This window comes from Diabrotica undecimpunctata, chromosome 7 (assembly GCF_040954645.1).
Source record: "Diabrotica undecimpunctata isolate CICGRU chromosome 7, icDiaUnde3, whole genome shotgun sequence".
In the NCBI taxonomy this organism is placed as follows: domain Eukaryota; kingdom Metazoa; phylum Arthropoda; class Insecta; order Coleoptera; family Chrysomelidae; genus Diabrotica; species Diabrotica undecimpunctata.
In genome coordinates this window covers 124,594,165-124,666,253 of record NC_092809.1, presented here as the reverse complement: position 1 = coordinate 124,666,253, position 72,089 = coordinate 124,594,165, and the positions used below count along the sequence as shown (strand labels likewise).

The window sequence follows — 72,089 nt, the reverse complement described above, 5'->3', positions numbered from 1 at the left end:
GTAGTAAACAAATTATTTCAAAAGAAAAACAAAAAAATCAAAATGTTGCAACAACAAAATAGAAGGCTTGTTAAAAAAGTTAATACCTTAAAATCTTTACTAGAACATCTTAAGGAAATAATACAAAAATCTAATAAAGATAATTTATTTTCATTACTACAAAAAAGGTAAGAACTTCAATATTAATGTCAATAGACTTAAAAGTAAGTTAACAGATCTATTTTATTTTGTGGTCAATAAATAGATTTATATACATAATTTTTCCCCTAAAATGAAACTTCCATCCACAAGTAAAATGTATATCCTTTAAATTTATTTTTCATTATCAAACAAGAAGAGGTAAGTACACTTTCAAATTAAACATTTATTTTTACAAAATTACTTTAATTCAAAAATATTCATTAATTCCTTTGCTAAATGATTTATCTTCCATATCTTTTACAAAATATTGCAGTTTTATTAAAATTCGTCTAAAATTAGGTAATTTTATTAGGTCTTTTCAGAAAATCCAATGTAACGTTAGAGTTCTTGCCATATTGTGACGTCACTTGCGCGAAATGTGTTGCTTCAACGATTCGGTACAAGGCGTGTCTATAATTTTTAATCGGCTAAGGTAAAAAGAATAAGAGGTATTGTTTGACTAATTTACATTCTCCATTCTATTCGTATTTGAATTTCCAAATCTCTGTATTTGGCAATATTTTCAATTCTCGACAATCAATGTATTGTCTGTCTAGTAAGTTTATTAGTTTGTATGAAATCCGGTCTATTATGTGCCACTGGTTGGTCTGTGAGCACATTATGCTCGTAGTAAAGTTTAAAGTTGTCATCTTCAAGAATTCTGCCAGGAATATATTGATAATCAGGAAGATGGTCGGTTTGGAGAAGTCACAGTTTGCCAACTAGTTTTGGTGAAAAATATTTCCTATTGAGTAATGGCGTTCTTTATAATTAGTTCCGACAAATGCCTGGCAGCCTCCTGTAAGATGTTGATGGTTTCTTGGGCTTGACATCCATATCGGCATTTCTCGTTTTGGACCTGAGGGTCTTTGACAATATATTTCAGGTAATTTTTAGTTGAAATACCCTGATCCTGAATGGCAAGTAGGAAACCGTCAGTCTCGAGAAACATCTTTCCTGATGTCAACCAATAGTTCGACGCTATATTGTCGACATATGCTTGGCTGGTTTCATTGAGATATCGCCCATGTAGAGGTTTACTTATCCAGGTTCACATTTTTTCGTACTTAGTCAGGTAACTTATGCGTATTTCTTGTTCCCTCAGTGTAAGCGGTGTTGTGTCATCTGCGTAAATTGCTCGATGTAAAGTTGATCTCTTAGCCTGCATCTGAAATGAAGGGTTTTTGTTTTAATGTGTCCAGGCAGTGTTGAGCTGTGTTGTATTCTGAATCATGTTGTGAGTGCCTTAGAGTGTTTAGAATGATTTTTTCAGCTCTTGTAATTACTTTTCGAGTTGCATGTAATCTCATCCTCGGACTTATTCCGTATTTTGTCGAATATCCAATAGGCAGTCGTTTTTCCTAGGGTCCAATTCTGTTTTCAGTCCTTCCGATAATAGTACTCCGCCGTGTTTCCCCGTTTACTCCGTTTAGTTTCACTTATTAGGATATACATATTTTGTTTTTTGCTTTTATATAAATATTAATTTATATTATTATTTATTAATTTTGAGGGCCTTGTTACATAGAATTAGAAATGAGAGAGAGAGAGAGAGAGAAGTTTAGGTTAACAAGACCCGATGGAGAGATGAAGTGGCAACGAAGAATAAGGAACAGCGACCCCTGAAAAGGGAAAAGCTGAGGAATAAGAAGAAATTATATATAATTAGCATTAGTGTAATTTTTTGTATATTAGAGAATACGATTTGTTTGCCAGCTCTCCTGATGTCATTTACTAAGGAGAACAAATGTCACTAAAAGAGAATATTGAATTTTTTTAAACTAACCTTCAACACCAAAGATGTGCTGTTGGAATGCCAATGATTTAACCACTCATTTCCACGAAGTTAAATCCTTTATTTACTTTCATAATATAGATGTTATGTTTATTTTCGAAGCACACATGACTAATAAGAGCCAATTCTATATTCTCAAATATTCAACCTATGTAACCCAACATCTATTAGGTAAAGCCACTGAGGTACGGCAATTATTATAAAAAATAACCTTAACAATTATGAAATGAATAAAATTAGTAGGGTTAACATCCAACCTTATTATTACTGATGGAGATTATAATGCCAAACATCCTGAATGGAGCTCCAGAAACATAACCTCACGTGGACGAGAATTATTAAAAAGTATTAATGAGAATCATTTAATTGCACTCTCTACTCGACAGCCTACTTATTGGCCAACTAATAGATAAAAAATTTTTGATCTTATTGATTTCGCTATGATAAAAGGAATATCATATACCTACCTCCAAATTCCACCTTCATTTGACCTCTCATCAGAGCACTCCCCTTTCTTCATAGATCTACAAAACCAAATTCGTAACTATCGTAAACATTTAACACTTTGGAATAAAAGAATAAAGTGGAACAGATATAGAGAAGAAATAAAAACATTGATTAACCTAAACTTGCCTCTTTAAAGTAATAGTGACATAGACAATGTAGTTGTTCACTTAAATACAGTTATTCAACAAACTGCTTGGTCGTCCACTCCAGAAAATACCTACAAACACAACTCCGAGTCCTATTCTGCTCACATAAATACACTTATATTGGAAAAAAGAAAACTGCGAAAGAGGTGGCAGCTCACTAGGCATCCAAAATATAAACAAATCTTAATAGAGATGATTGTTGCTTGCTTGCTTGCTTCTTCTTCTTCTTCAAGTGCCATCTTCGTTCCGAAGGTTGGCGATCATCAGGGCTATACGTATTTTCGAAACTGCTGACCGAAACAATTCGTTGCTGCTACAGCTATACCATTCCCGTAGATTCTTTAGCCAGGAGTTTCGTCTTCTTCCTATCGACCTTTTTCCTGCTATTTTCCCTTGCATAATTATTTGAAGCAGTTCATATCTTTCGCCTCTTGTAATGTGTCCCAAGTAGACAGACAGATAGAGCTTGCAGACCACTCAAAAGAAAATTGATCCAACATAAAAACAATGGAATCCACAAATATTTAAAGAACGTCTCATCTGCAAATGATACAAATTATTTCCTGTGGAAACTAACAAAAAAAAACACAACGAACAAATGAATATGCCAATCAAGAAACAATGCAAATATGCATTTGGACTAAAACTGGCATAGATAAAGCATATACTTTTGCAAATCATCTATGCAAGGTATTTCAACCGCATCTGAGAGAAGTCTCAGTTGAAGAAGAGGAAGCTATTCATGAAGTCGTAAATGCAACATATCAAATGGCTCCTCTTATTAAATTTGTTAAGAAATCTGAAATCAAAGAAGTAATTGATAACCTGGAAATTAAAGAGTCACCTGGATATGATATAATATCTAGTTTAGTACTACAAAATCTACCCAACGAAGGCGTAAGTTTAATCACGTATATACCTATTTAATTCAATATTAAAAGCAGGTTATTTTTCACTCAAATGGAAAGTTAGTCAAATTGCTCTTATTATAAACTAATAAGGATCACATAGCAGTATCTTCATATCACCCAACTAGCTTTTTGCCTATTAGATTTAGAGTGTTTAAATGGCTTTTTCTGAGAAGAGTGGAGATTAGTACTTCCTACATAACAGATCGATTTTTTCAAGTCAAAAGAGGTGAGAAAATCACTAACCTGTTTCCATGTTTCCAAATTGTCCCGAAGTTCCACAAGAAAGCATACAGAAAGAGTTCCGCAAGAAAATCAGGTATTGTCTTTTTTTATATCAAATAATGCTGTTATTGTTTTTGATAACCCCAGCTATCACTGAAAATAAGTAAAAAGTAACCGACGGTCTTGTGGCAAAAAGTAGCTATAATTGACCGGCTCCAACGCAAAACAATACCGTATAATCAGACTATGCTTAAAACAAAAATTACTACGAATTGCTAGGCAACATAAATCGTTTTATAAAAATATGTCATTGACGAAATGGCAAAAGCAAAAGTAATAACGGTATTACGTTTGCCACCTTATCATTGTCAACTAAATCCAATATAGTTAATATGGGTTCAAGTAAAACGTGAAGTAAGTAGCAAAAATAAATACAACTTTTATTATATTCCATAAAAAACGTAACGAAATATAACTGCAGCAATGCCATAAACCACGTAATAAAAGAGAAAGAAAGATTGTGGAGTGTTGATAATAACATTGAAGAACTTTGTCAATCTACTAGAGTATAATAGACCAGCATTTCTGTGTATGATTGACCTAAAGAAGGAAATTGACCAAAGAAGTTCCCCTAAATATTATAAAAACTATCGATAACATCTACCAAAACAACAAAATGGAAGTCAGAATACATGGACAACTTACAGAACCTATAGAAATAGGCAGCGGAATAAGACAAGGAGATTCATTGAGCCTCATGCTCTTCAATTTGATCATGGATGAAATCATTAAAACCGTTAACAAAGGAAAAGGATACAGAATGGGAAACAAAGAAATCAATATACTCTGTTACGGAGACGACGCCATATTGATAGCCCAAGATGAAGATAGTCTGCAAAGACTGGTCCACAGATTTAACATAAAAGCAAAAGAATTTAATATGACTATCTCATCTCAAAAAACTAAAACAATAGTATACAGCAAAGAACGAACCAGATGTAAAATAGAAATTGATCAGTATTGAACAAGTAATGGAAATAAAATACCTGCGAATTACACTATCTAGCTATGGAGACCTGGACAAAGAAGTGAGAGATCAAGTACAAAAAGCAAATAGACTGGCAGAATGCCTTAATAATACTATATGGCGAAACAGACACATTGACACTGAGATGAAGTCAAGAATTTATAAAGCCAGTGTAAGACCAATAATGACATACGCCTTAGAAACAAGACCAGACACAGCCACAACGCAAAAGCTACCGGAAACGGCAAAAATGAGAGTGCTGAGAAGAATTACAGGAAATACGCTGAGAAATCGAAAGAGAAGTGAAGACATTAGCAGAAAATGTAACGTACAGTGTATAAATGAATGGACACAAAATAGAAAAAAAATGGAATAACCACGTAAGCAGAATGGAGGAGACCCATGTCGTCAAAATAGCAAGAGATAAGTCACCAAACGGCAGAAGAAGTATCGGACGACCGCCCAAAAATATAGTGACAACCTTTCATTGAGGTATTAAGCCGCCAATGAACAAGCAGAATTGCTTATAAAGAGGAAGAAGAAGAAGAACTTTGTCTATCTATAATCATTCCAATCAGACCGGACAACGAATCTGACACATAAGAAGAGGAAGAGATGTAAATCCATAATTTCTAAAAAAAAATCATTAATTTATGCACATTGCTTAAATGTTAGATATCAATACGATGTATCCGTTTTAATTTATCCGATCTATCCGATTTAACACATAAATCTGTCCCTTTTTGATTCTCCACCACTGTTCCATGATTTTCATACCCGTTAGGTATATATTCGACAGGTTTTTATTGTTAATTTTAATTTGAACAGGATGGACTCTTTAAAAAATAATATCTAAAACTACATTTTAACAGGAGAGGAAATTATCTTGAGTGATTTCAATTTAGCCACTTTACCTGCTGTTTACAGATGAGTGAAGATTTGCATTTGTAATGAGCTGGCAGTTGCAAACAAATAAAGTATAATACTGTTAACTATTTATTTATGGTTCAGTTTTAACGTTTATCTAATGACTTTAAACAATTACTTTAAATTATAAAGTTAAAGTTCTCGAATAGCTTTTGGTTTATTTAGAAATGTTATTGAAATGCTTTCAAAGATCTTTAAATTGTCAATTAGATCACCAAATTTGTTTTTTATGTGTCGCACACTTAGTGTATAAGTTGTGTTCTTTTGAATATACCATTTTGCTCTTTAGATATTGCTTTTGTGTTATGCGTAAACCTTTTTTTGTTTTAAGTGCCTTTGAGTGATTTTGTACAGAATCGACAACGCTGTGAGATAAGAAAAACAAAGAGGGTGCAATACGCTTCATAAGTCTTAACCTCCAAAGTGCACACCATGGCTACTTAAGTATAAATCACCACTGCACGACCTCTAATGAAAAATACACCTGAGTGTTAGTTTCACGGCAAAATCTCCCGCCAGGAGGGTAATAAGATCCGTAGGGGGGCGCTCAGTTCGCTACCTACATCCATCAATAACGATTACCAAATATTAATGTATTTACCGCAAAAACAATAGTCATGCTCTCAATTTTCATTTGTTAAACTAGAATTGACAGCTAGATATTAGTGTCCGGGGTTTACAAAATAAATATTAAAACAATTCGGTGTCATTAATAATTTTTAAATGTTCAGACTTTTGAGAGTCATCTTAGGCCAGAATGAAGCCTTAAATATCTTTTCTTAGGGACAGACTTTTCGTCCCGTGTATGTTTTAAAATGTAAGACATAATAATAAAGTCTATTAAAAATTAAAAATAAAATTTCCAACAACAAAGTTGTTGCATTGTATTTTTGATAATGGTTTAATGAATTGCGATCTATTCATATCAGGAGAAACTAACAACATTTTTGTAAATAATATGTGTTTTAAAATATATTTTATGAACTAGTAAATCTAGTTCTTGTAGTTTTACAAGTCCTACTCGTATGCCAGTTTCGTCCTTGCCTTAGTTAGTCTTAAAAGACAAAATGTTGATGTGAAATAGTGCCACAACTCAAAATATGGGTTGAATTTAGAAGTTTGTGTTGCAAAAGGCTACCTAACGCTCTCCCAAAAACACCAAAATTTATTTTTTTTTTCAAAAATCTCAATTCATGTAGTAAAACAAATAAGACAAAATTATTGGCACACAAACTTTAAACCCCTGTTTTAAAAAATTACCAGTTTTTGTGTTGTGCCACTCTTGCATACAGCCGACGATTTATAATATACATATAACCTTAGCTATGTGCCTAACCTGCAAATATCAGACAAAAAATTTACTGCGTGGAGCTACAAGTTGTCACCAAATGATATCAGTTGTCAGATAATCGTTCCAACATCGCTGTTCAAATTATCGTCATCAGACGATACAAATAATGAACATGCGCTTAAAAAAACGGTACAGTTTTGTGATAATTTCTGGGCCGTACAAAAATTGCGTGTTGGAATAAACATAATTTTATGTTAATATCATATTGCTTGGCGCTAAATACTGAAAAAAAACTAAAACAAGACACTGAAACAGTGGAGACAGGAATCTTCTTCTTCCTTCTTCTCATAGCACTACAACCCGGGGTGGGTTTTGGCTGACTGCACAACTTGCTTTCATCTTGAACGGTCGTCCATAATAGTTAGGTCAGTGGGTAGCCCCATTGTTCTTAAATCTGACCATATATTGTGTCTCCATCGCATTCGTGGACGTCCTAAGGGCCTTCTTCCTGTGGGGGCTTCCCCCCATATTAACTTGGCAAGGCGGTTATTAGGGAGTCTATGGACATGGCCAGCCCATCTTAGACGTTGGGATTTAATCTCTTGGACTATATCGCTCGCTCTATGCATCTGTTTGACCTCAGCATTTGTTCTCATTCGGTATTGGTTGCTATTAATGTCGTAATAAGGCCCAAAGATTCTTCTGAGGATTTTCCTCTCAAAACATCCAAGTTTTCTTTCAGTTTCTTTGGTCAGGGTCCACGTCTTACACCCATACATGAGCACCGGTCTAATCACCGTTTTATATATTCTAATCTTTGATGTTTGTGTTAGGCTTTTAGATTTAATAGTATTGTGGAGGCTGTACATATATCTGTTTGCTGCCTGAATTCTTCCTTTAATATCTTCCGCGATATCGTTATCTGCAGTGATTGTTGCTCCGAGATATTTAAAACTCTCCACTCTTTCAATGTTTAGAGTGGAGACAGGAAACGGATCTTAAAAAGAACTGTTTAAAACTTGTTGGAAAAAAGTGGAGACTAAACTGTGATAGGTATTTATGCTGCGTTATTGGTTTCTGTTGCGACTAAGCATTGAACTCACCAACAAAATGTTTTAAGTTTTATGAAGATTTTAGATTTTTATCCTAACTAAGCATTGAATAATATAAATAACATCAACATAATTTTTAGAAATATTTCTACTACTGCTGCTCAATAAAAATAAGCATGGAAGCTGTGAACTTGTTTTCATTCAACAAATCCTGAGCCTAAATTCGTCGCACGTGCGGGAGCATTTCTTTCGTATAGCTATGAATTATGAGTTAAGCCATTCCCTTTTGTATTACGCCACTTTAATATATGTTGTTCAAGAGATATGTTATGTGTTTTATGTTGTTATCATCTACTAGTTTTTATACATCTATATCTATTTAGTCTGGTCCATAAGCTTTTCAATTCTTCGTACATTGTATCATATGTTTTACTTCTATGTTTAGGATTAGAAGTTTATCTATATATTATTCCGATCAATAACATCAACATCTGTTAATTTTTTAATAAACATATAAAAATAAAAACTCATAAAATACGAAGTAAGTGATTCTTTTAACTGGCCTACTCAGGTATTTGAAAGGTCCGGTAAGGCGATGATTTAAAATCGATGTCGTTTAAAGTTAGAGAATTTGTTGTGTCACTGTATTAAAACAGTAGGTATACGAGGGTAATGAATAAATTTGCATTTATTATCGCTTTAGTATTTTCTGACAGGGTGGCACCGCCTAGCGGTCGAAATATTAAATTTTTCAACTGTCTTAACGATGGGATTTGTAATGATTAGTCATTTAATAATACATTTAATACAACAATAGTTATGAAAACTTTTGAACGGATTTTTAAACACCAGTTAGAATTACATTTGACTAGCACTGACTTTTTTCGGTTAGAACAGTTTGGACGCAGTTTATTATTTAGTTATGTTTTTTTATGTTTATGTTAGTAGATATTTAGTTATGTTTTTTAAATAACTATTACCTAGGTGCTGCCATTCTCGGTACAAAAGGTGCTTACGATGCAATTAATATCATTATGTTAAGAGAACATAATATTATCCCAGCGTAGGCAGGATTTGGAAAACTGAGTTGGATCTTGAAAAGCACTAAAATAGAACAATATTTGAAAACCAAAATTTACGATCAGTGTATCCTCCCTATACTCACGTATGGTTCACAGACGTGGACACTCACCAAGTCTAATATGGATAAAATAGTAAAGGCACAAAGAGCGATGGAAAGATCAATGCCCGGGGTGAGACTTACTGACAAAAAAACAAATGGATTAGAAGGAATACCAAAATAAAAGACGCAGAAGAACATGCTAACAAATTAACATGGAGCTTCGCAGGACACAATGCCCGACTGAAGGATAAAAGATGGAACCACGAAATACAACAATGGAGACCATGGTTAGGGAAGAGAAGCAGAGGAAGACCACAAATGAGATGGGCTGATGACATTAGAAAGATCGAAGGACACAACTGGAAGCAATTGGCGCAAAATAGAAAACACTGGATTGATTTGGGGGAGGCCTATGTCCAAAGTTGGATTACTTAAGGCTTAAGAAGAAGAAGAAAAATGTTAAAAAAAAATCGCTTCAGACAGATGTTCCTGCAAGAGTGTGTAATGTCCTGTGCATTCTTTTAACGCAAAGAAAAGTTTATGTAAGGTCAAATAGCAATTCTGTCTTAGGTCCCAGACGATCATCCACAGGTTTATCACAGTCTGCGTTATCTATATCATTTTGTTTAATATTTTTTAAAACAAATACACGATTGAAAAAATTATAATATATCGCAAATCATTACAGTATATTGATGATATTGTCATTTATAATAACACTAACAAAAAATTATATCCAGGCATAGGTCGTCATAAATCCAATGAGGCCATCTTTACAAGACATAATGTATCCAATATTATAAATGTAAATGGTACCTTATATCCAGTATCAAATAAGGTAACTTATCTTGAAATTATTCTTGACAAGAAGCTTATCTGGAAATAATTTATACAAAGTATAGAATCAAAATGTTTAAAAGGTATGAATTTTTTAAATTCCCAAGAAAAACTTGGTGGGGAGCAGATCCACAATCGTGTTTAATTTTTTACAAAGTCCTTGTTAGATCCATCTTGGATTATGGATGTACGTTATATGGATCATCTAGTCCACACACTCTAAAACAATTGGAAATAATTCAAAATACTTCGCTAAGACTTTGTTTGAATGCAATGTGTTCAATGCCTGTGGAACTACTTCAGATTGAAGAACTAGAACCACCATATTTTTGCGGAGGGAATCGTTATCAGAAAAATTTATTATTAATTATTTTTTTAAAAACTCTACTCTATTAGATAAAATAGCTTTATTAAATAACCAGGATTTAACTAACAAGTACTGGTCAAAAAACCTTCTCCTCCAATATGTACGGCTTTTAGAGATACAAAGACTCACAATAGTGTTTTTGTAAGACCTATTTCAATCGAAAAATCTGAATTCTTTGACATGCTGCAGACACTAAAAACTAATATTATTGTTCTCCTCCTCCTAAATGCCTTTTCTGTTGAGTTTGGCGATCAATATGGCAAATTTCTCTCTGTTCTGTGTGGGTTCAATCTCTGATGTTTCGTAGCCAAGATTTTGTCTTTTGTCCTTTTGTCCTGTGCCCATTTTACCTTCAATCTTGCCTTCTAATATTACCTGGAGCTGCTCAAATTCCCTATGGCGCATTATGTGTACTAGATTTGACGTCTTTCTAATTTTGATATTGACCAGATAAGGGCGCGTGTTCATTGCTCTCAGTACTTCTTCATTCGTAGTTCTGGTGGTCCACCTTATTCTTAGCATTCGGCGGTACATCCAAATTTCAAATGAATTTAATTTGTTCATCAATAACATCATACTGTTTTAATGTCCAGGTCTCACAATCATGTAGTAATAGAGACAACACATAACACTTTGGTGTTCTCAATCTAATTGAGACTGATAGCTTGGGGTTACAGAGCATTTTATACATATTCATGAAACCAGATCTTGCTATTTCAATGCGTCTTCTAGTTTCTTTTGAATGGTCTAGTTGACTATTTAGTTCTCTGCCCAGGTATATGAAGCTTTGGGAACTCTGAAGGATGATACCTTTTATTTGTATGTTAGGTGTAACTTTGTTCCTAGGGAACAAAGTTACCTAATCCCTAATCCTAATGTTAGGATTTTTGAGGAATACCAGAATATTGGCTTTGGAAAAGTTAATGTCCAAGCCTAGCCTGTGACTTTGTTTTGATAATATGTTCATCAATATTTTTAGTTGGTCTTCTGTTTCTGCTAATACTACGGTGTCATCGGCATACCTTATATTGTTAATGATGATTCCATTGGCTCTGGTACCTTCAGGGCGATCTTCAAGAGAAACTCTAATTATAATGTTCGGCATATACATTTAATAATAGGGGGGATAAAATGCACCCTTGACGCACTGCTCGTTCTATGTTGATGTACTTGGTGTTTCCGTTCTCTGTTCGAAAGCATCCTGTGTGGTTTCAGTATGTATTACTTATGATAGCTATGCCGTGTCCGTCGATAGTGCTCGATACGTATTTCGAACAGAACCATAATTTTCAAAATAAAGTTGCACAATTTGGAAGCGATGTTCACACGTGAAGTCTATTCATGCTGAAATGAAAAACTAAACTTATAACTAAAAACTTGACATCTGTCAAAATGGCCAACAGTTAAAAAGTGTTGCCAATTTACATTTCTATACCTCTTTAAAAAATACCGGTTATTTCCAGAAAATCTGACAGATTTAATAAGCAGGCACTTAATATATTTTTACTTATAAACGAATTTCCATTATATACAGGGATACTGTATATATGCTTTGTCGATTATAGAAAGGCCTTCGACCGCATCAAACAAGGAAAATTGATTGAGGTGCTAAAAGAATTAGGGTTCATTGTTTAGTCCGGATTGTCTTCTAATTCGTTAATGTGTTGTTCTTTTTTGTTATGGGAAAATGTGTAGATAGTAGCAGTGTGGAGTTTAAGTGGAAGTCAAGTTGGGATTGAAATTCGGAAGAAATAGCTTGCGGGTGTAGTCTTCAAAGCTGGCAAATTTTTTCAATTTGAAAGGTGAATTTTTACTCAAAACGCGATCTAGCAGTTTTTGTTGAGTTAATCACCGATTGTTCGTGCTGTGTTTTATCTGAGAGATTTGTAAGACGGCGTTTCCAACCATTTGAGAGGTCCACATGGTTTTGGGAGGAAATTGAGTGGTCGAGTTTTAAAGATTGCAGTTTTTTTTTCATCCAGGATAATCCGAAGCCCGACTCCAGTGTCCAACTTCCAAAGAATTGTCTATTTGTGTTCCCTGGTCATTTCAGACCAATTCGCAGCTTGATTGGGACACAGTTGTGTTTGCTTGCAGTGTTTTGATCCAATTCCAATCCCAAAAACTTTTTTAACCCTTCGTTAATCGGGTGACCATTCTGAAACACTTTGGGTCGGGTGTGGTCTGTGAGGACCAAAATGAAATACCGCCCCCCGAGCAACAGCATACATTTTATTGCTAATTTCGCATCAACGTGTTTTAACCAAATCATTTACTATATAATGTTTGTTACAGAAACAATTCCAAAGTTGTATTAGGTAAATTTTAAAAATGTTTACAATTTCAACGCATATTTTTTTCAAATTTGTAAACAGCGACTAAATAATAAAAAAAAATAAAAAAAAACATTTAAAACTTTAATTAGAATCAAACAAAGTACTACAAAAACATATATAAACTAAAAAATTAAATTGTGGACACAAACTACAGTGGTCAAACTTTGGTGGTCAAATGGTCATAAGCAATCTTTGCAGCATGCCATTATGTGGTCCATACATAGCCAGGATTTGCAAATTTTGCAAAAAAAGCGAGTTTTGCGTCTTTTACAATATTTACAATTTCCTCTCTTACCTGGCTGGGGCTCTGGTACAACGTCGACCTCAATGCCTGAGAGTCTCAAGGCCGAAGCACGCACAGCTTTTGGCAAATGCGTGTCTACTGCTCTCCGTCGTATACTCTTCTATTCCATACATAGGTTTTTTTGGAATAATCTTCGCGTTTTGGAAAATTCTCCATCTTGGTTGTTGCCTTTGTAAATTACAAATGCATTAATTGCTGCGAGATTAAGGAGATTATAAACTACTACCATTGGCCAACGTTTCGTATTTTTGGAAACATTATTATGATGTGATCATTCTGTCTACAACATCTACTCCACTGTTTGTGGAATTATAAACAGTAATTATTTCTGTTTTTTTCTGATCGCCAGTATCTTCTTTGTGAGATTTCGAGATTTCAATCGTAAACCACTTCAAACAAGTAATCCATAACTGACGCACAGACCACAGACAAAAAATTTTTATCGGTGAACTGACGTATTTTCTCGGAACAACCGAATAATCCAGTTCACAAACATGCACAGGGTTGCCAAGTGAAACAAGATTGCAAGAAAAATACAACTAAGAAGCAGTGCAAATATTGTTACACATTTGATCGGGTGGGGTCTGTCAGGACAAACGGCCATGCAGCAGCTATTTAGAACTTTCAAAAACATTTTTGTATAAAAAAACAACGAATGGTATTTAGTTTCTAGGAAGGTACTGAAAAGGTAGAAATTTAAAAAAATAAACTGAGAGAATTATCCAAAATTTTTATTTTGTCGTAGACTCACAGACCACACCCGATGAACGGAGGGTTAAAGGAAATACATCAGCCAGAGTGATATAAGATACTTTTTGTTAAACATTTTTCGAAGTAAAAATATACATTTTTCATTAATAAAAAAATTTGCTTTCATAACAAACTAAAAAAATTGTAAATAAATGAAATTATAAGTTTTATGGATTAGCTAATTGTCATCTTAGTTTTCTTTTAACTAAAGTTAATTATTATAATTAAAATTATTAATGTTTCAAAAAGGTTTAATATTTCATTTCGACATATGGCAGTTAGTATTATCCCTTTCGAACATTTGGTACATAACCATAAATTTGAATTGTTTTGTTTTGAAGGTTAACCTCAATGTAAGCTCCGTTGAAAAATTTATATATTTTCATTTTAATAATAATTTAAATTCCTATAGTGTCCCCAGCGTCTGGAGCTTGTTGTAAATCGTTACAAATAGCGCCATTGTAAGTTTTGTTTTTAAATCTTGTTAATATTATTTTTAATAACTGTTGATGTGAAGTTGTAGAATTATTTCCTTTAAAAATATTTTCACCCTTTAATATTTTTTAGTAAAGAATAGCCTTTCTTTCTATCCAGCAAGAAGATTCTTGTAAACGGCGTCCTTTTCAAATAGTTTAGGAACCTTCTTGTATGTATGTTGCCCAAGAAATCTCTGTAAGTATTTTTTTTATTCTTTGTAGTTACCCCATCCGTCCTTTTTTTATTCACTTACTTACGACTCAGCTCCTCAACCAAACCAAGAGTGGCCGTTTGCAAACGTATCGGTTTGTTTACTTACCCTATCTCGAGCCCAGTAATTGTTCAGTCCCCACTTTCAACCCCCTATAAGTGATACCCAATGTGGTAGGCAAATTATAACCGCTTCAGTATGGACAATGGAAAAAGCAAATACAGAGAAATTGGAAAGATAGGAAAGGAAAATGCTCAGAGCTATGCTACGCTGTATGCGTCCACTGTTCTTCACAACACTGGACACGAACTTCCTGATGAGTATTTTGATATTTTAGAATCATTCCCCATCCAATATCGCAGGTAAAGACTGCGCGCCAACAACGCTGATAGAGAGCCGTTCCTAAAACTTGGCTGGTAAGCCCTGAAGTACCTAAACTGGCATGCTTGGCAGCTCCCACTTCCTCTTGTGTGCTTCTGGATCTTCTTAGATCGCTCACAAAATAGTCACTTTTAGATTCCCCCTGCTTCTTAGTAGTCCACTAAGAAGCAGGCACTCTACAACATTTCACGTGATTACCGTTTACCACACCCCCACTACTCCGAGAAAAAAAAAGGAGTAACCCATTCCTTGAAGAGGCCCAGGCCTAAACAAAGTAAAAACGATCTTGTCATGTCATGTCTCCCTCAGCTCTTTTCATCTGTCTCTGTCTTATGCGGCTTGCATCCAGTTATTGCTAACAGGCTTCAGGTCGTCAGTCCGTCTAGTTGGTGGGCGTCATCTGCTCCGTATTGCTTCTTGCTTTGGTCTCCACTGTAAAATACATTTTGTCCATCGATTGTCTGATAATCTGGAGACGTGTCCTGCCCAATTCCATTTTAAGGAGCTATATAGGAAGGCAAAAACACAGTAGAAGGTTGGGTGCGACGAACAAACAGGGAGCTACACTGAGCTACACAAAAAGAATTCCAAATATTATTCTAAAACGGGGCTCAGAAGGAAATAACGACCCAGACAAAGATAGTTTGATAGCGTACAGAAAAATCTAGGAAAAGAGGTAATTAATGGTTGGGAAGAAAGAGCAACAAATAGGGATGAATGGAGGAGAATAGTAAGCCAATTTAGCATAATTGGATAAGAAGCCACCGCAATTAATACAAGTTTTTTAATATATAAGTACTATATTAATTGTATTTTAGCCCTAGGCCTTTAAGTCCTGTTGAGCTTTGTAAATAATACGTATGTTATCTACAATTTAAAACCAACCACTGTTTGGTTTTGCGGTTAGTAACCCAAGTACTTTAAAAGTTCACTGAAGATGAAGTCCGAAAACGTTCTGAACTTTATTATAATCCATTTGGATGTTTTAATTTAAGTAATATAAGTCGTTTGGCATTAGAAAATTCATTTGGTATTTTATAATTCTATCGTTAGTTAACTTATTTCGATCCTGCCTAACGCATTCCAAAATTTCTTAGGGATATCATCTGGTCCAGTTGCTTTTTTCTTTGAATAATTATGAAGTTGTTAACAATTGCTGTTACTGTAACTGTTAAATTTGGGTTACTGTCAAATTCTTCTATTAATAAACTGTCAAAATATTTTTCCACCGCTCTTATTTTAGAATTTTTGTTTTGAATAGATCAATCTTAAACAAGAATCGTATTAATGTTTGATATTAAAAAAAAAACAACAATTAACATTCACTAAAATTTTATTTCTCACATGATATGTTCAGTTTTACAAAAATAAGTTCCTACAAATAATTTGTTTAAAACGATTCTTACATCTACATCATTTATCGACCTTTTTCACAGTCGAACTTATTAGAGAATCTATACTAAAGTTTTGATTGGGCATGTTGGGGAGAGTCGTACTCGACGAACTCGCCCCCAAATTGTGCGTCAAACTATGCCGCCGCAAATCACAATTTCTTCGAAACACTTTACCACAAGTCGAACAGTTGTACGGTTTAATGTCTGTATGGGTGAGCAAGTGCGTTTTGAGATTGGACCGTTGGTTGAAAGATCGGCTACACACTGGACATTTGTGCGGAGACTCTTCCATGTGGAGAATTTTGTGAACTGCCAGTGTACGAGACTGACAGAAACCTTTGCCGCATTCTGTACATTTGAATGGTTTTTCTTTACTGTGGATGTATCTGTAACAAAATAAAATATGTTAGTTAAATATCTAAAGATTTTAATAGGGTATGCATAGAAATCGCCCGATCAGGGTTTCACGAATATAGAACACATCAATTTCAACTTATGACTGGATAATATTGTAAATACCTAGTAGTGATGTAACGAATGTCAGTTTTTGAACATTCGCGAATGCGAATGCGAATATATGCCACCGACATTCGCGAATACGAATGCGAATATTCAGTTTTTTTTAATTTGGCAATTTTAATTGTTTCCGGCACTGCTGGCAGTCTCAGTTGCGTGAGGTGTGTAGTTAGATAAGTTCAGATAAATTTAGTAATCCAGCAATTTTCAGAACAATTATACAAAGCATGTACTGTATTATATTACAGTGTAGTGTACATTATAATATGTATCTTGTTCCGAAAATTTTATTGCTGAATTAATAAATTTATCTGAACTTATCTAACTGAAGTCGAACTGTGTATGTTTGTTTGCTCTCTCTACATACTCTCTACAACTCTTTACATAAAAAGACATAGACTATTTTTAATTTGTAGTTTAATAATTCTTAGACTTTTTCAAGATGATTGTCTAAAATTAAAAACTTTTGGATAATAAAAGTTTCAGAGAATAATTTGTTGTTTGTTTACACTGCATCATTTATTTTTTGTTTTCTAATTTTATAGTTTCTAAGCTTGTAAAATAAAGTGAGTTTTCTTAATAAAAAAACTGAGAAGAGAATGGATTTTTATTTTATTAACATAATCTTCAAATTATTTTTTTTTCTTATACATATTTATATTCGCACAAATTTCGCGAATGCGAATATGCAAAAATATGCGAATATTCGTTACATCACTAATACCTAGTACGAGACGGTTAAAATACTTCTGGAAGTCTCATATTCCGAGAAATTCTAAAGACCTTAAGGACAGAACTCAGAATGGATTAGTGTAGTAAAAATGAGTGTGGTGCAAATTATGGGAATCGATAGGAATGCTAAAAGTTACTAAAGTAAATAAAATACAAGCCATACTTTAAAATATAAGGGAGACTCTATTACACATGCCAACATGATTTTTGGTGTTTTAAATATGAGTGTTTTCAGCTAATACAAGTACGTTGATTCTGAATGTGAATTTGGTTTGAGCCCATCACGTCAAGATTTTTCCCAAATTAAAAAAAAGAGATATCTTTTACTAGAGCAAAGAAGTTTCTTATTGATCTTTCGTAAATTGCATTAAAATAATTTTTTTAAATACATGATACATTGATAGAAAATATTTTAGTATAATCGCAACACTTCCGATAACGTCAACAGCAGTTGTTTAAGAAATAATTAGTTGGCGTCAGTTTTTTTTAGCATCCAGTTGTGTTCTGTTTTCTGAGTGTTTAGTGCGTCATAATGTCGTCAAGAAAATGTAAAAACAGTCCTTATATATATTGTCACGTTTGTGGTGATTTAACGATGGCCAAGGATCAACGAAACATAAAAAAATTTATCAAGAAAGCTTATCACGCTTACTTCGGTGTAAAGCTTGGTGAACAGTACAAACTATGGGCACACAAAGTGTGCTTTGAGTGTGTCAAACTACTGAGAAAATGAACAAAAGGCACACGTAGGTTTTTAATCTTCGGCTTTCTTATGTTATCTCTCTCTTCTGTCTTTCCCCATTACTAAGGATTGTGATTTCTTCCAATATTCCTAACTATTTTTCTCCATTGGTCTCTATCCTCAGGTGCTCTGAGAGCTTCGCAGAATGAGTTTCCAGCTGAACTTTTAGTTTGGTCGGACCATCTAGTTGGTGATCGTCCTCTTAATCTTCTCCCCGGAACGTTTCCAGAAACAATTAATCTCTACAAACTACCGTCCCCTCTGCGAACCACGTGACTGAAAAATTGCAAAATACGTTGCAGACATATTGTGGATAGCCTTTTTTTAATCTTGAGTTGGTTAAGAATGAAAACTTTTATCATATGAGCTGTCCAAGGTATGCGCAGCATTCTTCTCCAGCACCACATCTCAAAAGCATCAATTTTTTGGCGCTCACGTCCGCGAAGAGTTCAAGTCTCTGCCCCGTATAGAAATATTGAGAATACAAGGGCATTCACCAGTCTCATCTTAATATTTTAAGAGATAGATCTGTGTTTCCAAACTTTAGTTAGACGACTAATCGCATTTTTTGCCATACCATACCAATATTCTTTCTATAGCTATTTGGTTCCTTCTATATCTATGGTACAGAAGGAACCAGAAAACAATGCAGACGGCTGGTACTTTTGCTCCTGCGATGTCAATGGTTCAACTTGAAAAATAAACGTACAATTCAGTATCGTGATTTACCGTACAACTTGTACCTTACGAACCAGGAATCAACATTCCTCCACCTTTTCTTTACAACATCGAAAAATCCGATGAAGATGAATTCAATCCTATATAGACTAACCTCAATAGTTTATTCAAGCTAAAGTAAATGACTTAGTCAGAGACTTGGACCTATCGAAGGATGTTCCTCAAAAATAATTTCCATGCTTTTGGGTCAGCAGTTTGGATTCACAAAATATCAATGTTTCTTTATGCGAGTTGGACAGTCGAGCACGAAATTTACATTACGGTAAAAAAAATGGCAACTTAAGGAAGGAATTTTTGTAGGCTCTCAAAAGTCATTTTCTGGATTCTAAGGTTGACTATTTTCCCGGATCTTGAAGCTGTCAGCGAGAAACTGGGAAAGGAGTTCCGTCAAGACATAAAGGAGATGGAGAGACGTTACCAAGGAAGATAGGATATTAAAAATAATGGCTTACTGCTGGAACTTAAACTCAGACTCACAAAAGGAAAACTACAAAACGCATTTTTTAAGGAAAAAGAGAACGATTTTATTAAAAAAAAAAACCAAAGATTGTTTAACGTGGATTATACCGCATTTTTTTGGACAACTCAATTTTGAAATGTAATTTTCTATAGTTTCAATAAATATTTTCTTAGTATTTTCGGCAGTTTCTATAAAAAATTTAAACACAGTTTCCCTGGAAACCTGACCTACTGGAAAAAAGTAGTCACAGATTCGTGTTCAGCACACCCCATTTATTACTATAGGACATCTATTAAACTTGAAACACTTTCTCGTGAAAAAAAATGTGTGTTTGTGATATAAAGAGAAAGAAAAAATAGCAGTAGAAAGAGATCTTTGACAAAACCAAGATTTGTCAAGAATAACAAAACCGCTGATATACACTGCGCCAAGAAATTAACGCAACATCTACAATAATAAACAAAAAGCGATTCATTGCTGTTTTAAATTTAATTGTATTCATTTTTGTATTAACTGTACCCTGTATTTGGAATGCTTTTATCAGGTTAATTTTATCAGGTATGCTTTTATCAGGTTACTTCTATTTTTTTTACCGGTTTGTAATAAGCACAAAACAAAAGTGTTGTAAATTTGTTATTGTCGATAAGAGGTTAGTGTTATTTGTGTGAACTATTACTAATTGTTGCTAACATTTTACGATTGTTTTAATTACAATGCATCGCAAATCCAAAAATTTGCCTAATGTAGAGTGTGCTCAAATAGTGGTTTTACACGAAGGAGGTTGGAGTTACAGACGTTTAGGAGAATGGTTCGGCGTACACCATACATCTGTCGTACGAATGATGGAATAGTACAGAGAGACCGGTGGTTACTCTGGGAATCCAGGACAAAGTCGGCAGTGTGTAACAACGCCTGTTCAAGACCGTTTTTTATGACTTCGCACCTTAAGACGATTTGTAACTACCAGAAGCTTACAATTCCAACTTGAAAATGTTCATAATGTTTGAATCAGCTGTGAAACTGTTCGCCAATGCCTTAAGAAAGGTGTGCCTAATTTGGTAAATCGTATACCTGCCACAATGCCAGCTTTGACCGTAGCTCATCCCAGAGCGCGTTTAGAATTTGCAGGAAATCATGTCCATTGGTTGGAGGCTGATTGGAATAGAGTATTGTTTACAGATTAGAGACTTTACAATTGTAATTCGCGTGTAACGACGTTAGAACGAACGGTATGCACAGTGTAAAGTTCTTGTTAATGTTCTTCAAGACCATTTGCCCCTTATATTTTGTTCTAATGCACGATATTGTATGCCCGCACGTTCAAATATAGTGCAAGATTATCTAGAAGAAGTTGGAATCGACGTTATGGGATGACCAGCGAATAGTGCCGATCTCAATCCTATAGATAATATTTCGGACTTCTTGCTTGGTAGACGTCTGCGAAATTCTCATAATCAATCGAATACTCTGCAGGAACTCTAACAGCGTCTTGTCCAAATTTGGACTGAACTAGATGAGAATACTTTAAGAACGTTCAATTTTTAGAATTAGCCATTTTGTTGTTCATCTTTTTAAAATCGTGTTAAGTTTATAAATATTGAAGATGATTAGCGACATCACCAAATCTGTTTGTTTTACCAAATAAAGTAATATGAAATAAAAAAAGCGTTTCATTTCAGTTAATATATTCATGTTATATGGTAAGTTTTAAAGTGATGCTTTAATTTCTTGGTAATAACAGTAAGTTAAACTCTACTAACGATAAATAATCATCTTAAAACCAAAAATTAGATAAGGGCTGCAGGTGGAAGAATGACAAAACTGACAGCATACAAATTGTTATAAAATTTTATGTAACTGTAATATTTATAACATTGTTCTTAAGTGTATTGATAATATTTACCAACACTAGACAATTTAAAGTGTTATCAATTTATAAAAGCTTTTCAAAAATCCATTAATATTCCTCCAAACGTTTTTAGGAACACGCCTTGTTGATAGGGGCCTCAATATATCTTTGTTAAATTAAATTCTTTAAGTCTTAATTTAAGGGTCATGATTGAAAGACAAACAACCTGGTAAAATCACTTCACGATGACTAAACACATCTGTACGTATTTACTCCCATCTTTAATTTTTAATTAGTACGTATGTTATTAGGAAGGCTTATCTGTTCAAATTAATTTTTCACGTGGATTATTATAGATCAGATCTGATGAATTGAAGGGTGTGTAGTCCGGGAGCTAAGAATGAAAAAAGAGTTTTTATTATCAAGACTGTTAAATCAAAGTATTATTTTCTGATTTATCAATCTCACGTATAAATGTTGAATTCGGATTTTATCTGTTATTTAGCTGGTTTAAATAATGAGGATCCATTTGCAAAATGTTTCTTATGTTTATATTTTAATGGATATTTATCTTTTATAAAGGGAAAATTCTTAGTGTGAATGAATGGATGAATCAATGAATGAATGAATGAATGAATGAATGATTTAATTAATAATTTTTTATTTAACTACTTCACAAATACAAATATTGTTATATAAAACGTAACTTACAAACATCAAACAAGAACACAGATTCACAGAAAATGATTTATGGCAAAGTCACGGTAAGCAGTTTAGTGGATGTTGTGCAATGAGTCATATATATTCTTCTGGGCAGTAGAACCAATGTTTTAGCAGGCATTTTTTTATAACTTTTTCTAAACGATTACAGCTGAGCTGTTTAATATTTATTGGTAAAATATTGTAAGTTGTAGGTAAGGCAATTTTTATATGAAAGGCGCACTCAATAGCGATTTGTTCATAAGTAGTGATAGCTTTGCGTATTTTGAACGTAAACACCAGACTGCTTTTTTAAATGGGCCCGGTTTCTGTGAATTTCAGTCAGAACTTGTAACCTCAACAGAGTAGGTACCGGCATAATTTTAAATTTGATAATAAAAGGTCGGCAATGTTCTAGATAACTAACCCCTTCTAAAATCCTAGTAGCTTTCTGAAACTTTGAAGTGCATTTGTTGAATTGCCCCATATAATTAATCCAGAGTTTAGGTGAGAGTAGAATAAAAAAAATATGTCATTTTTAATGTTTTAACGTTGACTATCCTTGCTTGCTGGCAAATAACAAATAATGGAGATGTATGGATTTGTACGGAGATATGAATTTAGACAAATCGTTGACATAAATAATAAACAAAAGAGGTCCTAAGACCGAACCTTGTGGGACTGCATGTTTTACGGATAGAAAATCGGAAAGATGATCTTTAGTTACTACCGTCTGGTGCCTGCCACATAGGTAAGAAATCATAATCTTAAGAGATATCGAATAGTAATTTAATTTGTGGAGTAAAATGTCGTGTGAAATGTAGTCAAAAACCATCGAAAAGTCACAAAGAGAAATTGCTATGGTATTGCCGCTCTCAAGCCCCTCAATCACCTCGCTCACAACATTATAAACCGCGTTCGTAGTAGAACGAGCACTTCTGAATTCATATTGTGAGTAGCTAAAATAATTCTTGGACTCAAAATAGGAATAAAATTTTTGTTTGATAACCTTTTCAATAACTTTCCCAAAAGTAGAAACAATGATGGGTGAAAGGTGTTAAAACTATTTGGCGAGCTTCTTTTAAATTCTTGCTATTAATTTCGTGAACATCCCTGCAATTGGAATTGTTAAGAGACTTAATTATTTGAGACATATCTTCTTCCACAATGGGGGGGGGGGGAATACTAGCTCGGAGAAGGATAATATCTATATCTAAAAGTAGAGGTTTAAAATATAATTTAAAATGTAAAAAAAACCATAAAAACTTATTTTTTTTAATTAGTATATTTAAAATAATGAAAATTGTCCAAAAGGATTAGTTTTTGGTCTTATTATTATTATCATTAGTACCTAATACAACTAGGAATAAAAACCTTTGGTTTTCAAGTAAGATCTACAACTATCTAGCTATTCACAATAAAACTATTATATAAACAATTAGTATATTAAAAATAATGAAAATTGTCCAAAAGGATTAGTTTTTGGTATAATCAGTCCATCATCAGTACTTAATACTTGTACATGCCCAAAAAACCACTTACAACTAGGTATAGAAACCCTTGGTTTTCAGGGAAAGGGAAGATCTACAACTGACCAGATATTTACAATAAATCAAATTTTAAACAAATTGTGAGATTACGACATTGACGTCGTAATCGGCTTACGGCTCAATTAGTACACACAAGTTATATCAAATAGTGCATAGCTTTAACATCCAGCAAAAATACATCTGACTAATATCAGACTAACATAGTCAAAGGATTAAAGCAATGTGACGGGCTGACAACGACACTATTTAACCAGTATCTCCAATGTGATAAGATCTTGATTGAATACAGGAAGATCTGGTCTCCTAACAAATAAATCATACACATTGCCACCTATGCCTATGACATCAGAATTATGTCTCAGAAAGTTTAGGACATTCTAGGAATTTCATTAAGCACGGATGAAACAGCAAAGACGAATAGTAAAGGGAAACAAAGCTTGTTTTTCACTCACCCATGTGTTCTGCTCTAAAAACAAATACTAGGAAAATCAGGATCTACAAAACTATTATCAGACCAATAATATGTTATGGGTGCGAGAAATGGGTGATGACAGAAAAGACAAAAGTAAAATTTGAAGAATTCCTTAAGCTTCAGAGTCTTCGATGGGCTGGTCATGTAGTAAAAATAGAGGCCAAAAGATTGCCGAAAAGAGCCTTAGATAGTAAAATGCAGAGCGTAAGACCAAAAGAAAGGCCACGGAAAAGGTGGGAGAATGAAATGGCAGCGGAGGCACAACATTTGCTAGACGTGAGAACCTAGAGAAGATCGGCAAGGTTGGAGGCATAGTTTGGAGGAGGACAAGCCTCGACTGTAGCTTCATTAGAGAGAGAAAGAAAACATCCAATTCTAATAAGGCTGAAAACGTTTTGTTGTTAACTAATCTTTTTGGATAACTTTGATTATAAATTATTAAATATATTTTTTCAAATATTTACCTTTTAAAATCAAAGTGAAAATCAATTAATGAGTATAATACAAATAAAAGCCATTATATTGAAGTTGCCCACTAAATTGGGACTTCTCATGCAGACCATATGCACCTGGAGGTACTCTTGAGAATGACAACTATAAGCTATACTGGAGTCATATTGTGCTCACAGACCAACCGGTGGTACATAATACAACAGATCGTAAACTAAATAATAAATTAAGTCAACAAAAACACTTACAGATGTGGCGATACTCAAGAACAATAATATGTGAGTTGAAAATAACGAAAAGACCGGCAAGTATGAACATCTTTAGAATAAAAAGTAACCAGCCGTTTTCTCTATTATCCCGTCCAGCATTGGTATCATTTCAACAACTTCAAACAATTGTCTTAATAAAGATGGTATTTAAAAGACCATGCGAGGAAAGGTAGGTATCTACTGCTCAAGACGTTAAGAATTAAACGCTAAGTTCTCTTGATGGGTGGCTGCCTTCGAAGAGCTCACTCAGATGTAGGTTTCATAACATTGAATCATGCCCCCAAAACGTGGATCATTAGAACAGCAAATAAGAAAAGAATTGATATATTTGAAAAGTGGTGTGAATGAAAAATGCTTGTAATACTCTGCACATCTAAGAATAAACACATCAGTTCGTCAGAAGATTAATACCCAGTCACGTTTCTCTAGCTCCATATTTACAATATCTAAATTTCTTTGCTCAAATCATCCAATCTGATAATATAGAGAAGCTAATAGTCCAGGAAATACCAGAGGATAAAAGAGGTAAATGGTCATCACCAAAAATTTGGACTGAGGCAACAAAGACTGTGGAACTACTGGAAACAAACTTCGTGAGTACAGTATGAACAATCCAAAATAGAGCAATAAGGAAGACCAACATCAAGAGAACAATAAGAATCACGAAATAATATTAACATTGATAATCATTATACACTTCTGCGAAGCTGTAAATAGTAGAAGAAGATCAATATAGTAAGTAATAATATTAATTTCATCTAATCCTTTCTTTTATTTCTTTTATGCTTTAGTCGTGATATGGTAATTAATTCAAATGATTTGGTCCCATTTTTATAATTTTTATTTGTTTCTTTCTTCATTATCTCCTGCCGTTCTATCCAACATTAATTCAATTTTTTAAATGATACCCACCAATCTCCCGGACTATTTTAAATCGAATCAGAGGCACTGAACTAGTTATTAAAAATTCATTGACTATTAATGACTGGCTATTTTCTTCTGTCAGATTATTACTTAATTAATTTTTCAGTAGTGCTACAGCAACAAAAATTAATAAATGATAGAAGTTATATCTTTGATAGAATCAAATAAAATCATACAAATTGATTTAGAGGGCAAATATGTTTTCATTTCCCGTTTACTTGTGAAATATTTAAATTAACGAGATATAATAGAAGTAATAAAAATTTTAATCAGGATAATTTCGTATGGTAAATTAAAATTACTAGAGATATAATAGAAGAAATAAAAATTTTAATCAGGATAATTTCGTATGGTAAATTACTATAAATTTAATGTATAGCCAGAAATTGTCTTATAGCGGAAACAAAATAATAAATCGGGAAAGTACTAATATATTAGATAAAAAACCCTACGTGGCTACTCTTAAAATTTATGAAGAAAATAATAACTACAGTAGAGATGCCGAATATGCTCTCTCCTATCCCTTTCTTTCGCTCTCCTTCTGCACCTCCAGGAGTTTCTGTTTTGCACAAGTTTTATCCAAATATTTTCTAGTATATTTGTTTACAAATCTTTTCTGTTACTCAAATAACCTTGCAGTTTATCTATCATTGTTGAGCCCTAATTAATATACTTCTAATCATTTTGTTTGTATTGTTATTTCTAGTAGTAAATGACGTATCTTACAAATACTGAGATTAATACAGTAATTCAACAATATTAGAGGTCTCAAAAATATTATATTGCAATAAATATTTGTTTTCAACAGAAAACTAGAGCATACATATTGGATACCATGCGTGTCTTGTTTCATAACGTTTTTCCTACACTCTAAGTTAACTTTGTAGATTAAGCATTTTTTTATTAATATATTTTGCATAGGATCGAGTTGATGTGTAATAGAACTTTGATGTTATAAAAGATAAACAGACAGGAATCAGGACACTCAATAATCGTAATGTAGTTTAGTTGGCCGGTTCTTTGTAATTAAACAGATGTAATCTTAGTTACGCGTAGTCGATGATATCACTATGCGGCGTCAAGTAAATCGCGTTACATCTTCAATTAAGTACTATACACATCATTAATTATAAATTGTAAATAGTGTATCACCAATAAAGATGTAAGAAACAAGTTATACGTATATTCTGACTCTCCGTACCCCAAAAATGAGACCCCGAGATCGCCGGAGAATGGCTAATAAGGCAGAATGCCTACCTTAAATTTAGTTGGACCCTCTGTTCCACCATATGCTGTCCATCGCTTTGTTTGTCGTACGTTATAACTGGAGATAAGAATTGTTTGTACATCTTTTTCGTAAAGCTCAAAGTTATTTCACTATTACATATATCCTTTAGTTGATCCTACTATCAAATTTGTTATAATGTTGTTTTCCTGTAATCACACTTTGATTAGTTTTACTTCTTTAATCTCAGAAAATCTGGGGATTGTGCATCTGTCGTAGAACTGCTTTCAAAAGTCTTTCTAATACCAACAACCCAAATAAAGATATAGTTTCACCATTCACACCATAAAAGAGTGCACATCATTATTCTACACGTGTTTTGAGTTATCCAACTCCTCATCAGGAACACTTGTGGAAGTTCAAACTAAAACGAATTAAAATAACCACCTGATACGCTAACAGCGGCATCTGTACGAAGTAACAAGAAGTCAAGAGGCCTCTCTTTGATATCAAATTGGGTGAACCGCAAATTCAAAGCCTCTTAATGGAGGCTGAATGACGCTAGGAATAACCTAACCTAATTCGCTATCAAAGAGAGGTCTCCCGACTTCCCGACTTCTTGTTACTTCATATTTTTATATATATATATATATATATATATATATATATATATATATATATATATATATATATATATATATATATATATATACTGAAAAAGCGATAAACGCTTGTCATCAACGCTGATCAAATAGAATACAAAACTCAAATATTTGGGTGTGCAGCGGAAGATAGGACAAAGAAGTACTCTTTTTAGTTAACCAAGCTTTCGCAAATCTTTATTTGCATCATCAGGGTGCTACAATAAACAAAATTAGTACAAAATACAGAAAAGAATTATTTTGCATCTTACACTAATTGAGGTTAGTTGTCGTGATGTTTATTAAATGAAATGAGCAACTCATTTGACCCCTACAAATGATGGCGAAAACTATCCAAAATTGTTTTTAAAAAAACGTTCTTTAACAAATACATATTTAAAACACTTTAAAACACATATACAAGAACACTCAAATAAAATTATGTTAAAATAATTACAGAACATGTCATAATATAAAATTTAGGTTATAAACATTCTTATCAGAAACAAAAGAATTGGTTGTGAATTCGTTACTGCCAACTTAAAACGATAGAACGTTAGATCTTAATGATAACAATGTAAAGGTAATAGTATACCTGATAGACGCTGAACTTCTTGAAACAGAAAAGGTAAAAAGACTTATATTAGAAGAATTAGGAGAGGTACTGTATATCTCATATATAATGAAACTTATATTGTTGATAATGAATTGTCTGTATTAGTAGATTCGTGTTTATCCAAAGTTAACAATAATGAATATAGGTTGCTTAAATTATTGGTATCTGTCTTTTTGTTAATAGTTTCTTTTTCTTGAAAAATGAAAGCCATCTCGAGAAACAATCTTTTAAATAATTGCTCTCCGTGGATAGGATTTTTACATTTGGAAAATCGAAAGAGTGCCCTGTTGTGTTAGCATGTGTGGCTAGAGAACATCTATCAGGGTGTAACCTAATGTCACTCTTGTGAAGAGTCAAGCGGCTAGAAACTTTTTGGGAGGTGTGACCTATATAAGAACCTTCACAGCCCAAACAATTAAGTTTGTAGACAACATCACTTTTATCTAAGTTTGGTACTTTATCTTTCAATGACTTGTGCAAAGATCCCACAACTAGAGTGCTTTTATAAGCAAACTTTATCTCAAATCTCAACATCCTTTTACAGTTGTTCCTAGATAATTCTTACCCCGAATCCTTACTCAGGAAAATCATCTTTAACACATCCTCTGTCATACTCAACACACAAGTAAACCCTCCCCAAAATACAGGTGCTATGAAAGTTTGCTCTGATTCCCACTCACTGACTAACAATATTCCTAATATATCTTTTGTATCACTTCCATTTATTAAGGACGTCTCTCCCAAATTGACCAGAATTTTTGCTCAATACCTACCAAATGTAAAAATTGCTTATAAAAGCACTCTAGTTGTGGGATCTTTGCACAAGTCATTGAAAGATAAAGTACCAAACTTAGATAAAAGTGATGTTGTCTACAAACTTAATTGTTTGGGCTGTGAAGGTTCTTATATAGGTCACACCTCCCAAAAAGTTTCTAGCCGCTTGACTCTTCACAAGAGTGACATTAGGTTACACCCTGATAGATGTTCTCTAGCCACACATGCTAACACAACAGGGCACTCTTTCGATTTTCCAAATGTAAAAATCCTATCCACGGAGAGCAATTATTTAAAAAGATTGTTTCTCGAGATGGCTTTCATTTTTCAAGAAAAAGAAACTATTAACAAAAAGACAGATACCAATAATTTAAGCAACCTATATTCATTATTGTTAACTTTGGATAAACACGAATCTACTAATACAGACAATTCATTATCAACAATATAAGTTTCATTATATATGAGATATACAGTACCTCTCCTAATTCTTCTAATATAAGTCTTTTTACCTTTTCTGTTTCAAGAAGTTCAGCGTCTATCAGGTATACTATTACCTTTACATTGTTATCATTAAGATCTAACGTTCTATCGTTTTAAGTTGGCAGTAAAGAATTCACAACCAATTCTTTTGTTTCTGATAAGAATGTTTATAACCTAAATTTTATATTATGACATGTTCTGTAATTATTTTAACATAATTTTATTTGAGTGTTCTTGTATATGTGTTTTAAAGTGTTTTAAATATGTATTTGTTAAAGAACGTTTTTTTAAAAACAATTTTGGATAGTTTTCGCCATCATTTGTAGGGGTCAAATGAGTTGCTCATTTCATTTAATAAACATCACGACAACTAACCTCAATTAGTGTAAGATGCAAAATAATTCTTTTCTGTATTTTGTACTAATTTTGTTTATTGTAGCACCCTGATGATGCAAATAAAGATTTGCGAAAGCTTGGTTAACTAAAAAGAGTACTTCTTTGTCCTATCTTCCGCTGCACACCCAAATATTTGAGTTTTGTATATATATATATATATATATATATATATATATATATATATATATATATAATAAAAGAAAGGGTATCAGCTAATTTATCATTTTATTGAAGACGTTTCGTGTATTAATTCATACATATCATCAGTTCATCTATAAATTAATTAAATAAGCAAACATCCATAGAGACAAAAAATTTGCTCATGGTTTACCTTACAAAATATATTCAGCATAAAAAAAGTAAGTCAGTTTTGTAAAAGATATAAAATGTTACTAGAACAGTATTATAAAAATACTTTGGTGTAAGTAACATCAAAAAATTATCTAAAATGGAAGACAAACAGAATTCCAAAATAGCACGGACATTATTCAATAATATATGTACATTACTATTATTTATATTTAACTTTAGGTAATCTTATTTAATAAGCTTGTTATATAGAAGTAAATGACAAAGTAATTTTATCAACGGGGCACCATGAGAACACTTCAAAGGCTAAATAGGAAGAGATCCAACAGGTATTTTATTTGAAAGTGTGTTGAACGACTTACTTGTAGACTCGTATGGTACGACCCGAACTAACATAACAGAGCATTCATTTTAAATACGTTAACATACCAGGGTGTTGCCAAAGTCAATATACGTTCATACAATGAAATAAACAAGGTTTCATAAACATATTTATCATAAATGTGGATCTCAAATTTGCATTAGCCTGTGAGGACACACGTGGTGCTCAAATAGAACACTAATGATTGATAACGAAAAACGTCTGTTGATTATGTGGTAAAAAATTAAAACAGTAAATAAATCTAAATTTAATGTCATTATATAATTTAATAATAGGGGTGGTTTCCACCGCTAAAAATAAAAAGCAACCAACGGCACAAGTCCAATTTTGAAATGGAGGGTAAATATAACCAATATCCAAATTTCCATGTAAATCAGTGGAGGCAAGGTATTTAATGGCATTCGTTTAATTATAACTATGCTAGGGGATGAGTTTTAGGGGTTAAACTGTGATAAAATCTTAAAATATGTTGTTTAATATTAACTGACATTCATTCACTTCATTAAAAGATTATTTGACTCAATTATCAGCTTTAATCCTTGATCCTGGATCAAGGATATCTGAAGGATTTAAGGTCACGAAAGGACTAAAGCAGGGTTGCTGTATTTCGCCTACCCTTTTCAACATTTATCTGGAACAAGCACTCAAGCTGTGGAAAAGAAAATGTAATGGCATGGGAATTCCTCTCAATGACGAGACTACACTGTACACCTTATGTTTCGCTGATGATCAAATACTGATTGCTCAGGATCATGACGACTTGAGTTACATGACTCGGAAGCTAATAGAAGAATATAACAAATGGGGTCTCGAAGTCAACATTAAGAAAACTGAAGCCATGTGTATTGGAGGGACAAAACAGTCCATTATATTAGACGATGGGGTAGAAATTAGAAACTGTGATGAATACAAGTACCTGGGTATGAAGATAACTCAAGATGGAACACTCGATGCTGCTATAAAAGACAGAAACATACAGGGTAGAAAAGCCATATCCATGATGAACGGAATTCTGTGGGACCAAACAATATCTAAAGCGAACAAACAACTCATATACAACACCATACTTAAAAGTGTAATCACATATGGCAGCGAAGTTTGGCAAATGAAACAAAGAACAGAGAAACTGTTACTAGCAACGGAAATGGACTTCTGGAGAAGAGCAGCAGGAAAATCAAGAAGAGATCGGATACCAAATGAGAGAATACGTGAAATGATGGGAGTCAAGCATACAATAGTTGATGACATAAAAACAAAACAGTTAATATGGTACGGCCATGTACAGAGAATGCCAGATGACAGGATTCCAAAACAGATTTTGACGTGGACACCACAAGAGAGAAGGAAAAGAGGAAGGCCGAGAAAAAGCTGGAGAGAGGGAATTGAAAAAGAACTAGAGGAAAGAGAAATCCCTCCAGGCCTATGGCTGAATAGAGAAGAATGGCGGTTAGGAGTCGGAAGGCGTCGGAGAACGCTGTAAACCGATAGTAGTAGTAGTATCAGCTTTAATTTACAATTATACGATAACCCCTAAAAAATAAAAAGCAACCAACGGTACAGTCCCAAAATGAAGTGGGGGTTAAGTAGAACCTAAATTTTCCAAATTTTCATGCAATTCGGTGGTGATACATTTATCACCGTATTTCGCGTTAATTTTCTGGTGTAATAAAGGCCTACAGGAAAACAAATTATGGTATAGGCGCTATAACTTTGAGCTTTACCGCCTATATAGTGAATCTAGTATTCGTAGGTCCATCAAAAAAAGCAGGCTGCGCTGGCTAGGCTTCACAGTCGTCGAAACACATTTATACCAAAGAAGAGATGGAGTGAGGAGAAGAGGCAAGCCCAGTTCACGATTTAATGACCAGGTGAAAAACGACTTCGGAGAATTAAGATTACGAAATTAGAAAACCAAGGCAAAGGATAGGAAGAAATGAAAGCTGATCCTAGAGCAGGACAACACCCACTATGGATTGTAGAGCTAACCAAGCAACCAACTGCTTTACAAGGTATTCTACAAGAAAAATCGATAGAAATCCTGGATCCCTCTTTAAAAAATATGTTTACACAACACATGTTATCATTGTGCGCACACTTTGGGAAATATTTTCCGGAAGATATGGAGCAATATGACTGGGTCAGAAACCCCTCTCCTGTCATCCACGCCATCGACACGTTCAACAGTGGAAGAAGAACAACTGACAGAATTGTCCTGTGATTCCAGCCTAAAGCTTCAATACAAGGACAAACTGTTTGAATTTTGGAGCTGAGTTTCTCATGAATATTGTGCCATCAGCACTGCTGCATTAAAGGTTTTATTACCATTTGCATCTTTGTACTTGTGCGAAACGGGCTTTTCTGCAGTTGTAGTAATTAAAAACAAGGACAGGTCAAACATAAACTTAGAAAAAGAAATGAGAGTGGCACTTTTCAAACTGGAGCCCCGGTTTCACAACTTTTGCTTAAAAAAGCAAGAAAATCCCTCACATTAACCAGCCAGTTACATAAATGAATATCCCTTTTCATTTTTGTGCCTATGTTTTGATTTCGTTCTTTATTTCTAATAAAAAATATAAATGTTCAAATAGTGTTTTTGTTATAACTATAACCTGTTACTAGGATTGTACTAAAATTGGTAAGTATTATTGGGGGTTGGGTTGTCCTCCGGAGGCGTGTCAGCCGGGAGCTGACAGCCGTGCCGGACGCATCAAGGAATTTGGATATCGGTCAAAATACTTGGGAATTCCAAGTTTGGCCAAATCCAAATTTCTAATTGATTCGATGCAGGGAAATTCCACTTTTGCTACGTAAAACAAAGGATTTGTTTTACATAAAAGCAGGTAGATTTTCTCTCATCGATCAGTCGAGCTTGCCTCTTTTACTGTAGACCAAGTCGGTGCTATTATTGTACCTACTAAGTTATTGTTTTATTTCTGATTTCCTATATACCATTTTTATTTTAGCATTATTGTATATTCAGACCTTTTCAGGTTAGAATATTACATTGATCTATATTTATTCATGTACTGATTGTTTGATATTTTATTTGATTATTTTGATTGTTTATTTTTCTTGTATTTTGTGTCTAAGTTGTTCTTCAGTAAGTTAAGAACACTTAGAAATATTTATCTTGCTTTTTCTATTTTATATTTTGATTTGTACTTTGTCTAAGTAGTTCTTTCCGGTAAGTCAAAGAACTCTTAGAAATATTTCTCTGAATATTTGACTTGTTATTTTAATTGTGCGTCTAAGACGTTCTTTTCCGGTAAGTCAAAAGAACACTTAGAAATATTTTCATAATCATTGTTGCATTATTATTTCCGATATTTTATCTAAGATATTTTCTTCCTTAAGTTAAGAAAATACTTAATACATTTGTCTCTTTCATTTTCTATTTTATGCTATTTTAAGTTGTTTCTTCCGTAAGTCAAGAAACACTTAGCAATATTTCCACATCTTTTCTATATTTGATTTTTCTTATTTTCTATTATAAGTCGTTTCTTCCGTAAGTCAAGAAACACTTAGAAACATTTTTCTTTGCATTATATTTTTATACCATTTAATTTACTTGTTTACTAAGTTATTCCTTCCGTAAGTCAAGGAATACTTAGATCATTTTTACCTATCTGTTTTCCATTTTTGCTCTGTTACTTTGTAACTGTTCCTTGGAACCGTTACCTATAACAGATATTTGTCACTGGAACTGTTATTTATAACAGCGGTGGTATTTAACCTTTCTACCAGCGACAAACCAAAGATGGTGAATACTTGATCCAATTCCGGGGATAGGAAGAAGCCCGAAGAGCCGGCGATGGGTCCTACAGGCCCAAATGCCCCCTCTCGGCAACAGGGTTGAGATGGCGTCGCAAAAAAATAGCAAAGTCCCAAGGGCGTCACAGTACGAATAAGTTTGGGAAGCCCTAGGCTATACGATTGCCGGCATTAATCCGTCGTTCTCTTTGCGTTTTGAATTAGATATGGAAAAACTTAATATGTAACTAACAAAAGATATTTTCATCAAGATTATAACAAGTGATACAATACAGATCTACTAGAATGCTACTATTATTATGAATACTAGAATGACAGTACTATTAAAGAAGAGTTAACAGAAATCCAACCAAAATATTGTGAAAGAACATTTATTACAATATGAAAGTATTTAATGTTAAACTAAAATTATTGTCTGTCGTATGTAATATCAAAATAGCTGCGACACCACAAGAAATGCAAATAATTTAAATCTAATATATCACAAAAATATTTCTGCACATTATTTATTTTTGCATCCCGTAATTGCTGTTTACTTGTTAAAACCACATAAACAAACAAAAAGGCACAATTATCGGTATAATAAATATAGAAACATCAATAATTATCATCGTTTCAAAATGTTTGGGTGTTGAAATAATATTAACTTTCTATTTTATCTCATAACCATTTATCATCGCTAATTGTTTTTATTGGGATTCACTGATAACTAAAACCTTATACTTTTCTGTAGATCGTTATCTCCAGACATATTTAACTAATTTTCTTGTAAAAACTGGTTTTAATGGGTGTATTCGGTATCACGATCAACTTTATTATGTACGATGTTATTGGAGATGTTAGTATGTTAATTTCGTGACAATTATCATAAAAAATATTTGAATGGTCCACCTTTTTAAGGCTCCTCTAAAATCTACGGTTATTGAGGCAAATATAAATATTTTAGGCGCTCAGTCGTGTTCCTAAAACACCACCATAAGAAGTAGACCTCAGGTAAAACACATTTATTTTTCATATAATATGGTGTATATAACTCAGTGACTACAAGGGGATTCCCGCTTTTGAAATACATTGAAAAAATCTTCTTCAAATAAAAAACTAAATTATTGAAACAATAAATTTGTATGTGCTGGAAAAAAAATAAAAATAGAAAAATAAATACTGATGTCTTGTTACAGGTAAATCATACTTTTATGGAATTGGGTAATTCCCTAATTTTCTGATTAGTCTCTAGAGAGTTTTCAAACAGATTGGGTTTAGGTTCAAAATGGAGGACAATAGAAAAGCCTTACTTTTAGTGTCGTTCACAAAAGAATAAACTTTTTAAGAAACTATATAAATTAAAGAAAAAGAGACGCTTCATTTGTTTATTTATTTGAAACGCGGATTTTTGCTAAAGGTGGAACAGAGAAAACATGGTTTTATTTTTCGTTTTCGTCAAAATAAAAATCGGCTTATTATCACGATAACATAAATACGAAGATATTTGTGAAATGGTTGAAAGAAAAACTTCTTCCAAGTTTATATGTTAGTCTGTTCGAATTTTGACTACTAATGCCTCATACCATTCAGAAATTCTATAAAGGCAAGCAAGAAATTCCTGGGCACTACATAAAATAAAATAATGGTTAATGAATGAAAATAGTTTATTTCCTCAGGATTCTCTCGAGCCGCAGTTACTAAAGTTAGCCGAAAGAAATGAAAAACCAAAAATATTTATAGTAGACGAGATTATACAGTTTTGGACATAATACACTCTGGGCCAAAGTTAACCGGCCACCTTAAAAATGGGTAATTTTTGATGTCATATCTCCTAAACCTGTTGTCCGATTTAAGTGATTTTTTTAATATGTTATAGCCTTATTCCTTGACAATATCGTTATAATAATATGGTTGCTAAACAGGTAAATTTTCATTGTGTACCGGGTCTACGAATGAAACTGTGTTTTTTTCTTAAAGTTTGCATCACGCTGTGAAATATTCTAGCATTTATAAAATATTGAAATTAAAACCTAACTATAGCCTCATGTTTTCTCAACATTTTGTTTTTTGATTCATTCGCTCATGTTGAATAATACAAAAGTTAGGTGGTTTAACAATTAGCCATGCTTTTCATCAATACAGACGATTTAACTCACCAGCAAAATTAATCCCACCACCATTATTATTGTTTTGTTTACATTACCTGTGACAGTTTGTTTCCTAAATTTGTGTCGTCGAAGGATTTTTGACATATAGTCGTTATACGACATTATTGCAAATCTGTTTCCGTGTTAATAACAATTCTTGAACAATTTGTAATTAAAATTAAATTTGTAATTATAATTAACAATTAAAATTGTAATTTTATATCATTGTGAGCGAATATTGTTTAAATTGATTTTAGTGCTTATTTATTGTTTGTGATTTTAAAAATGCCACTCGTTCCAACCGATGCTACTAGGGCAGTGGCTTTAGTTGATGCTGGCTACAGTCAACGTCATATCGCTGGTATACTCGATGTACCCAGAACTACGGTACAAGATGCCATCAGATGATTTCGGGAGACAGGATCGTACAACCGCAGGAAAACGATGCACCTCTTGAAGCAGTAGGTCTCTTCTTAAGGTGAGAAACGTTAGTGTGAGTAGACAAACGATTAGAAGAAGACTGTCAGAAATAAACTTAAGGGGTATTCGTTCAGCTCGCGCACCACAAGTGCTTCCACAATACCGTAGGGCTAGACTTGATTTTGTGCGAGAATATGCTAACTGGACTATGGCAGAATGGAAGAATATACTGTTCTCAGATGAGAGCAGAATAATCCTAAAAGGTCCAGATGGACGCCAACGTGTCTATAGGCGTCAAAATGAAAGGTTTGCTGCATGCGCTATAACCGAAACAGTGGCTTATCGAGATGGGTCAATAATGATTTGGGGAGGTATTTCTTACGAAGCGCGTACTGATCTAGTTGTGTTCGGTAGAGGCAGTGTGAATGCCCAAGTATACGTGCAAGAAGTTCTCCAAGACCATGTCATGCCTTTTGCACCATTCATTGGTGATAACTTCAGACTAATGCATGACAATGCACGTTGCCATACAGCAAGATCTACCCATGAGTACCTTAATGATCTCTACCCATGAGTCAGGATTCAAGTTCTAAAATGGCCCGCACACAGTCCCGATCTTAACCCAATTGAGCATATCTGGGACAACCTCAAAAGACGGGTAAGAGCAAGAGTACCAGCCCTGCATCCTTTGAAGAGCTGAAGGCAGCTGCGGTAGAGGAGTGGCACAATATCCCCCAATCTGATATCCAAGATATCATGAATGGATTGCCAAACCGGCTCCAAGAAGTCCTAAGGGCTAGAGGCGGCAACACCCATTTATTGATATCCAATTTTTTTTTCAATTAGACTCGATTTAGAAAATATTGTTAATTTGAATTTTCTTCGAAGATTTTATTCATTGGATTTTTACTGTACCAAAACCAAATGACTTTTTTCAAAAAGATTATTTTTTCTCTTCCGCGGAATTAAAAATTAATAAAAAAACATGTCTAGTTGTTAAAGCTCCTAACCTTTGTATTATCCAACATAAGCGAATCAATCATGAAACAAAATGTTGAGAAAGCATGAGGCTATAGTTACGATTTAATTTCAGTATTCTACAAATGCTAGAATATTCCACAGGGTGATGCAAACTTTAAGAAAAAAACACAGTTTGATTTGTACACCCGGTATACAATGAAAATTTACCTGTTTAGCAACAATATTATTATAAAAATATTGTCAAGGAACAAGGCTATAACATATTAAAAAAATTACTTAAATCGGACAAAAGGTTTAGGAGATATAAGAAATCAAAAATTACCCATTTTTATGGTGGCCGGTTATTTTGGCCCAGAGTGTATGTTAAGACTGCCCTGTTACCATTATAAATTCGATCCCATTGAACATATTTGGGGGAATCGGGAATACGTAAAACTTACTACGATAACTATATTGGACGTAACGGTTATAGTGACGCAGCAGTTTTGGAAACATGGAAAGACATATTTTCAAAACTGGAGTTATTAGTTCATATAGACTGTAAATAATATGGCTAACGTTCTGATAACGTTCTAACATAACGAATCAAATGTTCTGATACTTGAGCACGATCTACTGGACGATAGAATCGTATTGCAGATTAATAAATTCGGTCGTACAGGTTTTCAATTTCGAACCAAGTAACTTTGGTTCCTCGTAGCAGATATTTGTAACATGCGACAGTTGGTTCCATGTTACCGATTTACTGGTAAGTTTTAGATTATCATTGACAATTAATAATTGTGAAATTGTTACCTAATCAAAATAAATTTTTATCGCAAAGAGTGCATAAAAAGTTGATGCCATCAAGTTTTACCGAAGGTTACATTTGCAATAACATCAAAAAACATTTTTAATATGTGTAGAATATTGCATGTTTTATTTACTTGTATCTAATAGTATCTTATTTGTCAATTATTAAAATAAAAAGCTCTTTTTGTTTATAAGTTTTTAATTCCAATTTTATTTTTGTCGTAAAATGTAAGTGGCTCTTTATTGAAAAATTATTTTTCAGGTCTAGCAAGGAAAAACAGGGACTAAGTACCAGCAATAGTTCATGTGCAAAATTAGCAATCGGTAATTTTCATAAACAGGATATTCGATTTAACGGGGCATTTACGTTCATATTAGACCCACTTAGTAGAACTAAAAGTTGGATAGTCGGCTCCACTCACGTTCCCACTTCAGTCCTATAAGTCTGTTTTCACGGTGATGTACATCGCTCAGAAAACAAATGTATCAAGCAAAATATAATTAGGAGGAGGAAAATAGCAGCATTGTGGTTGTTAGCCTTATCATTTTGAAAGAAGGACAAAAAATGTTGGATGAAGAAATTATTGATGGAACGCAATTTTTCTCCAATCTGTTCACAGTCTTCCACCTCCTCACAGATGATGGAGGGGTATCTAGAGAATCGGTGCCAAGTCTGCCTAGCCGCTGCACCCCCGACAAAAAGCTCAGTTCGTTGTAGTGCATCCAATTAGGCACATACACTTAGTCTGCCCCGGTACCAGTTTCATTTACTTGTACTTTTTTATTTCACATCACATTCAGCAAGTGTTGTTGCGCTGTTTTCTGCGCATTTCGATTCGCGTATGGAGCACTACTAGTATCCCACAAACAAAGACTATCTCTGTAAATATTAATACTTTCAGAAATTCCTTCAACATTTTTCAACATTCTAACAGTAGGTACCCAAGGTTAAGCGTTGACTAAGGAAAGTTTTGATCCAATTTCCGACCACTCCATTCACGCTCGCACTCCGTCGCCAGTCGGAATTTGAACCTTCGAATCATCCCTCTAGATATTCCCGACTCATAAACTAGATTTCCGTCAATCCAACAAGCCCACTCACAGTCCGATATCGGATCCAACTTCAAAGGTTAGACCACAAATCGAACTAAATATAGGAAACGTGAATGCCCCACTTTACTAACGCTAACAATTCTGATGATTCTGTTAAGGATAACAATTGCGAACCTACCTACAGCAACGTATCTTCAGGTCAAAGTTTAGATCAAAATCTAAGAGAACAATCTACTTTGAATGCAGAAATATTTTTCTTGGGTCGTTCAAGAGAAGGTAAAAAGAAAAAAAGATCAACAAGAAAAAGACGAAAGAAAAATAAAAACTAACAGCAATATGTAATATTACTCATCAAGAGGAAAGATAGAAAGATAAAACAGTTTTTCGAACACTACTGGAATTTAATCTACAAACTACATTTATATCAACGTCCGTTAGAGAACATCCTTCACAGAGAAAAAATTTACAGGTCACAAATTCTGCAGAACGCAAGAAATTACTTTGTAACTCCATATTATTATGTGGATGTGGAGCAAGTCTTGCGGGGGTCAAAACAGGAATATTAAAATAGTACTTTTATTGAAATATCTTTTAAAGGAATCACAGCATTTAAAGACTACGAGGCTGAGATCTTTAGTTCCAGGTCATACTTTTATTCCAAATGATAGGATTTTGGAAACGTTGAATATGCTCTTAAACGGAAACATTAAATATTTTCACCTGAGGAATATAGCAATATAATTAAAACTTGTAGACGAAAACGACCCATTAATGTAAATATTATACTACAAACATTTTGTGAGTACCGCGAAATGACAAAAACAAATCACCAATAGAAAAAAAAAGGCATCAACGAGACAATAAGTTGGTTAAAAACCAAATATTATTTAACGATAAGCCTTCTAGGCTTATCGTTAAATAAGGCACAAGGAACCTAATGGAAAAAAGAAGGGAAATGAAAGATAAGCAGACAGTGACAGTGAACATCACAGAGCTGAGGAATTTAAATAAAACAATTTCAAATGCTGTTAGGAAAGACATAAGGGATTTTAACACTAAAGAAACAACCAATACAATAGAACAAAATAAAAGCCTTAACGTTTTAAAACGAAAGTTGAAGACAGGAACCAGGAACATTTATAAGCTAAAAAGTAGACAAGGATATGCTGTATATGAACAACAAGAAATTATGAAAATTATCGAAGAGTACTATAGAACATTAAATCGTCGAGATGCTCATATTCCAGAGGTGGAAATCCCAGCCATACAAAATCAAGATTCAGAGGAACTTCCAGATATAACCGAAGAGGAAATCGAATCAGCGTTGAAAGGTATGAAGAACAGCAAATCACCTGGAGAAGATGGCATTGTAAGTAAAATGCTAAAATTAGGAGGCGAATACATTATAAAAGCTTTAATAACCCTCTATAATGCCTGCCTCTTTGAAGGAGTTACACCAGAAAAATGGAATAGTGCCATTATGATAATATTGCACACAAAAGAAAATATGTAACAGAAATTGGAAACTACAGAGCTATCAGCTTGTTATCTCATTTTATAAGCTCTTTATGAGAATAATTACTAACAGACTATAACCTAAGCTGGATTCTCACCAACCATTGATGGTGATGTCGAATGACGACATACAAGTAATAAAATCCTTAATAGAGAAAGTTACAGAATACAACAAGCCATTGATATTAATATTTGTACACTTTGAGAAAGCGTTTGACTCAGTCCAGCATAGCTCCATGTTAAGAGCTCTTACAGAGTGCAATATTGATCATAGGTACACAACTCTTCTTCGGAATATATAATAGCGCAACAGCTGCAGTTAGAATGTATTATGACAACACAAATACATTTCTCTTCGAGAGGGGTATTAGGCAAGGAGATACCATCTCTCCTAAGCTATTCAACGCTTTGTTGCAGCATGCTATGAGAAACAATAATTAGGAGAATATTGGAGTCAACATAAATGGAGAATTTCTGAACAACTTGAGATTTGCAGACGACATAGTCCTTATTGCAGACCGGGTAGATCATGCCTGCCAGCTTCTTCAAGACCTTCAGAGCTCGTGTACACGAGTTGGACTTAAAATTAATTTCTCCAAAACACAATATATGACCAACCTAGTACTGGTGAAAAACATCTCAACTAACAGCACGCAAATTGAACAGGTGTATAGCTATAAATATCTGGGCCGCGAGATTAAATTAGGAAAAGATAATCAAACAACGGAGCTAAACAGGAGAATAGGACTGGCATGGGCGGCTTACGGAAAGCTGAGAGAAGTCTTTAGATCAGATATTTCCATTTGCTTGAAAAGGAAGGTCTTTGATCAATGTGTACTCCAAGTTCTAACGTATGGAGTAGCAACATTGACCCTTACCAGAAAAGTAATCAATAAAATACAAGTGGCACAGAGAGCGATGGATAGGTCAATGCTGAATATATCAATCAAAGACATAGTACCAAATACAATAATTAGGAGAAAAACTGGTGTTACTGACGCAGTTCAAATGATTACAACATTGAAATGGAACTAGGCGGAGCATGTTACCAGGTTAAAAGATGGAAGGTGGACGAAGAAAATTCTGGAATGGAGACCTAGACACGATGCTTATCGTAATCGAGGAAGTCCTCCAACAAGGTGGTCAGATGACATCAAGTGCATTCAGCACAACTGGATTCAGGGTGGTCAAGATAGAATGCATTGGAATTATATACTGGAGGCATATGTCCAGCAGTGGACACAAACCGGCTGATGATGAGGAAGCCTTCTATTATATTTTTTTAAGACGACGTACCGAGACAATAACGTGTATAAAGAAGTTAACATAAAAGAGGAAGCAGGAAGAGAACCTTCAACTAGGTCACAGTTTGCCTCGTATTTATAACCATTGTGACCTAGAGGAAAGCCAGTTTCTAAAGCAACATTTAAAGATATACAAAGTTATCTTCATTTAAGATGAAGAAATCAAGGCGTCCCTCAAGACCCAATGTAAATTAATTCTCATCTAAGTATCGGCTTTAATGAGTCCCCTGGTGTGTCCGACTTTATTGGTGTGTGTTGGTTTTCTCTACACCTGAGTCTCATATCCAGTATTGTTCTTTAAGATTAGAACATCCAGGAAAGGTAGTGTTTTATTATATTCTTTGTTCATGGTAAATGTTTTTTTTTTTGGCATAGGCATTTGCCATTCAGCCAGTCACAACTTTTTTAAGTTCTTCGCAAAGGAAAGAAAAGAAAATAATTATCATAATATATTTATTATTGGTTATTTGGTTAACCATGGAACAAACATGGTTACTCGCTTCTCGTCTAGGGACCCATCAAGACATTAAATTAAAACACAAGCTAGACAGGGTCACTCACGGATAGTATGTTTAAAACAAATGGGATAAAACAAAGGTTACTATTTTTTTGACTGACTTACAAATTGTGGTTACTTTTCAAAATACATTATGTTAAGTAGTTATATACATTTTTGTTATTTAATGACAAATGGTAACAAATGTTATAGAATGGAAGGATTTTATGTTTGATTAAATTTTTTATTAAGTCTTCACTTTGTTGTATATATTTTGTACATTCAAAGAAAATGTGGTTTAAATCTGCTTCTTTTTGACAAACTTCGCATAAATTGGAATTTACAATTTTAAGTTTTGCCAGATGAGCCGGATAACATGCGTGTCCTGATTTCATTCTGATAATAGATGTAATGTATCTACGTGGAACAGAGTAATTTTTAAACCAAAATTCACTCGGGATTGAGGGTTGTATGAGTGCATATTGTGATTTAGAGTGTTGACTGTATTCATGATATTCTTGTTTCCACTGATTGTTTACAATATTCTTGATTGTTACAAATAAATCTGGGATGCAGAGCTTATAATCTGTTTTCGAACCAGAATCAATGGCTTTCTTAGCTAATATATCTACGTACTCATTATGCTCAAGCCCTATGTGAGTTTTAATCCACAAAAATCTAGCTGTTCTTTGTTCCTGATGTAATTCAAAAATAATTTTTTTGATTAGAAGGATGTAAAAATTTGTGCTTTTGTTAGGAAAAGATATAGTCTTAATGGCTATAAGAACCGACAAAGAATCAGATGCAATTATTGCGGAGTTGTCATTGGAATTCTTAAAATACTTTAATGCTTCATAAATTGCTATAGCTTCAGCAGTAAAAAATGGTAAATGTTATTGTCCCTTCTTTATGGTTTATGCCATTTACGAATGTGTCCAACAAATTTGATCCATGAGGCCGTATTTCCACTATACTGTGGGTTTTAAATTTTGTTTAGAAATAATATTTGTTTCAAAATCTTCCATAAATATATCGACTAATAATGGAGATAAACTAAAGCACATTGCTAGACCAAAATTTTGTTTATAGAATTCATTATTTAGTTGAAAATAGATATTATAAGTACATAATGTCAATAACTCCATTATAGCTGATATATTTAGTCTTGCTCTAGTTGCCAATGTATCATCATTCTCTAATTTTGTTTAGATAATATCTATCAATTTTCCATCAGTTATTTAAAATGTGTTGTGTATTTCTTATAAATGTGTCGTTTTTATTTGCAAATGGTTGTATAATATTTAATAAAAAATTTGACAGTTCAATTCAAGGAGAATTTATGGTATTAAAAATAGATCTAGGTATACTTTTCGCTTTATAAACTTTCGGTATAATATAAAAATGAGGTTTCTTCCTGTAATAATGTATAATTAAAGTTCTTTGATAATTTGGTAAATAATCTTTAAACTTGAATGAAGTTCTATACATTCTGTTTTCCAAAGTCTTATTATTATTATAGCTTATTCCTAATAAAAATAGTAACAATATTAAATGCTTGTAAAACTATTGTTTATGTAATTTGTACCATCAATTATTATTGCTTTTGAACATCATCTATTTCCGTTGTTCATTCACCCACGAAGTAGCTAAAACACCTCCGTCAAAACTATACAAGTATACATTTTCAACTAATTGTTTGCCTCAGAAAAATCAGAAAGATTCTCACCTTACTTTCATTATTACATAACACAGAACAATCTTCAGGGAGGAACATAAACTACTAATGGCAGACTGTGATGTTCACGCCCACTCTAAATACCGAATACTTGTACCATTCTAAGAGATATTTTATGTAAATGTCAGACACTGAGGCTGGAAGGTATCAGGTTTTTAATAAGCAAATTAAAATTTTATCATTTTTACAACTTGAATTTCGAGTGTGACAAAGAATTTACTGCATTTTACATTTACATCTTACTTGTTACTTAAAAATTTACAGTTTGTGATACAAGTAACAGCTCGTCAGTTAGAGATAAACCGTATTTGGAGAAGCCATAAGACATTCTCATTTCCAAACCTCATAAAATAGTATACTTTATTTAAAATCTGAATATAAATTCTGTAAAGAATTAAAGAATACGTAGCGTGTGTTTGGGATTTGGAGACACCACAAATAACAACAAAAATTGGTGATTATATCATCAACATTTTTTTAATGACAATTAAAAAATTTAAAATCAACTTCAACGAAGAGTTTTAATAGGCTAATCACGTTAGTAAAAAAAAGTATTTTTCGTCACAAGTGTATAGACGCGTTTGACAGTTGACGTCAAAACTAATTATTTTGATAATTTTTCGACTGTTCTAACAACCATTAAAATTTCGTCATTTTGTGTCATGTGGAACAATTTCACCCAATCATGTCAACATTAGACTGATAATTGCATTCAGTGCAATTTTCAATCCCTATGACAACACGATCGAGTTTGACAACTTCATCCAAATAAATTTCAAAATGTCACGTTTCGGCAATCTAATGTTAACTTAAACTTTAATAATTGTACTTTCACTAACTGTACTTTTAATAAATAAATGTTTCGTTATGTTGAGTTCTGATTTTTTTTTTTCGAAAAATTATCCGCCGAATATCCCTCGGACATTGATGAATGCCTCATAATTTCATGACAAATTTCTCAAGCTCGTTGCTTGGTAACAGCACTCAGCCTTCGGCTTCGTGCTGTTACCAAGGAACGAGCTTTCGATTGTCATGAAATTATCTCGTCTGTTATCAATGTCCTAGGGATATTACTACTGATAACAACTTAAAAACTTGTCTATTTAGGGATTCAATGTCAACAGACAACTTTTGCATAAAAAGAAAATACACAAAAGGAGATATGCTAAATTAAAATCGGTTAATGAACAAAAAAGTTATTGTAAACTGAACAAAAAAATTGCTGTTATTGAATATTGTTAATAACTTTTGTATTATTCATTAAAATTTGTTTAAATGAACCTGAACTTGAGGGTCTTATTGTGTTTAAATTTTGTGCAGAAGATGGGCCAGATCGGTTGAATAGTTCTTGAATGGATCTCAATAATCCTCCTGTAACACCACATTTCAAAGGACTGTAACTTATTTATGTGTTCTTGCTTTAATGGCCAGCTTTCAAGTCTATATTGCAGTATCGAAAACACGTAGCATCTCAGTGCTCTTACTCTCAGTTCTAATCTAAGGTCTTTTTTGCAGAGATTTGTTTTCATTTTTACAAACGCATTTCTTGCTATTTCTATCCTGGGTCTTATTTCGGTTGTTTGATCATTATTGTCTGAAACCCAGGTTCCTAGGTATTTGTATTTATCAACCCTTTCTATCGGTACATTTCCCAAATGTATGTTTGTTGGTATATTTGTTTTCTTTGTTATTATTATGTATTTAGCCTTTTTTATATTCATTTTTAGTCCATATTTTTCACAGAAACTGTTTGTTTTGTTTAGCAGTAATTGGAGTTGTTCAGCAGAGCTTGTCATAATCACGGTGTCATCTGCATATCTTATGTTGTTAATAGATCTTCCGTTAATTAATATTCCTTCACTTTGAAATAGTAACGCTTCTTCAAAAATGACTTCACTATAATATACATTAAATAGTAATGGGGACATAATACATTCCTGCCTAACTCCTCTCCTGATTTTAATTTCTGGACTAAGTTCGTTATCTATTACGATTTTTGCTCTTTGATTCCAGTAGAGGTTTGTTATTATTCGTAAGTCCCTATGGTCTATGATTTTTGTCTTTAGAATTTGGACTAATGTTTCATGTCTTACTTTGTCAAATGCATTTTTAAAATTAACGTAACAAACATGCACATCAACATTCATATCCATGTATATTTGAGCTAACACATTAAAAGCAAAAGGTGGAGAGTAACCATTGTTTCGGTATGTGTCCTGTTTTGTATACTGAGTTAAATAAGTCTGGTATAATGTCTAAGGTTTCATCGTTTATGCATTTTAAGGTTTCTATAGGAATTTGGGATGAACCTACTGCTTTACCATTTTTGCTGTTTTTTGTTTATTTTTTGTTTTTTTTTAATGCCAAAATCACTGTTACCTTAACTAACAACATTAAGAGTTGAAATTAACCAATCTTTTATAGGAAAAGTAAAAGTTTTAGCAAACAAAATTATGGAAAATTGTTTACAACAGAAGTATTGTAAACAACGAATACTTGAGTTCCGACTAGGGGACCAGCCGCGCTCTGCAAAAAATCAAACCGTGTTTCAACATAGAGCTCTCGGAAAAACTGACATCTCGGGTTATACTCGAGCAAATTTGCTTTGTTTTTTTTTAAACTTTAGTATAACGTTAAAATAATAACACTGATCGTATTTTCATCACAAAATAAATAAAGCAGCTAATAACTGAGGGAAGTAAGTCATCTTTTATTTCTTATTCAGTCATATTCTTTTTAAGTCATCTTTTTATTGTGATTTGTTTATTAATTCTTTAAAATAGTAAACAATATAATTTTATTATATTAACTAAATGTTATTTATAAACATTATTAAACTGTTGATAAATTGTTATTTATCAACAATTTTTCATATACACTTATTCAATTGGAACAAATCCTTTTTACTTTTTTTTACCTTTTGTGATTTAATATACTGCTTTATTGTACAAATTTTTACTGTTTAATTATTTCTTTGTTGTTGTTTTGCTATTTATTGTACATGATCGTTACTTTTTACTAGTAAAGTAAATCAGTATTTTAGTATTAAAAGAATATTTTTAAAACAAAAAATCGTACATAGGCATATTATATTATAAGAAATTATAATTTCTTGAAAATCTCAAATATCTTGGAAAGATCTTGGAGATGGATCTCTAGTGTAGGAGGAGCATCTAGTAAGAGTAACCAGAAGAAATGATACAATAATGAGTGTCCAACTAAATACAGGCGATAAAAACGTGGACTTAATATGTACCCACGCCCCACATGTAGGCTGTGAAGAAAAAGGAAGAATTTTGGAGCGACCTTGATCGTCAGATGTTCGAGATTCCTGTAGACGAAAAGTGTTTTATTGGAGGTGATTTTAATGAACATATTGCTAGAGAAAGAGCGGGAATAGAATGAATTCATAGAGGTTTGGGGATAAAAATAAGAAATGATAAAAGAAAGAGTGCGATTGATTTTGCAATGGCATGGGATTTGTCTGTGATTAATACGTTCTTTATGAAGACTGAAGACCAGTATGTTATCTATAGTAACTGGGGAAGAAAAAGTAGATAGATTTTGTGCTGTAAAGCCATCTAAAATAGGTTTTCAACTGTAAAGTGATAAAAAATTGATGTATAGCTAGTGAACACCAACCGGTAATATCGAAAACGAAGATAAAGGTGAGGCGGTAATAAAAGCAAATAGAACAAAAGAAATTAAAGTGGTAGAAGTCAAGAGATCAGGATTTGGCAAGAGTCTTTAAGAGTAGAGTTCTGGAAGAGTTTTAGGAAGAAGAGACGGTAAACGACTGGTGTGAAGCCAAAAGCAAAGTTGTGGTACGTATGGGAGAGGAAGTGCTAAGAAAAATATCTGATTAAGGGCTCCTAGGGACAAAGAAACTTGGTAATGGAACGATGAAGTGCAACAGAAGGTTAAGGAGAAAAAAGTGACTAGAAAGAGGTATAACAGCTTTGAAATAAAGGAAAATAAGGATACATACAAGATAGCAAAGAGGGAAGCAAAGCGCGCTGTGGTTACTGCTAAAGAAAGATCGCCTGCACAGCTGTATCACAAGTTATAAACACACGAGGAGATGAAAAGCTTATTCAACATCGTGAAAAGCAAGAAACAAATAATCAAGGCAATTATTCACGTGCAGAAGGTTAAGAGAGCGGATGGAAAAGTGTTATGAACCGATGTTGAAATAAAGCAAAGATGGTATGAGTACTATAGAAACTTGTTAAGGCGCGTACACATTTGGCGAACGCATGTGGTCGAAGCCTTTGCTAGAGTTCGCAAAGAAAATTAAAGAACGAATTCATTTGGACTGTGTGTACGCTATTTAGTGTGTACGCTTTTGAGTAAAAGTGTCGAACATCATCGCTATTTTATTTTGATTTTCTAATTAGCAATAATGCAGTGGGCTAATTCTTCTTGTTTAAAACTTATATCGAGAGCGGGAAGTTTTATGGAATCCAGTGCATAAATATATAAGTCACCAGTAGCTAAATATCAACAACCTTTCTGTGTGTGGTATCGCTTCTCTAAACTTTGTATCTTCTTTCGTGATTTTTGGACCAATTTTATTTATTAATAATTTAAAATCAGTAAACTTCATTCTACAAAAATTTTAAAAAGACCGTATTTCCTTTCAACTTTTAGATCATTAAATAAGTCCATCCCTCTATATCGACTTCTAAAAAGACAAAATTTTTCATTGAACGCCGAAAACATGGAATGAATTCGGTCAAAGGGCTTCGGTCACATGCGTTCGCCAGATGAGTACGTGCCTTTAAACGAAGAACACCAGAGGAGAGACAGAGTATCTTCTTCTTCAAGTGCCATCTTCGTTCCGAAGGTTGGCGATCATCAGGGCTATACGTATTTTCGAAACTGCTGACCGAAACAATTCGTTGCTGCTACAGCTATACCATTCCCGTAGATTCTTTAGCCAGGAGTTTCGTCTTCTTCCTATGGACCTTTTTCCTGCTATTTTCCCTTGCATAATTATTCGAAGCAGGTCATATCTTTCGCCTCTTGTAATGTGTCCCAAGTATTGCAGTTTTCGTTTTTTGATCGTAAATATGACTTCCTTTTCTTTATTCATTCTTCTCAAGACCTCGACATTTGTGACTCTCTCGGTCCATGATATTCTCAGGATTCTGCGATACATCCACAGTTCAAATGCCTCTAATTTTTTGGTATCAATCTTTTTCAACGTCCATGACTCCATTCCGTAGAACAGCACAGAAAGTACGTAACATCTCATCAGGCGAAGTTTCATTTCAAGGCTCAAATCTCTTCCGCAGAACACTCTCTTCATTTTAGTGAATATGGATCTGGCTTTTTCTATTCTTAATTTGATTTCTGCTGAGCTATCGTTGTCTTCATTTATAAAAGTGCCTAAATATTTGTATTTGCTAACTCGATCGATAATTTCATTGTGTAAATATAAATTTTGGACATTTTGTGTTAATTTCGATATTACCATAAATTTAGTTTTCTTTATGTTCAAAGATAGTCCATATTCTTCGCTGCAGTTTGCTATCTTATTCACCAATGTCTGTAGCTCTTCAAGTGTTTCTGCGATCAGAACGGTGTCGTCGGCAAATCTCAGATTGTTTAATCTAACACCATTTATTTTAATACCTACGGATTGCTCAGAGAGTGTTCTATTCATTACGTCTTCGGAATAGAGATTAAACAGGGTTGGTGACAGTATACACCCTTGTCTCACACCTCGCTTTATTTCGATTTCTTCAGTGGTATTATTCTCTACTCTCACTACTGCTTTCTGATTGTAGTACATATTTGCTATTAGTCGGATGTCTCTTTTATCTAAATTCTTTTCTGTCAGGAGTCTGATTAGGTGATCATGCCGCACTTTATCAAAGGCCTTGTTGTAATCTATGAAACACATGAATACATCTTGATTTATGTCAAGACATCTTTGAGACATAACGTTCAGTGCAAACAACGCCTCTCTTGTTCCAAGTCCATTTTGGAATCCAAACTGGGTATTATTGATGTCCATTTCCAGTTTTCAGTGTACTCTAGAGTGTATAATTTTCAGAAATACTTTCAGTACATGGCTCATCAGACTGATTGTACGGTAATCACTGCATTGTTTGGCATTTATCTTTTTTGGTATAGTAACAAAGGTGGATAAAAGCCATTCTTGTGGTATTTTTCCTGATGTATAAATGCTATTGAAAAGTTTAACTAAAATGTGAATCGAGTCTTTTTCTATTAGTTTAAGGATTTCCGTTGGTATTTCATCTGGACCTGGGGCTTTACCATTTTTCATTCTTTTTAGTGCGTACATTACTTCTTCTTCCGTTATTTCTGGACCTTCGTCTCCTTGTATGTTACTTAGCTCAGATTGTTGTCTATCATCTGCAAAGAGTTCTTCAATATAGTTTTTCCATGTCTTCAACTGTTCTTCGAGTTCTGTTATTATGTTTCCGTTGACATTATACAGGGTATTTGGCTGCTTACGTTTTTGTGTACCTGCAAGTTCTTTCACTTTTTTATGTACATTAAAAATATCATGTTTTGCCTGCAATTGCTCTATTTCTTCACATTTTCTTTTATAAAAATCTTCTTTTGCTATTCTGATTTCTATTTTGATTTCTTTCTGTATTTGTTTATACCTTTGTTCGTTTTTTCCTTTCATTATTCTCCGATTGTCCATGAGAAGAAGGATCTTATCAGTCATCCACCTTTGCTTTATTTTTGGTTTTTCTTTAGTCAGAATTTTCTTCATAGGACCTGTTATCGCCATTTTTATGTTTTGCCATTTTTTATCTATGTTGTTCGTTGGCTGAGATGTTTCTTTTTCATGAAGTATTTTGAAATTATTATTAATACATTTTTGCAGTTTCTCCTTTACCTCCAGGTTACATAAATGACTGACGTCTATCTGATTTGCTCTTCTTTTCTGCTCCAATCTTTTTAGTTTAATACTCATTTGCGCTATTAGAGGGTTATGGTCTGAAAAGACATCTGCGCCTGGGTAAGCTTTAACGGATTTTAAGGAGTTTCTGTATCGTTCGTTTATCAGTAAAAAATCAATCTGGTTTCGAATTATTCTTTCGCCATTGTCCTGGGGTGATTTCCACGTATAAAGTCTTCTCTTTGGTAAGTTGAAGAATGTATTAGGTGCAATCATGTTATTCTCCTGGCAGAATTGAAGTAGTCTGTCACCTCGTTCATTTCTTTTACCGAGTCCGTATTCTCCTACATGTTTTCCACTTTTTCCTTTACCAATTTTTGAGTTAAAATCACCTAGAATTACGGTAATGTCTCGTGGTTTCGTCGATTTTAATACTTGATTGATTTCTTCGTAGAATTGTTCAATTTCGTCCTCGGATTTATCTGCAGTAGGTGCATAGATCTGTATGATATTTAGTTTACTTGTGTTTGTTTGTAATTGCAGAAATAAGAGCCGATCTGATACTTGAGTAAAATTAATGACCGACTGCATCATAGACTTAGATACGAAAACTGCTACGCCGTGTCTGTGTTGGGTACTACTGTTTCCGGAGTAATATACCATGCCATTTGTTGTCGAAAAACTGCCAGAATTTGGCCATCTTGCTTCACTAATGCCTAGAATGTCGACATTTAATCTTTGCATTTCTTGTATTATATTATGCATTTTGCCTGGATCATACATACTCCTAACATTCCATGTACCAATTTTTAATACTCTCTTGGGTGTTTTTTTATTTTTTTTAGGAGTGGTATTTAGTACTTCACAGGGATTTTGCTGGTTGACGACCCGGGAGGCCCTGTGGTCTTCGTGTGATATACCTCCCATGCCGGATCCTGGTCTCCGATTCCCATGATCAGTGGTTGACGTGGCTTTTTGTTGTACAGTCATGATGATCGTACTAGAGATATCCAATTGGATCCTTAATGCAGTGGTTTCTCCTTGCCTTCTGCATCCTTACGCCGTTGACCATTTACTTGATTCATTCGCCTTTGGTGCCAATTTCTTAGCACCAGGACAAAAGAGTGCCCTTCCACTCACCAACTCATCCGCCCGAAGCCGTTGGTCAGCAAGTGTGTGTCAGCAGACAGAGTATGCGAGATTCCAAATAAGAATGTAATGCCAAAGAATGGTAAAGCAGTAGGATCTGATGGAATACCTGCGGAGATTTAGAAGCTACTAGGAAAGGAGAAGGTGTTGATGTTTTATGGCAAATGATAAGTAGGTTATATGAGAAAGAAAATATACTTAATGCATGGAAAATGATAATACCATTGTGTAAAGATAAGGGAAGGTAAAGAGATATATGGGAGAGAAATGGGTTCTTAAAAAATACGTAAGGCTCGCTACACCAAAGTAAGGACTTGTGTTGGATTGACCGAAACTTTTCCAATGACGGTTGGTTTGCATGAATGCTCTTCACTGAGTCCTTACCTGTTGAATCTGAGTCTTGTTATGGATGTACTGACAGAGAAGGTAAGCTAGGAACTCCTTGGTCAATGCTCTCGGATGATATCGTATTAGTAGAGGAGACCAAAAAAATGTTAAAGGAGAAGTTGCAGGTTCAGAAAAGGGCTATTAAAGATTAATGACCTAAGGTTAGCAGGTCAAAATGAAGTACATGTGGCTGGGAGGAAAATAAATGGTTGGGGACATCGAATTGCTTTGGGGAAAAACTAGGAGGAGTGTGACAAATTAAATACTTTAAGTCTTATATAACCGAAAATGGGACACTGAATCGAGAAATTTTCCACAGGATACAGGCCGGTTGGTTTAACTGGAAGCGAATGGGTGGGACTCTCTCTGATCAAAAGATCGGATAAGTGCTAAAAGGAAAGATATACAAGAGTGTGGTGAGACCTGCGTTAGTGTACGGCGGTGAAGTGTAGCCTCTAAAGAAGATTTAGGAAAATAAGATGAAGGTAGCTGAAGTGAAAATGTTACGGTGGATGCTGGGTAACACTAGCAGAGACAGGATAAGGAACGATTTGATTAAGGAAAGAGTCGGAGTGACTACAGTCTCAAAAAATATTCAAGAACAAAGACCGCAATGGTTTGGTCACGTCAGACTTAGAAATAAAAACTATGTGCGACGAAGGATAGAGCTGTTGGAAGTTAGTGGAAAGAGAGGTAAAGGAAAACCGAGGAGAAAATACGAGGACTGTGTGGCAGAAGACTTGAAAGAGAAAAGTTTAGGTAAAGAAGACACGATGAATAGTACTGACTGACGAAGAAGAGTAAGGAACAGTGACCACTGAAAAGAAAAAAACCTGAAGAAGAAAAAGAATACTGTTATTGGAGGAGTAGATCTTCTTGACAAACTACAGAAGTCACTACAGAACCAACATAAAAACAAGAAATATACTCGCATGATTAATCATGCAATAGATCTAACAGTGATAAATTCTTGATTGGAATACCGACAAGATTGTGTGTTATTATCAATAACCAGAGGAGAAAAATATGAGCTGCTGAGAATTATTATGCAAGGAAGGATCCAAGGAAGAAGAAGCATAGGAAGAAGACGCATCTCCTGGCTGAGGAACCTTAGATAATGGTTTAACTGTAGTTCACTACAACTTTTCAGAGCAGCAGCCAACAAAGTGACCATAGCCGTTATGATATCCAACCTCCGATAGGAGATGGAACTTTAAGAAGAAGAAGATCTATTATAAGAAAGAAACAACTTGATCTAATGCATTTTCAGTATGGACTTACACACTGTAATTAAATTTGGCCAGACTAATCCACTGCGTAATGCTGCCAGGTCGGAAGATATTAATACTGCTATAAACAAAGGCAGAACCTTACGAAGAAATATTAAATTGGTGAATCTGAGTACACTTAGGGATAAATGCATGCATAAAAGACAATGTTAATTGATAACGTGGCGTTTTAGTCCCTTGCAAATCATTGTTATAAATATTACAAGATTGTTTAGAAAACACTAAATTATATAGTCATAATTATTATTTCTTTCATATTTTCCTTTTATTAGGTTTTGAACAATCCTGAAAATGAAATTAATGAAATCAAAACCTTCTTCAATAATTATCTTACCCAATAACCTTAGTTGCATACAAAATTATGGTTCTATCTTGTTCATTACTTATTTATTAGTTGTTTCTATGCTATTATATAAATAATATCCCACAGCTACACGACTATTAACATTGCGTAAAGTTAATTATACCGCACTTAATTTATTAGTAGCTAATATGTACGGAATCTAACAGACTGGAATGAATAAACTAGAGATGAATTATTGTTGGAATTAACTCAAGTGTATAATTGCTTTAATATGATTTAGCAATTATAAGAATAAATAAAATATAAAACGCACTTTATACAATTAAAATCATGTTACTGTACCTATTAGATTATCTGGTATCAAGACAATTTATACAGTATGTCCACAAACTCTAAAATAACTAAGATAACAAGAAACATTGTAAATAAGGTCTTAGTAATTGTCAACGAAAATAGGAATTGAAAAGCGTTATGAAATTCATCAACTTACAATTTGTTATGCTCAGGAGAAAACATAGAGTTGTTATGTAGTGAGGAACGGTGTAGACTGGTTGCGAAAAATAACCCTAGGCCATAAAATAAAAAGTAGAAAAAGACGCAATGGAATATGTATAAGAATGAAGTGACAGACGAAAAGGCCACTGAACCTCTAAAAATGATACGAACAAGGTGAATTTTGCCAAGAATGTCAATTTTAGAATGCCAAAAAAAAGCAAAAAAGTGGCAATACAAAAATTGTATACGAAAGCTACACTCTTTACCTTTAAAATGAATGTTGATTTTTGTCGATGTGACACTCGGATCAAAAGATATCGAATTTTTACCGTCGAGGTGATACAAATTTTATTGAACATTGATTTCGCTCGCGTAACTGACATTCAAAATTGCCGATCGCTTCAAGCGTTGTTTCTGAGAGAACGGTTCATTCTACATATTAAATTCTAATAAACATTTTTGTTCAAAATTGTCCTTCAAAAAACCTTTTTTATTTGAAACATTTTTTTCTATGGCATACAGATTCTTGGTAAATCGATTTTTTTCGTTTTCTCCCCTCTGTGAGGGGAATTTTAGGAGAAAGCCTAGGGGTAAAAGTGGTAAACTTTTTTATATCTTTTTTGGGGTCCCAAAATTAATATTGTCTGCAAAATTCAGCTTGTTCATTCTCAGACGACTGGACTATAAACTGTAAGTACGATATATAATTATTGATTTTGAGGATTTAAATTTTAATTGAATTTCAAATTATCCTTTGTGTTGACTTTAGTAAAGTTTTTTTTTTAATTTGCAATAACATAATAAAGTATAATTGTATAATTGTATTGTATATAGATGATTTAAAATTAATGGCGTCCACTTGAAACCTTCTTCTTTATGTGCCGTCTTCTACCAAAGGTTGGCGAACATTAAACGATAGGTTTCTTTGTTTTGTGCCGCATGTATTATGTTCGCAGCTTCTGGCATTTGAAACCATTCTCTCAAGTTTCTCACTCAGGATTTCTACTTTCTGCCCAAAACCTCTTCTACCTTTATTCTTGCCTTCCACGATAAGCTGTAGCAGACTGTACTTATCATTACGGAACACATGGCTCAGGTATGACGCTTTCGTCCTTTTAACAGTTGTTAACAATTCCACCTCTTTACCCATTCGTCTTAATACCTCTGTGTTGGTCACTCTGAGCCGCACATTTCTAGAGCCGTTAACTTCTTTATAGTTGCTGCTGTTAACGTCCACCCTTCAACTCCGTAAAGTAGCGTAGAGAGTACGTAGCATTTCGAGGCGCGCCATCGGAGGTTAACGCTTAGGTGGCGGTTGCTTAAGAGCTTTCTCATTTTGATGAATTTGAATCTTGCTATTTCAATTCGGATCTTAATCTCTACGTCCGGGTCCCACTTATCATTTACTGTATATACCAGATATTTAAATCGGTGTACTCTTTCAATACGTTCGGCTTCAATATTCAGGTCGATATGTTGATAGTTCTTTTTACTGATCACCATAAATTTAGTTTTCTTTCTATTGATGTTCAGTCCAAATTGATTGCCAGTTGTATTTACTCTATTTAGCATCATCTGTAAATCTTCGATGTTATCGGCCAGTATAACAGTATCATCTGCATATCAAAAATTACTTATTGGTACGCCATTAATCTTGATGCCCCCGTTGTACTCTTCCAGTGCCTCCAGAAATATTTGTTCCGTGTACATGTTGAAAAGCAGTGGCGAAACAATACAGCCCTTTCTAACTCCTCTCGAAATGGTTACGTTTTCACTCACCACTTGAAACCACCTAGATCAAATGCTAAAAACTGTAGAAATCTTCCCGAATGATATTAGTATGGATTTCAGACTAAACAAGTTCTGTATTCTTAATATCGTCTCAGAGAAACGGTTCAGCCGAGAGGATTCCATATGCAAAATGGCGAAAACATCGAGGCCATGGGTGAAACTGGTAAGTTTAGATATCTCGGAGTAAAGCAAGCGAGGAAAATTGACCAAAAGCAAATGAAGGCTGAGATAACTAACTACGGAGTTTATAAACAGTTAACAGTAAGTAAAAATGTTTTTAAGGCACTAAACACCTACACATATTCCGCACCTAGCTATTTATATAGTATTGTTAAATGGAAATTGAAGGAACAGCATTACCACAGTATTTAAGAGGAAGAGGACTTATGGATATACGTAAGTGAGCAAATACAAAAACATATTGCTAATTTAAGAACTTATTTTCAGATGAAGGCTGAAAGATCTACATTACATCTCGCGATTTGCGCAGTAGATGAGACAACACCGCTTAAGTTGACGAAACCAGCATTGCGCAAAAGCCATATTTCTAAGAAGGAAAAAAATGCGCACTTGGATGGGAAAACCTCTATATGGGCGACATCCCAATGAAGTCAACCAAGACTATGTTGACAATACGGCGTCGAACTATTGGTTAAAATTAGAAAAGATGTTGAAACAGAAAGTTTCTAGATCACCAAAAATTATCTGAAATATATTGTCAAAGACCCTCAGGTCCTAAACGTCAAATGTGATATGGATTTCAAGCCCAAGAAACCATTCAAAATCTTACCGGAGGCTGTCAGGCATTTATTTTAACTGAATATAAGGAACGGCATGATTAAAGATCCTTCATCAAGAGATTGCTATTAAACTGGGACTTCTCCAAACTAACCATCTCCCATATTATCAATACGTTCCTGAGAGTATGATACAACTACAAGCAGACTGGGACCTCACTGTGTTCACAGAACAAACAGTGGCATATAATAGACCAGATCTCATATTAGTTAATAAATTACCGAAACAAACAACACTAATTGGTGTGTGAGAGCCGTATGGCTAAATCTGGAATAATATTATTTATATTTTTGTTAAGTCTAGCCCCACTTATTATGAATTTTTAGATCGGCGACAGGTCTGGAATAAAAACCACCTAAGACAAGACACAAAAGCAGGGATCTATAAAAATACCTCATCATATAAAAATAACACCTATAATGACATACACGGTGGAGACGAGATTGCTAGAAACGGCAGAGATAATACTCCGAAAAATATCAAGGATCACTAGATAGAGAAAGAAAAGAGAACATAAAAAGGGTATGTAATGTAGAAGACATAAATATATTGGTAAAAAAACGGAAACGGAAATGGAACAAACATATTACCAGCATGGCAAAGGATAGGATAGTAAAAATGGCACGAGACAAACCAGCAAATATAAACGGAGAAGCGTTGGAAGACCAAGAAAGAGATGTGATAATTTAAACAATGCAGGAGGCTAATAATAAAGAAGAAGCAGGCTTTAGATGTCTATATATAACAAGGAAAAAGAAGAAGATATTGACAAGAACTAACCGCCGGAGACGGATCATCCTCTACCATAACAATGCGACTAATCACATTGGCTTAATCAAATAACTTTTTGAGCACTCAAAAACATCCGAGATGATGGGTCATCCGTCCACCACTCAACAATTTGGCACTGTATACTTTCCTCTTTTTCAATTCAAAATAAATCACTGGTTCAACATTTTTTGACATTTGAAGAAGCGGTTAATAAATACATTTAAAACATTTTAGGATAACTCCGTCCAAACTCCGAAAACATTGTTCGAAAGCATAAAAAAAATATTGATTGATATTTATGGTGATTATTTTTTAAAACGATAAATCTTATTTCGTTGATAGGTATTTGTTTTATTTTGTTCTTATCGATATTTCGTAGTACCTTTTCGTATTTGTACTCGAAATGCTTATAAAAAAATCTTGAAAAAATGTAAAAAGAACTTTATTGACTGAAAATGGCTTTAAGTAACTAGATATACAGCGATAAAATGTTCTTATAATGAGAAGACTTGCACAGTTTGAAACATTCCTTCGAGTATCCTGGAGTTTAAGTAAAATAAATAAATAAATTTATTTCAAGAATTTGCATTTAATTCTAGTAAGTAAGAATTTTGCTACCTGTTAAGTATTCATTTTGTAGCTAATTGCAGTTTTAAATGTTCACAACTACCTGTTGTAACTATTAGATCTTATTACCAATACAAAGCGGCTTTTGTAAGCTTTACATTTTATGTATTTTTGTATTTATTTTAAAATGTATTAAGATGAGGATATATTCAACCATGTTGTGAGCAGAATGTATTTTTGTATTTATTTTAAAATGTATTAAGATGAGGATATATTCAACCATGTTGTGAGCAGAATCGGTTACAATCTTACTAGGAACATAATACTGGAAAAACTCACAAATTGATGAACTTTTAAGGAAAACAGAAATAAGCATACCGTGGAAATTAAACACTTAAAAAAATAAATCTCAGTTTTATTCCTTATAGAAATCTAAATAAAACAGAAAATAAACAGATATTAGCTGCACTTCAAATATAATGACTGAAAAAACTGATCTAACTAAAAAGACACAAGGCAAGGAATCGCAAATCCTCAGTAGAGGATCAAATAACAAATACTTATAAGTAGGTAGATAGGTCATACCAATCTCTTTCAAAATAGACTGGCTAAGAGTCTCCCACAAAATCTTCCTTGGTCTTCCTTTCCTTCTTCTTCTTCTTCTTCTTATTGTGCCGTCTCCTTTCGAAGGTTGGCGAACCAAATGGCAATTTTAGCTGTGGAAACTGCTGCACGAAAGATTTCTGTGGATGAGCGGTCAAACCATCTCCTCAGGTCTTTCAGCCACGAGTTCTGACGTCTTATAACTGATCTTTTGCCCTGCACTTTACCTTCCAATATGATTTGGAGTAATTCATATCTTTCACTTCTCAACACATGACCCAAGTATTGTATTTTTCTCTCTTTGATTATGCAAGTAATTCTTTTTGTTTCCTCATGAGGCGAAGTACCTCACCATTAGTAACTTTTTGTATCCATGTAATTCTCAGCATCAGTCTGTATATTATTGTAGATAAATATAGGCAGAGTAGAAGAAGAAGAAAATCTATCTGTTGTATACATAATCATCATCGTCATTTGGCTCTACAACTCTATGCGAGTCTTGGCCGCGTTTACTACTGCCCTCCATTGTTGTCGGCCCTAAACAGCTATTTCCCATTGCTATATTCCCATTTTGCGTAGATCACTGGCTACTGCGTCCTTCCATCTCTTTCTTGGGTGACCAACTGACCTTCTGCCATCGGGCCTTTTACCAGAATGTGGCGTTCAGAAGTCTTTCGTCACTCAATCTTAGTACGTGGCCCGCCCATCTTATTCGGTTTGCTTTAATGTAGCGTACTACGTTTTCATCTCCATATACTGTCTGGAGTCTATCATTGTGTCTTCTTCTCCATTCTCCTGTTGTCTCTTTTCTGCAAGGGCCATAGATAGTCCGCAGTATCTTTCTTTCCAGTACCAGTAATTTTGTCGTTTTCCGCTGGTTCAGGTATTTTTATGGTAAATAAAAAATAAAATTAAATAAAATTAAATAAAATTAAATAAAATTTAATAAAATTATATAAACTTAAATAAAATTAAATAAAATTAAATAAAATTAAATAAAATTAAATAAAATTTAATAAAATTAAATAAAATTAAATAAAATTAAATAAAATTAAATAAAATTAAATAAAATTAAATAAAATTAAATAAAATTTAATAAAATTAAATAAAATTAAATAAAATTAAATAAAATTAAATAAAATTAAATAAAATTAAATAAAATTAAATAAAATTAAATAAAATTAAATAAAATTAAATAAAATTAAATAAAATTAAATAAAATTAAATAAAATTAAATAAAATTAAGTAAAATTGAATAAAATTAAACAAAATTAAGTAAAAGTAAATAAAATTAAATGAAATTAGATAGAATTAAATAAAATAAAAAATATAACAAATTAAATAAAATTAATTCAAACTTAAAATTAAACAAAATGAAGTTATTAAACCTAAATATAATAAAATACTGCAAATGCAAATATGAATAAATTTTATATAATATTTAGCAAATTTTAAAATTACTAAAATCATTAAACAAAATTTTTAAAGAAAAAATTAAGATTATTTAAATCTTAAAAAATTTTTCCGTCGACCATCCATTTATGATCAATTTTAACACCCTCAAAATCATTGATTAATGACACCTATTAATGAATGATTTTCTATTAATGAACGATTTTATTATAGGCAACACAACATACATTGCTTGCATAAATTAATTTAACCACATTTAACGCTCTGTGATTGGCAGTTACCTGTGGTGTAGGCAACCAAACATACTTATTTATATTCCCACTAACAAATTATTTAAAATGAAGTAGCCGCTGTAAGTACTGTCTGTCATTGTATGTCACTATTTATCGTTAAGTAAATAAAAATTTAAACTAAGATATTTTTATTTCTGAAAAGTATGGTCGACGGAAAAGTTTTGTAACGAACTCGTGAATTAAAATGGCGATTAATACACTTGTTGGTTAAATAACTATAAATGTGTCGTGTTATTATAAAAAAATATTAACAGTTCAGTAATAAGCAGACGTAAAATTTCATTAACCCACATAGTAATAACGCGCTATAAGAAGTATTCACTTCTGTCGGCACTCCCCAAGTACTTCGCGCTATTTTAATTTTTTTTTAAGTGAATGAGTGACCGTAGATGGCAACTGATTGGATCTCCTGTCGCATGCAAGCAAAATCACTAGTATAATTAATTATAAATGGCTAGATCTCCATATTCTCCATATTTCAATCCCTTAGACTTTTTCTCTGACGTATCTAAAGCCGGGATCTGACAGTACGTGAAGCGGCATTCTTCATCGGCGAAGAGAATTAGAAAATACATAAGAGATAGATAGATAGACAGATAGATATGTTTATTGATAATTTTTACATAAACACTACATGTCATGTCACAATACAAATAAGTCACTCAGATATACATAGAAAGTAATTAAGAAATAATACAAGAACATATAATATAACGGATACAATAAAAAATAAAAATAAAAACAATTAACAGGTTGGTTTAAAAATATTTTTTCATATAAAGGAGCTCAAACAAACAAATTTCTGTAAACAGTGTTCCAGCAAGAAGTGTTTTGTTAATTATTAAAATAAATAATAAATATTTATTAATTTCACAGTAACTTGGAGTGCCAAACGTGTTCTCTTTTCTTTTCATTATTATTTATTTTCTATTTCTCTTTGCCGGAGTGATCCGGCCAAGAGCTCTCCTCCACGTTCTGTCAGATCCCGGCTTAAAACTTCCAGCTAACGGTTAAACTTGCAATATTTATTTTTGCACAAAAATTTTTTTCTCTCGTTATAAAAATACACTTGTTTTAAGATTTTTGTTATAACATTTATTTTACCGAGTTTTAGGGTTATACAAATTTTCATTGGGACATCTAGTATAGTAATGATCATGTTATTACCCATCGTAACAACTAAATATTTGGACATGATACTGGATGCTAATGTAAGATAAAAATCAAATCTGAAGAAAAAGGAAAAAAACTTAAACTAAAATGTAAAAAAATGTATTGGCTTATGAATCAATATTTCATCCTATCAACAATAATAAGCATTTAAGTGGATGTGTGTTACAGTACATGTAATATAAATTTGATACAAAAACTTCAGAATAAAATACTTCGGGGCAAGTGAAACAAGCCGGAAGAATGAGCAAAGGCTTCACAGCATGCAATCTTTCGAGATTTTGCAGCTTTGCAAACACACATGTTAACTAAATGTTTTGAAATAAATTTGAATAAGTATAAAATATGTGTCAAAAAAGTGCAGGAGTGTATATTTCATAATTGTGTTAGGTTTTAGTAGATTTAGTAGATTAGTTTAACCTTCGGATGACCAAAAGGTTCAATTTTGACCCAGTGTATGTTTTTCTTTATTAAATTTAGAAATATTTTCAATTTTTAACTCACTATTTTCTTATCTGACTTATATCATTCTCCATCCATCCATCCATCCAATGACACTACAGCCCAAATCGGGCCTTGGCCTCCTTCAACAGGCTTCTCCAATCATCTCGATTTACTGCTGTTCTTTTCCATGAACGCGTTCCCAGGCAGTTCCTGGCATCCTCATCGACTTCGTCTTCCCATCTATTTTTAGGTCTTCCTATATCTTCTTATATCATTCTAGATACCCTCATATTTTGTAATAAAAAAAATTCCCTATATTTCACGAATAAAATTCCACCCTCCTTGGCCTTTTATCTTCCAATTTTATATTAAGTAAATACCGTCTATTATGTGGATTTAAAAAATGAAAAGACAATTACATATTTAGATATAAAGGAGAATGATCACAATCTAATTTCTTCTTTATATCTAAATAATTTGTTTTACGGATAACTTGTTGATTGAACCTACTTTGACCTTTAGTAAATTTTCAACATATTCTTTATGAAGCTATGAAAAGCAATTTAAAAAAAAATAATTTTGAAGAGTCTTTGATACATGTCTTCTTTCATTATGTCTTTCAATTTAACAATTTTCCGATCATTTAAAAATCTGTCATATGTCAATTGTCATCTTTGAAAAATCATTTAAGTAAAGGGCTGGCGATTTTGCTCACTCTATCTGAAGCTTTAGCTCCAGTAAAAATGGTCGGGTTCTGACACCCTTACCATAACCAAAAAATGTTTAATGTGTTTTTTGTGGAGTCCAATGTACAGTCCTTTGTGTTTTTTCATTGTTTATAGAAAGAAAAGGAAAAATAAAAAATAGAACCAGCATTTTTCTGCTTACCACATGATCTCTCCTAGTAAGATACTTATAATTTGACGTAAGTGAATCATTATTAAAATTAGTTATTTCCATCATTGCTCTCTTGTAGCATAGTTCGGAAGATGGCTTTGTGAGCCGAAAGCGCTCAGCTAGGAATTGAATCTTTTACACATTTTAAAAATAGGTGAAAGAAATAATAAGTTAGACTTACTCACAATCAATTTAATTTAACTAATCGGACGACCGGTTTCGCTTTCTACAATATGCAAAGCATCTTCAGGTCACGATACAAAGTTAAAATGCTGAAAACAATAATCCCATATTAGGGTGTTGTCTAATAAAGATAAAAACATAGGTAGGTGATACAAATTATATAAATTACAGTAATTATGCCAATATTACATGTCTGTGGTTTTATAAATGAATAAAATAATAATAATAAAATGTTTAAGCAGACAAGGTAAGACCCACAAATTGGTAACATCGTCTATTAAACTGTAATGAATCAATAAATAAATGAACAACTAAATAAACATTACTTACATGCCGGTATGTAAGTAATGTTTATTTAGTTGTTCATTTATTTATTGATTCATTACAGTTTAATAGACGATGTTACCAATTTGTGGGTCTTACCTTGTCTGCTTAAACATTTTATTATTATTATTTTATTCATTTATAAAACCACAGACATGTAATATTGGCATAATTACTGTAATTTATATAATTTGTATCACCTACCTATGTTTTTATCTTTATTAGACAACACCCTAATATGGGATTATTGTTTTCAGCATTTTAACTTTGTATCGTGACCTGAAGATGCTTTGCATATTGTAGAAAGCGAAACCGGTCGTCCGATTAGTTAAATTAAATTGATTGTGAGTAAGTCTAACTTATTATTTCTTTCACCTTTTGAAATGGACTCACACAAGCAACACATTCATGATTTTAAAAATACTTTCCTTTTCCATCTTCTGAATTATTATTATTTCCTGATGTATACATAGTTTCTTAGTGTTTTGTGTGCCTATAAGATATGGCCGCAAATATCATACCACGGCTGAGTTACGACTGAGGTACGGCAGATAGTTATTGCAAGCGATTTCTATGATGACATAGAAGATGAAGTTATATCAGAAAACGAGGATGGATTGTTAGAGGAAGATTTAAATGTCAAAAACAGTTCAATTTGGAGAAGAAAGTGACGACAATTCAATCCAAGAGGACAATATTTTGGCAAAAGGTGACACATTGTGAAATAGACAGAAACCTAAAAGCTCTAAACGATTAGTAAGAAGCATCCTAGCTAAAAGGCCTGATAGAACTGACTACAGCTCAAATTTTTTTTTTTTGATGAAATTATACATTGTCATTCGTGAAACTAAAATTCGCGCACATTCCATTTTAGGCGATATCTGGAACCCCGGCAGTAAGGAATAACTGTATGCCATTATCGGGTTATTGCTTATTGCCGGATGCTTCAAGCAAATCCCGAATCAATTTTGTAGCTGCGGAGTACAAAAACCCAACTTCGATTTCTAAGATTTGATGATCTCGCAACACGCTAATAAATACGCGCTTGGGGATAAGTTAGCTCCAATACGAGAGATATATGACATTTTTACCTAAAACCGTAAAAAGGCCTGTACTCCCAACCCTAATGTTTGTATCGACCTACAAATTGTGCCTTTGCGTGGAAAATGTCCATTCAGGGTCTACATGAAATCTAAGCCTGATAAATAAGGCATAAAAATTTGGGTATTGTATGATTTGACTAATATAAAGTCTACATAGGAATGTCAAATAACATATCAGAAAAAGAGCAAGGTAATAATTATAGATAGCGAGATCATATAAATAGTGCTTAATGATTTTTCTTTTATAGGTGAGTGTATCGTTTTGAATTTAGTAAATGGATTGGGATCTGGCTATGGTGTAATTTGGCTGGCTATGGACAACTTTTTCACCTGGATATTGTTATCGAAGGAACTTCTACAATAATCTAAAGTTGAATATTCAAACGAAATTGTGTATACAAAAGATGCCATTTTAGTTTCCTACGTACCCAAAAAAATAGGAGCGTTTTACTGCTTAGAACGCAACATTCTGACATAAATGAGTCTGGTGAAAAAACAGCCTATAAGCCCCAAATTATTTTGGACTAAACCAAATACAAAGGTGCAGTAGATAGTTTGGATAAAATGGCCAGAGAATATTCACGCAATCGTAATGCAAAGCGTTGGCCTCTAGTTGCCTTTTTTATGGTGTTGACATAGGTGGTATAAATGCATTTGTCCTGTACATACATAAATATAAAGACTACGAAAAGGGAAAATCTTTTCGAAGGAGCCTCTTTATTCAAGATTTGGCGCTTGAGCTAGTTACACCATTTGTACAATTCCGACCACGTCAAGGTTTACACAATCAAATAGCAATATACAGTAATTTTCAGATAAAACTATCCCCGTGAAATAACTTTTGAGCTTCTAATTTTTAGGAAAAGCGCAGAAACACGTCAATTAATATTTGAAGATGAAGACATTATGTCATATTTAAGGTTGCTGGAAAATGCACCCTCTCACACCCCAATGGTTTACACTTTGCAAGAAAGAATCGAAATTGTAGGTTTATACTACAAAAATAATAATTGTGCAAGAGAATTTTTAATGAAACATACCACAATAGACATGCAACTCATAAGTATGTGATTGAAATGATGCAGAAATATCGAGCAACAGGGTAAGTTTGCAATAAAAAACATAACCGACAGAGACTTGTAAATAACGAATCAATTCAAATAGCCATTTTAGGGCAAGTTAACTTAAGAGGCTGAGCAATCACTGTCAAGAATAAGCAGAGCAATAGGTGTTTGATTTTCTACACTTTTCCGAGTCCTCCATAAATTTAAGTTTCATCCCTACAAAATAAAATTGATACAAGAGTTAAATAAAAAAGATTTTGATCGACGTTTCGAATTTATTGAATTAATGACACAATGCATCATTAACAATTCACAACAATATTTGCTTTTCGGATGAATGCACATTTTCATTAAATAGTTTGGTAAACAGACATATTTGCCGATACTGGGCTGAGAGTGATCCACATATTGTGCGTGAATTTCACACACAGCATCCTCAAAGGTTAAACGTATGGTGTGGTATCCTAGGTGATCACATTATCGGACCCTTCTTTATCACTGGAAACTTAAATGGTGCAACGTATCTTAAGTTACTTAAACAACTGGTAGATCTTATTAGAACAAGAGTAGAAAATGATCATAACCTTTCCGAAGATTTGGTTGTATTTCAACACGATGTATCGCCTACACACTTTGTTCTACAACTAAACTTTTTCCGCTCGTTGGATATGTAAAAGAGGACAGATGATGGATTGGCCACCTAGGCCACCGGATTTAACTACCCCAGACTTCTTCTTATGGGGGTATTTAAAAACAAAATTTATGCTACTTAACCAGAATCTCTAGATGATATTTATAACAAAGAGTAGAGGATGAATATCGACAACTGAATGAAAACTTGTTAAGCAATGTCAGAGAAGAATTTCAAAATAGATTATACTGTTGTATGGAAGTGAATGGTAGTCACTTTAAACAATTATTATAAAAATTTTTGGTAGTGAAATGTTCATTCTAAATGTTTGAATTTTCTTGCTTTTATATTTATTTTTCTCATAAACTAATCACTTTATACAACATGTTGAGGAGAATCTAAGTATCAAATAAACAAAGGTAGAAGTAATTTAAAAATAATTAAGGGATGATACGGGGGGTGAGAGAGTGCTTTTCCCAGCAAGCTTAAATATGATACAATGTCTCCCCTTCAAATATTATTTGACGTGGTTTTGCGCTTTTCCGAAAAATAAGAAGTTTAAAAGTTATTTCAGGGGATTAGTTTTATCTAAAAAGCATTGTATAAGTAACTAACAAAATTTTCAGATTTGAAGATGCAGAGCCAACTGAAAATCCCAGGAAACGTGGCCGATGTAAAATCCAGGAAAACATGGCCGATGTAAAATTTGCAGTTGATCATTCCATAGAAAATTTACATCGAAATGCGATAAATGCAAATATTCTGTCTGCAAGGAACATTCCAATATTAAAAAAAAATTGTTTGTTATACCTGTGGCGACATAAATTAGTGTACCCGTATTTTTAAATTTCTTTAGTTCTAAGTTCAGAATGATGTTTCCTATTTTTGTTCAGTTGTAACTAAAAATGTGTTTCACTAATGTTTTTGAATCATTTATTGATACAATACCAATAACACAATTATGAATACAACTTCATTTTTTTGTCAATTGTCATTTTTGACCGCCATTGATCGTAAGTGTAAGAAAAAAAGAATGGTCATCGGAAAGTTAAGATTAAAGTGCCAATTGGTCTTAAAAGAACGGATTGTAATGTAAGTACATCTAGCTGGGGTCATTTCATAAACAAATATATACAAACATACAATATTGTCAAAACTTTAGGGTTAAGAAGATGAAGAAATAAGAGACAATTAGTATGGAGGCTACATCCAGAAATAAAAGCTATTAATGATTCAAGAAGCAAACAAATTAATGGTTGAAAGCGATGATAAGGCACATTACACCAAGAACTATCCTTAAACACTCTATTTTTTTTCCATTTTCAAGTAGTTTAATAAAAAAAAATCAAAATTTAAAGTTCGTTAACTATTCAACTGATTGATGAGTCGGCAATAAACTGAGTCAATTTATAAATTAAATATATAAAAATTGGCAGTAAATAATATCTAATAAATACAATAAATACATTAGTAGAAGACAACGCAAGAGGAAGCTAACAAAAGAGATCTCAAGTATGTTACAAAATCATAATTACCAAATATTTATGATACGGGAAAAGAAGACAAACAATGCATTTATATCAATATTAAATGTAAAATTGTACAATTATTGTTTTTAATTGAATGTTATCGATTATTTTTTAATAGTTTTTATGGATATAAATAACTATACCTATGAATACAATTAACAGAGTGTAACACACTCTGACGCTGTCACACAGATATTTAAGTGTAAAGATAGAAAAGTAAGTAAATAAATATAAATATTCATATTAAATAGAATAAATATTAAAGAAATATGTTTATATTTGAATTAAAAAATGTATACCATAGATTTGATATTATTAAAAAGTAAGTAAGTTACCTGTGATCCCTTAAGTGGTCCTGTCTTCTGAACGCCTTCCCACAAATATCACAAGAATACGGCCTTTCGTCGGTATGTGTTCTTTCGTGGATGAGTAAATTATAGCTTTTCGTAAAGTGTCTATTACAAAATTTACATATAAACTGCTTCTTCGGTCTCGCACCTCCTTTCTGCCTATTGCTAGAAGCTCCTGTAGTCGTGGTCACTGCTGAAGACGATCCAACCAACGCCAAGTTTTCCGGGTTTTGAAACATGGAATTAAGAATTAAGCTTGGATAAGTCGTGTCTACCGGCGAAGACGGTACCGAAACATTGCTTAACGTTTCTTCGTTGTCTAGTAACGCTAAATCTTCTTCTACTTCTTCAGCGAGGTCTACATCCTCCGTTAGGCTTGTATTAGTTACTAATTCATCGCTTGTACCAACGGTTTCTTCACTTATTTTAGCCGTGCTGGCGGCAATTTTTAAAATATCAATTTTTCCAGTGTTGTTGGTTGTAGAAACACTAGTCAGTCTTTGTAAGGTTAGGTACGATTCAAGAGCTTGTAGATTTAAAGCTGCAGCTGCCGCTGAATTTACGGGCAAAAACGCAGCTTGTTGTAGTGAACTCATCATAGCGTTTTGCAGCGATAAAGCCACATTTTGTATTGATCTTTGTATTAAATTTTCTTGTAAGAGAGCTGTAGCTATATTTTTATCTAATTCTGTGTATTTACTAGGTGACATTTGTCGTTTATCTTCATGATTTGCATTGTCCGGTGATGTTTGCATTGTGAATTTCTGACAAAAACAAAGATAGCTGATGTATGTTTGAGTTTTGTTGTTTTCTGTCTTTTTCTATGTCGGCATATTGCAAAGTTATATATTTTTATCAATAGATTACGTACCTCATGCAAGTGTGCTCTTGTATCCCATTATCATTCACAAATATTGATATTTTATCATTAGATTTCTTCGTAAAAACGTAATAATGTCACCAGAAACGCGCGACGCGCACACTCTATGCTTAAACAGTAGAACATCGACTAAGCAAGTATCATAGTAGCTGTTAAAACGTTCTTCATCTGTTTTCACTTGTGCGCCATCTAGAAGAGAGTTAAGGATCATCGAGAAGAACTCTGAGGGACTGTTGCTATTAGTCGAAAGTAGAAAACGTGTTATTAACTGTTAACGTCTACTCGATGAATAAAAACCGATGAATCGCAGTTAGAGCTGGGCGATATCGGATATTTCTGTTACGTCCATTGATATTTTATTAAGTATGATTTTCGGCGTTTTTCTTATTATTAACCTCGGTATTTAGAGTATTAAACGGTACAATAATATAGTCTATGATATATATATATATATATATATATATATATATATATATATATATATATATATATATATATATATATATAATATAGTATATCGCGAAAAGTAAATACAGGTATATTTCAGAAGAAATTCGGTATGACTATGCTGTGAAATGGCAAGAGATAAATTTGGTAATAGTTGATAGTGCATTGTTGCCGATCTTACAATTTTTCCTAAATGTAGTGAGGTTTTAAATTTTTATTTTATTTATAGTTCCTTTTCATATTCGATCCATTCGTCTGAGGTTGCAGATCAATATAGGAATCTTGATGTTATCTGCAATTGCTCTAAATAGTTGGTTTGGTGTATGCCCAAACCAATCTTCCGTTATTAAATTTTATTTTATCTTTCAATGATTTTCAATTGCTCGTATCATCTCACAGCATATCGAAGGTATTCAACCACAAATCCAAATTAACCTTTTAAAATTTTCATCCAAGAAGTATTTTTGTATGAACTTCTGTTTTACCTTTTATTACGGTCCTCTGAAAATATAACTAAGATATTCAAGTTTAGAATTCTACATATGTTTTCGTCCTCGACGCAGTCCTATCTTCATAACTCTGTACTGCTGTGCCAGTCTAAAGAGGGAGGACTTCACGCAGGACAAATTTGGAGCAATAAGAAACGTTCTGGGGGCATATAGAAAAAGAGGACAGGCATGAAAACAGGAATGAAAATTGTAACTCAGCCATTGCCGGTTCCAAGCCTGGATCAGAAAGGAGGAGGGTGAATAGCTAGCGTATGTATCTTGGTGACAGTATTTAAGCTAAGTGGATACTGTCCATAAATGTCAAGAAGCTCATGTATACACTTATAGACGACACTAGCAAATCCTACTCACGAAGGAATGGATAAAGACGAGTGTCAAGCACCTAAATTTGGATCACATTGGCTAAGGTAGTAAACTTAAACAGAAAATCCTGGTTCTTCTGATGGAGGGTTGGGGCGTAGCGCCTAATTTTCTACACTTATAAAAAAACCCACTGCAAATAATTCTAAAATTTAGCCTCGGAACAGGGACGGGAAAAACGAAGATAACGTAGCAAACGAACAAGGACTTTAAATATAAATACATAAAACATACAAGGGTAAAGCACCAAGTCAGACGAAATCTAGCGAAAGTAAAAAAGATAAAATCAGATACCAGAGTGATTACCGAAACAAAGAAATAAAGCCAAGGTAGAAGAAAATAAGAGAACACAAGCAGGTGTATCAATATTGATAAAAAAAGACTTAAAAGGAAACCTGAAAAGCTGGAAGCAAATTAATAAGATAATCATTAGATAATTATCAAAACTTCTTTAACATATAAATAACCGCAAAGAAATTGTACTGTTGGGAGATTTTAATGCTTGGAGAGAAAAAAAAAAACAAATTAACAAACTCATAGAAAAATACGGGGACACTTAAAGGAATGAAAATAGGGAATAGTTAATCGAATTCTGCGAACAGCACTCTCTAAAAATCCTTAACGGATTCTACCAACATAAAAACATACATAAATGTACCTGGGTTCAACCAACGCGAAACGTTGGAACTGACCACTACATAGTAAGATCAAAATGCTACCGACAGTTTCGACTGCGACCACTAAACCTTAACAACAACTTCAGCCCACAATTTCTACCAAGCGATTATAAATAA

General features: G+C 33.4%; 1 protein-coding gene across 1 annotated transcript; it reads right to left on the bottom strand.

Annotated features, from left to right (window-relative positions):
* Positions 1-16,170: 16,170 nt before the first annotated feature.
* Positions 16,171-70,169, bottom strand: LOC140445777 (uncharacterized). The gene is made up of 2 exons (XM_072538115.1): positions 69,085-70,169; positions 16,171-16,624 (listed from the first exon to the last, which is right to left on the bottom strand). Exons 1-2 carry the CDS (start codon positions 69,852-69,854, stop codon positions 16,258-16,260), a joined length of 1,137 nt encoding a protein of 378 aa, XP_072394216.1. The 5' UTR covers positions 69,855-70,169; the 3' UTR covers positions 16,171-16,257.
* Positions 70,170-72,089: the final 1,920 nt, after the last annotated feature.

What these genes read in the sequence shown, in the direction of transcription:
- LOC140445777 (XM_072538115.1), bottom strand. Translation starts at nt 69,854, where the DNA reads ATGCAAACATCACCGGACAATGCAAATCATGAAGATAAACGACAAATG. An exon ending in GACCACTTAAGGGATCACAG is followed by an intron (nt 16,625 to 69,084) that starts GTAACTTACTTA and finishes ATTTTGTTACAG; the next exon opens with ATACATCCACAGTAAAGAAA.